Here is a 64,145-nt window from a genome sequence, read left to right as displayed (position 1 = left end):
AATTAATTTGAAATATATATACCAACTCAAATTAAGCAAAATTAATTTAAGAATACTTTTAAAATAAAAAAACTTACATTATAATTGTTATTTTCGAGATTTAATATTTTAAAATTGTTTCATAATGATTTTATTTTTAATCTCATTGAAAATATCTTTCTCAATATATACAATAAATTTTCATTTATTTATTTCTAAATCTTTTAAGGATTAGGAAAGTTCTTAACAACAATTTTATGCTGACATTTAGTACATAACATCTAAAATCATAGCTTAAAAGGATTGTTAAAAATTAATGTTGTTCTTGCTAGCTTGTTGTTTTGTACAAGTGGATTAAACATAAATATTAAATATTTTTTTTAATTTATTTATTATGTCCTTAATTTTTTTTAGTTGTACTGTATTTTATTTTTAATCATTAGTAAATTTATTATCATCATTTTTCATATGGAATTCATAATAAAATACTTATCAATTCATCAAAACTCATTTCATTTCATATCTATTAGCATATAATATTATCCATACACATATTAATTTAACAAACCCATAAATTATTATAAACTCTAACATTTTCAATAACTAATTATAAAGAAATAAAACTAAAATTATATAATGAAATAAATAGAAAAGTAACATAACTTTATATTAGTTTTGATTAACTCTTTTTTCATTATATTATATTTGATTTAGCTGTTAAATCTCTATATTTTATTTAATTCGGATGTTGATTTATCTACTATTAATTTATATAAATCATTTAAAAAAGTAACATAGCTTTATACCATGAAATAATTAAAGTGGAATTGATAGTATTCATTGATGAATTGGACTATCAAAGAGAGGACCAAGGGCATTCATCCTTGTGCTTTTACCTCGCCATCAAATGCTTCGCTTGCTGTGGAGGATTGCTAATTAGGAGGGGGAGGGGGCAATTGCCCCCTCTTGCCCCTATGTGGCTCCGGCACTGTACATATGGGTATACATGTATAGTATGATTAACAAATCTTATGGGATAGGTATTATAGTCAATGAAAGCTTATTTATTTTTCAATCTCCTGAGTTTGAACCTTACGAACACTACTTTGAAAAATAATTCCCCAAGATGTATTGGAATAATGCAGGTTTGCAACTTTAAAATTGTTCATAAATGATTTTTAGTTCCAATTGACATGTAAGTTAATATGAAAATACTGCTAGTTTAATATTCCCTATAGTTGATTGGTTGATTACACGTGATTTTATTATATTAATGTAAATATATATTTATTATTATTAAAAATTTAATTTATCTTTAATATTCATATAATATTAGATTAATGAATCTAGAGTAAATATAAAGTTCATGGGATAAAAAATACCTTGCAAAGAAAATTATAAAGTTGTTATAATTATGAAATTTCTATTGCATCAAAGTATTGTTCATAAAATATTCCTAGTCAATGCTCTCTTAAATACTATATATTTATTATAGTCGTAAAAACTAATATATATTATGTTATGTATTTTATGGAAGAAAACATTTTTCTCGTAAGATAAGGTATAATGGATACCTAAAATTAATATATAGGTGCTTGTCATAATACATGTGCACTAAACTGACTTGCATGCGAATTTCATATGGAGAAATCACCTATGTCTATGGAAAGACTCACGTGACAATTGTGTGAGTGATCCTTAAACTTGAGATCATGGTTGTCAAAATTGCAAGTTGACTTGTAAAATCATACGATTTTACGAGTCAACATGTATATAACATATAAAATCGGGTTAAAAACTCAAAATCGGTCAAATTTGCTCAAAATCGATCAAACTTGATAAAATCAGTAAAACCAGACCGATTTCATGAGTTTGACAAAAGTTAAAAAATTTACTGACTCTAAGTCCATGAGTCTTTGTCCCTGAGTCCCCCGACACTCCACTCCTAGTCTCCCTTTGCTAAAATCTCAAATTCTCAACCCTACCAGACTAATACCAGTCACCGTTAAAAACTAAGAGATCATGAGAAAGAGATGGAGTCAAAGAGGAGAGCAATAACTCCCATCGTTTGAGATTTAGACACATTGTCTTGGCCTTCTCACTTCAGATCAACTGAAAAGGAATGTCATGTGATTTTCTCTTCTATTTTCGACTACCAGTGTCTGCAACCGCAGTAGAGATCGTTGATCTATATGTTCATGTTTAATCATAACAAATAATTGCATCGAAGCTAGCCTTTTCTAAGATTAGGTTTTAATTCTCTAAGAGTGACGCTACTTTTCCTTGCTTTGTATCAAAAGAAAAGGGTCAATCAGAAATTAGGAGATCATGAAGTTATGCATCATGGTTTTAATAAGAAGGTTTAAGAGTTAGGACTTCATATATGTAATGGATATATTAAACTTAATTAGGATTAATAGATTAATATCTCTCATTTCATGATTAACATTCAGTTTTGTGCCTTTCATTGCATATAAATCATCTTCCTTTTCTTCACCACTAGCTACTACTAGTATTGAGGCAGGGTTGCTATTTGCAACCCCGACTTCCTTTTCTGATTGATCTTGAGTGGAATCAACTTGCCTCATTTGATGATCGACTACTACTATGGATCCATTTGGTTTCTCATCTTTTGCTGCTGACCTAGAGCTAGGCATCTTTCTATCAATATTTTCTAGTGTTGGAGGAGATCTCTTTCCTGTAGTAGATCTAGAAACAACCTTGCCACTGCCACCACTATTTCTTGATGGCGACCCATTACCAGCACCCAATCACTTTTCTAGATTCCTGGTCATGGCCGCCACAAAAGAAAAAAGAAAAAGAAAGAAAGAGATGCAAACTTGCTGATGAGATACAAATAAACAAACAAAAGTGGGTTTTTTTTCCAGACTAGAAGTGAATATAGATCAACGGTAGAAAAAGGGAGAGCATAAAATTTAATACCCACCTAAAATAAGAAAAAGAAAAGAAAAGAAAAGCATATAACCAATACCAAGTTAAGATTAAAGTTGTGCCACCAAAAATAATATACATAACTGTGTTCTAAGAACGAAAAAAGAAGAGAAGATTATAAAACACATTTCACAAATATCACCAATACCAAGTTAGGATTAAAGTTGTGCCATGAACGACTTCTTCTTCTTAAATTGCAATTCTATCTATGAGCTGTGGTATTTTGTCCAACTCTCTACACTCTACATTATACATCTTTGTTGATGCATATATTGATTCTTGAACTGCATGATACATGGCATCTAAAAAAACTACCAGTGGCAATAGACTTGACGTGTAGGGCAATATGGTATATAGAATTGACTTGAGATGACACTATGGTATAGATGTTTATAAGAATTCAAGAAGAGTTTAGTGCAAGTATTGTCAAAAAATTTTTAGTGGAGGCTGTGTTTAGTTTACATAACACACCAACAAATTATTTGTTTTAGGTTTGTTAATTTTTAGTTAATGAAATTCTATGGAGACAATTGTATTATATTGTATTTTGAAGTTATTTAAACCATGTATGAATTTTTATTTGAATTATAAATTTTAAGATATTTGGACATTTGTAATTTTGTATTGTTTATTTCACTTCTATTTTAATTGTGTTATATTATTGTTTATTACTTGGCTGGAATTCTCAATATATAATTAGTTAAAATATTTTATTTAAGATTTTACGATTCGAATTTATGATCCGAGTTTATATTGTATATTCCGTGTCGTGTCAAAAAAATCATTTTTGACAACTTTGTTTGAGATCATTAAATTATCTTATATAAAAAATGTTATGCTTTGATCTTGTTACATGTTATCATAATCGAGGTAATGAAAAGACAAACATTGGATATAACATGAACTATATGAAGGTATTTGAATGATCAAGAGAAGATTCATCACCCTAGATGAATTAAGAAAAATATTTGAGGTATTCTCAAGTAGTATTGACTAAGAAATCCTTGGTTAATGTGGAATGAGATTTGAAAAGAGTTTCAAATCTTATTCAAACGATCAATGACTATTATGTAAATAACAAACATGATTTAACATGGAAAACATACTCTACGCTTTAATGTTAAATTGTAATATTATTGATGAAAGGATATTAATTACACTGAGAAACCGGTCACTAAATTGTTAGTCAAACTACCAGTGACTTTTCCAATATTTAGAAGATCATGACATGTTGCTAGACGATACACCTAATCTTCAAATATAAATTAATAAATTATTTAATTGATAATACATTAAATTATTAAATTTATTTATTTACTTTTAATTATAATTAGAATTTATATTTGACCAACATATTAGAAACTTAATGGGTCACATATATTAAGAACTATTAGTTAGAAATTAAACTAGAATGATTTAATTAACTATGACTTGATTAAAATATATTTTTGAAATTAAGGACTGGAATACAATTAATACAAGGATTATATTTCTAAACCTTGAAAAATCAAATAAAGACTTGATTGAATTAATTTCTAAAATTGTCCTGAATTAATATATGAATATTATTTAAGAGCAAATTGATATTTTACCAATATTAACTTTATGGTTTTTTAGATTTTCTTATAAATAGTAAGTTATACCTCTTATTTAAGGGGTTGTTGTCTGTTAGATAGAAAAACTACGTAAACACATAATTAGAGCTAGCAACACTCTAGGCATAACAACCTCTTTCTCATAAGTAGGGATTTAAGAGATTTCTCATGGGTGGTTCGTGTGGATTATCGTTGGAGGCCGGATAATTGGACTGCTTATGATTTGCGACAACCCAACCTTTAAGGAACTATTAAAAGCTGAAGAAGATCAGATTTTCAAGTAACAAATCCCTAAATAACCTTAGATCTATCTAACAAGATTCTAGAAACTTTCGAATAATTTTGTTTCATAGTTTCCGCTGTGTGTATGATATTCGAAAAACTTAACAGTAGTATCAGAGCCTTCCTTAGAACAATTAGGGTTGTTTGATTGCATTTTTTAATTGTTATTGGTGTTAATTTGGAATTAATTTTATGTGCAAAATAAATATTTTTTCCAAAAGGTTAATTTTTCTCTCATGATTTTTTAAATCAGATTTTAAAAAATAATTTAATCACCTAATTACTGTTATGGTCATATCTGGATGGGGCCAAGGCTTGATCTGGTCAGATCTGGTCAGATTCGGGCCAAGGCTTGGCATGAAAAATATACAGTAGCATTGCCGTGGGTGGCAACGCCAGGTGTGTTGGATGCTGTTGCTGTTGGCAGCACCCTAGCGCATCGCTATTGCTAGTTGCGTTGGGCGCTGTCGCTGCTGGCCTTGCGTGGCTGCAGGCAGCGTTAGCCTTGGCCGCTACTGTTGGGTACAACAGCAGCCTTAGCTGTCGGTGGTAAGGTCAAGGTGCCCTGTCAGCGACATAGTAGAAAAAGGGGAGAAAGGGATGGTTTTAGGGTTTCAAGGTATTTTACCCCTTTACCCCTCCCCTTTTTATGTTATGACCATATAGTTTATTTTAAGGTATTTATGACTTTTTAGCCCCACAAATAAAATTTTTATTTTATTTTAATCGAAACCAAATTAAATTAATTATAGAATTAATTTTCCTAATATAATTAGGATTTAATTAAAAATTGTTTGTAATTAAATAAAATTTGGATTATATACCTTAAATTATTTTAATTAAATAATTTATTTTCCTAATAGGATTAGGAATGAATTAAATTGTTTAATTCAAGTTTTTAAGTTTTATGATATCATAATGGGATTAGGATTTATTTATTTAATTATTTAATTAAATAATATTTACAAAAATGGTTTTTCTAAAATAGTGAGAATTTTTTTTAATCCTGAAAATTTTATTTAATTAATCCTAAAATAGTTTAGGATATTAATAAGAATTTTAATGTGATTAAGTTTCTTATTAAATTTTGAAAAATGTTTTTTATGGAATTTATGTTAAATAAAATTTTTTTATTTGAAAAATTATCAAATTAGATTTGATTGAATATTTCTAAGTGTTAGAAATATTATTTTATAGTAGCATATAAAGCTAATAATTAGAATTGAAGCATGCAATGTATTTATCATGATATTAAAATGTTTTTGTGCAAGATGGATGATTATGGACATTAAAAACCAATTTGATTGTGCTTTTATTTTATGGTTGAATGATTGTAATTTTATTAAATAAAACCTGCGGGTCATGCATTATATATATATATATATATATATATATATATATATATATATATATATTCTGGGTTGTAATTCTTTTCTCATCTATTTCCTATCGATTATAACTCAAGGCTTCTTAATTAATTATGTAAATATTATGTAATTTAGAAATGTAGGAATCTAGATAAGAAATTATTATGTAATTCAAGACAGAAAGAAATAGCGATGAAGGTTACAAACAAAGTGCTTGTAATGGACTTATGAAGACTTGCTACAACTACCTAGGATTTGACTATTTAATTCCCTTTAATGGCTCGAGGGAATTAGCTTATATATGTCCATAATCATCTAATTAGAATGACATACTAGGGGTGTATGTTTATATATAAATTGTCATGTAAGAAATGTATATATGTTATATATGAGAACTAATTAATTGATAATAAATCCCCCATTAATATATTAATTACATGTTGAGAATATGAATAGTTGCCTTCTAATTTTATATGCATAAAACTAGAGTTCTATTCATGGATAATTTGTTGAGTCACTTAAGGTTATAATTAATCAAATATTTTTAATGCTATAAAATTGGGTTCTACTTAACTAACCTATATAATTTGGATGAGTCACTTATGATCATATGAGGTTAGATACATGAGTTAGGCGAAACACATATGATATGTTTAGATAAAGAGTTGTCACCTAACTGATCTAGGAGTCATTTAGTGATGTGATTGATAAACTATATTATCTATCTAATTTAATTTATTTTGATTTGTTAAGTCACTCAAGGTTCAATAAATTAAATAGGATCCTAGTCCACTAGAAAAATCTAAGCGAGATTTCCTGAATTAATAGGGAGGGCTATTAATTTGTAAGAAAATAGTGGAAGACTAAATTAGGATTAATGAACTTATTTAAATTTTGAATTTAAATATATTTGTATGAAACTAATACTCTCTATCTTTATATAAATAGGTTTGTAAATTAAAATGAGTAGTGACACATCTCTACAAAGCATACTTGATGCTAACAAATTGTCTAGATTAAATTTCTTGAATTGACATCAAAATATGAGAATTGTTCTCAAGCTAGAAAAGAGGTTGTATGTTCTTGAAAATCCAATTCCAAATGCGCTTTTTGAGGATGTTGAATAAGAAGTTAGGAATGAATATTAACATCATGTTGATGATGAGGAACAAGTTACATCTATGATGTTAGCCAGTATATCACCTGAACTTTAAAGATATATGGGAGACCTTTGGTGTTGAAGTCTATGCCTGAATATTTTGATTTTGCTCCCGATTAGATGACTAGAGTACCTGTTTGGATAAAATTTCCAAACCTGCCTCTCAAATACTGGTCCTTAAAATGTTTATCAAAGATTGCTAGTGTTCTTGGAAAACCTCTTCAATGTGATAAGTTAACTTCTACGATGTCAAGGCTCTCCTATGTTAGAGTTTTGGTTGAGCTAGACCTGCTTAGTAACCTGATTTATTCCATTAATATCATCCTGCTTAATAGTACTACTCTTGTGCAATTAGTTGTTTATGAAACCCTGTCCAAATTATGCAAGCATATTATTATTATTATTATTATTTTATTATTATCGCTATTACTATCATAATAAACTATTATTATTCCCATTATTTTTTTTTATCAGAATGTAAGTATATATTAAGATCAAAAGTACCAATGCTAGATAACTAGCAAGTTCATATATATCTACAAGATATACAAGAACAAAAAAGGGAACAAACTCCCAGCATAAAAGAGGGAACATGCTCCTATAAAAGACTAGTCATGCAAGGCCCAAAACAAGTGAGTAGCAACGGTTAAGGAAGAAACCAAATAAGGATTGCAGGTGTCAAAATTAACCCAACCAACTTCACAAGACAAAGAGAAGCATTTCCTACAACATCGAACAACTAACCAAAAAATCATGACCATTTAACAACCTGACATGAACAATAGAGCCAGTAGCAAACGCACCCAAGCAGCCATAAGCTTAGCATAACAACATCGATGGGAGCACGCAAAGCTCCTTCAAACCCAGCAACATGCCAACAAAGTAGCCAGGTAGACTAAAAGTTATAAAAGTAGACTTAGAAGGGCATTCAGAAGCAGCATGCCTCTCAAACAGGAGAGGAGGCACTGAAACCAAGCAAAAAGAGCAGCAATGGCAATGACAACCCATGACATCCAGAAACAAGCAGTTGGGAAGCATAGCAAGGGCCAAAACTACCCCTGCGACAACTTGCATGAAGATGGAACCAACCAATTCAAATGAGGCAGCCAAACATATCAGACTGGCTTACACACCCTGAACATGGAGAGCATCTAGCAAGGCGTGGCCTAGATGTACCAGCCAGGACTTCCCAACACATGGATAACACTAGTAAGCACAAACAAGCTAGAGTACAAATAGCCAATACTGCAAGTAGCATTGACCATTCAATAATAACAGAGTAAAGAGTAAGTCTATCAAACAACCCCAGCAGTCAGCAGTAGTAGCATCCTGTAAAGGTGATGAAGTGTGAACCAGGCTAAGGAAAACCTAGGAGGACCTTTAGCAGCACCCAAATAGTCCACAACATACCAAAGACAAAAAGTCTAGCAAACCAAGTTGTATAGAGCAACATCCAAACGTCCTCCAACCATCAATGCAACCGGAGAGAACTTCAGGTTGCAAAATAGCAGCAACACTAGCCATTCTAGCAGTAGAGAGAGGGACAACAACTGCAAATAGGCAGCAAACAAACCTGTATATAGCAGTAACAAACAAACTAACAATCCAGCTACAAAGAGCATGGCATAACCAAGCTGCGCAAAGCAGCTACACAAAGCCAGAAAGTGGAGCCAATAGACTACATCCATTCTAGCAAATCAGATCTACACTACAGTAGCAGCCAAGGTGGCACCGAAACATACTTCATCAAGCTCCTCTATTGCAAGCAGCCATGAGAAAAAGCTTGATCTGCAAAGCAACAACCAACAACAAACCAACATGCCTAATCGACTGTACTTTCCTCCAATAACGAATTAGCAACGCAGTAGAAGCAGACCAACATAGCAACACCAGCAGACAAACTAGGCTGCAAAAAACAGTACCAAAGTACCCCGAGAGGTAGGCCAACACCAGCAAACAGTTAGGGCTGAACCCCGGAGGCCCTCCCATACAGCAGGATGAAGAGACCAGGTCGAACACCATCCCAATAATAAGCAAGATAAACAATATAAAACAGTAATACAAAACCAGAGTAGGAGACCATCTGCAATATCTACCCTGCACAAGCTCCCTCAGGTGATACAGGAGCAAGAACAACACTACAGAAGCAGGCCATAACAGATCTAGGTCGCAATAATGGTAGACACAACCACAAACAAGCCATAACAACCAGGAACCCAACAAACAGTCTAAAAACCTAACAGCACAACCAGCGAGAAGGCTGGATACATAATGCTTCATGAGGGAAAACACCCCATGATGTTGCAGAGGGCGGTTAAACCCTCTGAAAGTCCAGCTAAATATACATTATGGAGTGAGAGAGATAAGAGTTGGCATACCACTTCCAAATCTAAGGAAAATGTGGTGCTAAACAGTACCTAAACAAGAAAGACACCCATAAAAATGGCCATCTCCGAAACAATCCCCAGCAGAACAGATCAACACCAGCAAACGCTTCATAGAAACACTCACACCAATGCATCCCCCAGACCCTAAGGTTAGGGCTGAGACAGAATGATTTGGGTTTGCTCCATCAAAGGGAGGAGCCTGCACAGATTTGTCAGCAAAATCCCCATCTTAGAAATCTTCAATCCAAACACCCGTTAACGTTTTGGGGGAAACACATCGCATTCTTTCTAGTTGGCTTTCAACTGGAAAGAAATAAAGATGTTGATTTTGGACTGACCATGAGTGGTGCAAAGAAAGGAACTCATGGAGCTTAGCAGCAGAAGGATGATCACGAGGAGAAACTTCGGGTGAAGGAGAGCATCTCTCTCTATCTGGTGCTCTCTTGTTAACATTATTATCACTGTTAGTAGTATTATTAGAAATATTGTTGTTGTTGTTATTATTATTATTACAACTACTATAATTACCATTATTAGTGTTATTACAATTACTATTACTATTATTGTTGTTGTTGTAATAAAAATCATAAACTTGATTTGAAGGATAAAATAAAAAACCACAAAAACTTTGACAAAAGAGCAAATAAAACAAATAAAAAATAAAAATAAAAATGACCAAACTGAAATTAATATTATTATTATTGAAAAAAAATCATAAAATTGATTTGAAGGATAAAATTAAAAACTATAAAAACTTTAAAAAAAGAGCCAAGGAAAAAAAAAAGAAATCAAAAGTAGAAAGACCAAATCAAAAAACATTATATATACAAATTAGAATTAAAGGATTAAATTGAAAATAAATAAAACTTTAACAATAGAGAAAAATACCAAAATCAAAACTAAAAGGATGGATTCTGAAAAACCAATAACAATGAGGGTTGGATTTAGTTTTTTTGGGGTAGAAAAGAGCAATGAAGGAAAAAAAAAGACCATCGATAATAAGCCGACTACTTTTAGATGACACACGTCACCTAATAAGGAAAAGAACATGACGAAGAACAAAATGAGACAACGAAAGCATATTTTCAACTACTAGGAGGCACTGCACGCGCCGCCCAAAATATGCAGCGCCTCCCACATGCTATAGCCTTTTCAATTTTAAAAATAATAATTAAATAGTAAATTACATTATCAACCTTGACCAAACTAGCAATTAGAAAAAAACTGATATGAAAAGACGCCAATACCCCTATGTTAATGGCTTATTTTTTTTAACTCCAAGGTCAAATATGTAATTTTACTTTATATAAAAAAGTGAAATGCCCAAAAAGACCTTTGAATAGAGTTAAACATTTTTTTTGTTTTAAGGGTAGCAAAGTCATTTTGCTATGCAAAAGCATGATGAAAAGATAAAGACATGCCTGAAAAATTCTTAAATGAGAAATGAACCAAAGGAAATTATCATTTTGTCCCTAAAAGGCAGCAATATAAGAGTTTTTTCAAGGTGCAAAATCATCATTTTACTATTACAATCCACATTAAACAAAGGCATACATACAGTGATTATCCCATATGTTTTAGCCTTTTTCTTTAATATCTCTTTAGAAAACTTAAAATAATATCCAAATTTGGTTTGGAATTCATAACATTGTTAATATATATTAGCTATTTGACTCGTGCTTTGCCACAAGTTAGATAATTGTTTTTCAAAAAAGACTATAAGCAGGTTTCTCCAAAGCGGTTTTTTTAAAGAAACCCTAAGAATAAATAAATAAAAACTATGGATACATTAAATTAAATAAATTGAGAACCATTTATGCTAATAATGCAAACATGTATTAACGAGTCTATTCAACTCAAGTTAGATACTTTTTTTTTTCTAACACAAAAGAATAAATGTGTAGGTGATGCTAACACCTTTTTTGACACTGAGAGAAAAAAATTACGAATAAAAAGTTGATGCTTACATATAATAAAATACAACGAGCATCATATGCTTGCACTTCGTTACAACCTAAGTCATGAGATTATAATAATATTGTAAAATGAAAATCAGAACAAATTAATCATACAAAAACAAACACGAAACAGATCACAAAGACCAATTCAAAATACCAAATGCTTTTAAAAAATTAAACATGACACCTTTTTTTTTTAAAAAAAAATGGAAACAACAATATAATAGATTGACATGAGCTTTGTGGCTTAATCTACCAAACCTACAATCCAAGTCATAGACTCCACTGAGTTTAATAAGATTGATATTTTTATTTATTTATTTTTGCTAAATATATAATAAAAAATTGAAAAATAAAATAAAAAATTTAAGGGAGAAAGAGACCAAGCCCAAGTGTGCGGGCCTGACTTGAGAGACCTAGGTATTTGGGCCTTTATAAAAGTTTATAAAAGCAGATCCAGACGAGTCCACCCCTTTTCTTTGAAAAAGAAATGAAGGCAAACACTATGTTGTTTGCCAACCGAGAACCTGACCACCACTATGGTGGTTGGAAAATCAAGCTATAAAGTTTTCCCTATAAAAACCCAATTTAACTTAAAAACACTTACTAAACACCTCTACAACATATAAAAAAACCTTATATATCAACCAAAAAAACACTGAAAACAACGCGAAACACCAAATCAAATCAGGATATAATTTTTGTTTTTGATCTAGATCTATTTTTTCAAGCAATATTAAAACTCAAAACAACCACAATCAAACTTCTATTGTTGAGTGGAACTTGTCGACACCAAATTTGTTATTTTTCATCAATGGAATCAGTGCCAATAATAATTTTTCTCTCTTCAGCCCTCTTCAATTGGAATCCAATGACTTCTTCTCTAATCTCTTTAATACAAGGATACAATGTTTAGTCCATAGTGTTTTATACGAGGATCTACAATGCAATTTTGCAAAGTGAAATTCCCCATGTCTTTTAGAATAATGTTAATTGTTAAAAAATGTTTTTAAGAGAGCAACTGTCTGTAGTTTTTACCTTGCTTAAATTTCATTTATCAGCACAAAATTTGAAAAATAATAATAATTTAATAAACTATAGTTTTGAAACCCGACCTGGCCTGACTCGGCCGACCCGAGACTCGGCCGACCTGGGGTTGGAACTGGGCTGGGTTGAAAAAAAATAGAGGAAGAAAAAACCCGGCGTGACCCGGCAAGACCCAGTCAAAAATCCAGTTGCAACCCGTTGACTTTTGTTTTTTTTACTAAAACGACGTCGTTTCGATTTTTTTTTAAAAAAAATTGACCTGGGCGACCCGGTCAAAACCCGGTGATCAGGTCAAAACCCGGAACCCGAGCCTTGGACCGGACCGGGTCTGAAAACTATGCAATAAACTATAAAACAAACAAAAATACGTTCCAGTAATTATATATCACATTGTTAATGTAACTTTTCACAATGTTACACCGTTAAAAGAATGCATGTAGGTCATAGAGCTTGAAAGAAAATTAGGAAAATAAAGCAATCCTACAAAAAGAAAAAAAAACAGTATTCACTTGGTTTAAGAAATTAAAAATTACCAGTATGTTCAAATTTTAATGACAAGAAGAATTAAGTTATATCAACTTTTTAATTTTCAATAAGTTCAAATTTTTAGATTTTTAATAAATAAAGTTTTATTACTTTTTATTATACATACATCTAAATGGTATGGGGGAATCACTGTTCCCTCATACCCGAAATCACTGTGGATTACAACAGTAATCCACAGTGCATTCTTTTTTTTTTTTTTCATTTTTTTTCCAACTTTCCTTTGTTTTTTTTTGCATTTATTTTTTCTTTCAAAATTATTTTTATTTATTTTACTTTTTAAATATTGAGCTGGTTAAAAATTTTGCTTTGTAATTTTTTTCCTTTAAAATACTGTGCATTACTGCGGTGTTTTCCCACATAATTTTTCTATTTTATTTTTTTATTTTTCAAAATTATATTTGTCGATTTTTTTAATATTAAACTAGTTAAAAATTTTTCTTTGTAATTTTTTTCTTTTAAAATACTGTGGATTGCTGCGGTGTTTTTCCACATAGTTTCTCTATTTTATTTTTTTATTTTTCAAAATTATATTTGTCGATTTTTTTTAATATTGAGCTGATTAAGAATTTAGTTTTGTAATTTTTTCTTTAAAACATTGTTGATTGCTACAGTGTTTCTCTGCATGGTTTTTTTTTAATGATTTTCTCTGAAATTATCTTATTTTATTTTATTTTTTAATATTGAGTTGGTTAAAAATTACAGTTACAATATTTGAGGAAAACACTGTAATTTTCTTTGCAAATTACTGTGGATTGCTATAATGTTTTTTTCCACATAGTTTTTTTTTTGTTTTGTTATGTTTTTCCCTAAAATTGTCTTTGTCAATTTTATTTTTTAAATATTAAACTGGTTAAAAATTGCAATTACAAGTAAATACAAGTTTTTCCTCACAAAACACTATGGATTGATACAGTTTTTCCTCACATGTTTTTTTTCCAATTTCTTTTGTATTTTTTTGTAATATTTTTTTCCAAAATTATCTTCGTCAATTTTTTTTCTTCACATTGAGTTGGTTAGAATTTAACTTTGTAATAAAACTTAATCATGTGGGGAAAGCATTGTAGTTTTCCTCACAAAACATTGTGGATAACTACAGTGTCTTTCCATATGGTTTTTTTTTCTTATAATTTTTTTCAAATTATTTTCGTCAATTTTATTTTTTTAATATTGAGTTATTTGAGAATTACAATTATAAGTCATTACAAATAAGGCTAAATCATGTGGGGAAACACTGTGAATTGCTATAGTGTTTCCAACATGATTTTTTTTGGTGTTTTTTTGTTACTTTTTTTCTAAAATTATCTCTGTTGAATTTTTTTTTTAATATTGAGCTAATTAAGAATTTAGCTTTGTATTTTGTTTTTTTAAAACACTGTGAATTGTTGCAGTGTTTTTCCATATGATTGTTTTATGATTTTTTCCAAAATTATCTTTGTTGATTTTTTTTAAAAATATTGAGTTGGTTAAGAATTATAATTATAATAAAGTTAAATCATATGAGGAAAACGTTGTAGTTTTTCTCACAAAACACTGTGGATTGCTATAATATTTCTCTAAATGGTTTTTTATTTTATTTTATTAGGAAAAACACTGTAGTTTTCCTCATAAAATATTGTCAATTGCTACAACGTTTTTTCTTATGGGTTTTTTTCCTTCCAAAATTATTTTTGTTAGTTTTTTTTAATATTAAGTTGGTAGAGAATTTAGCTTTATATTTTTTTTGCTTTTTATTAACAGAAAAGCTAAATCATGTGGCGAAAATACTGTATCTTTCCTCACAAAATACTGTAGATTGCTACAAATTATTTTATTCAGTCTTTAAGTTTTTGATCATCAACACAATTTTTTTTCCATTATGAAATATTTGTTTTATTATACCTTTAGTTTTTATTATTTATTTAGCGTTGATTTATAATTATAATATTATTAAATATATTTGTTTTATAAGCTCGCGACAGCGAGCAACTTGCTTTCTAAAATACCCTTTAAAATAAGAAAAAAAAATCCCAATTCTCTTTATCCTTTTATAAAAACCAGGGCCATCAGGTGGACAACAAAGGTCACTTAACATGGTGGTGTTGGGTTCAATTCATGCTCCCTCCGCTCTCTCTCCACTCCAAAAGATGATCGTTTCTTCTTCAGATAATAAGAGCCTAGTTCTTGGAAGACGAAGAACCATAGCCTTTGGTTCCAGCGCTGTAGTACTGGCTTCCCTACTCAACTTGCACAATCCCAATTCAAACCCTCCTTTGCTTCACTCTGCCTTTGCCCAACAACAAGATGAACTTCAGCAACAAGAGGATAGAGTCGCTCACCTCTTCCAGGTTCCTCTCCCGCCCCACCCATTTAGCTTTGGACTAGAATCATTGAGTAGGAGATTATTTTTGTTTTAGATGTGCTAATTAGTGACCTTCTTAAGTTCTTGGCTGACTGACTATCAACAATGTGGTCACGGAGTTGTATGAGAAATATTTGCATCGCATGACTTGAATTTTTCCTTCATTGTTGGAGTCATTATTTGTTTATGTTCATGCTAGTGACATTTTGTAAAATTTATTTTGTAGGAATCCTCACCATCAGTTGTTTTTATCAAGGACATCGAGTTAGCTAAAGTTCCTAACAGGCCTGAAGATCGGTTTATGCTTACGGAGGATGAAAATGCCAAAGTCGAAGGAACAGGTTCGGGCTTCATCTGGGATAAGTTTGGTCACATTGTATGTATGCAGTTATTCTCTTTTTATGTTACTAACTCTAAAACTTGTCTCTGGCAAAATGTGATCTCTTCTTGGTTTACATGTAAATGAAATGATTAAAAGAAACTGCTTTGCCGATCAATACAAATTAGAAACTTAATTATCAGTATGTTTTACGGTGTCTATCCATCTTTTTTCATCGTCTGAAATATTTAATCTTACACATGCTTGGATTGTGCTGAAAATCACACTTTGATTCAAACCTTATCCAATCCTTTGAACATTCTTCTTGGCTTGATGAAGTTATTTCTTTTAGATCACAGGTATTAATCAGATATGCTTGAAAATGTTGTTCTCATCTGTTACAGGTAACAAATTACCATGTTGTAGCTAAATTGGCAACAGATAAAAGCGGATTACAGTGTTGTAAGGTCTTCTTCGTTTTTAGTAATATGCATTTCTGTAATTGTAGCTTACCTTTTCTTTCCCTTGATTTTTTTAATAATTCAGCTGAAATACTTTTCCTGAGAGGTCAAGTGCAGTGTCCACCATCTGAATTAAATGGCTCCTGGTCTCTTATCCTACAGGTATTTCTAGTTGATGCTGGAGGCAATAGCTTGTACAGGGAAGGCAAGATTATTGGTTTTGATCCATCTTATGATCTGGCTGTCCTTAAGGTATCGGATCGAACTTATGTGCAGTATATTTTAAACCTGTTCTTGATATATGCAGAGTACATTTTGTTACCATGATGAAATCATTAGAAAAGTTGCAATCGAGCAAGCAATGTCAGGGAAAGTTGCATAAGCTACCTTATGATCTAGGGCCCACTTGATGTCACTATGAATATATAACATATTTCGTGTCATTCAGAAAATTCTGAATACCACATGCAATTGCCCTATCATGCTCTGATTCTGTTTTTTGAGAATGCTCTTTGCATAACCCTTCTTTTTGGTCTTCATAAAAAAAAAGAGTATATTTTGTTTTTTTATTTATTATTATTTCTAAGTAAATCTTCTTATTCTACTGTCACCTGCAGGTCGATGTTGAAGGATACGAACTGAAGCCAGCTACTCTTGGTACTTCTAGGGAATTACATGTGGGTCAAAGTTGTTTTGCCATTGGGAATCCTTACGGATATGAAAACACACTAACAACAGGGGTAACTCCATTAACATGTCTGTTATATAGATATTTTTAGGACAATGGTCAGTACCTACTTGTAAGTTCCATGACTGTAAGCAAACATCAAATAGAAACATCCAGGCCCTTTTCATTGCAGATCAACTTTTCTATTTAGGGCATTCAAGAAGAGCAATGGTTCACTTTTCCTTTTGTGCTTACTTATCTATAGCCTGATGCCTTCTCTGGAATTATTATTTAGATTACTAAGTGTAGCATGTCATTTGGAACACATATGACAAGATATTTGTCACTGGAAATTAACCAAATAAATAATCAAAAGCATGATAATATGATATTGAGTTTCAATGATGCAGGTGGTCAGCGGCTTGGGTAGAGAAATCCCTTCACCAAATGGAAAGGCCATTCGTGGAGCTATTCAAACAGATGCAGATATTAATGCAGGTATCTTAAATTTCTTTAAATTAAACATTTTGAAATTATCCTGGTTTTAAGTTTCTAGCTCATTTATTTAAATATTTTTTTCATTACTAATTAGTAAAATGAGAGCAGGCAACTAATTTAAGGGGGCAATTTGGCTTCTCTTGAGTAGCCACTGTGAGACTTAGCTTTCATTCACTTCTACTTAAACTTGCTGGATCTTAACTTCATTAAATAGTGTTGTGGTATTGACTTCACACTGGAAATATGTGAGGTTTTTTCAATCTATTTTTCTGTTTACGTACTTTTATTGAAACTATTGGCCAAATCTTCCACTTCTAATCTATTCAACATATACAGGGAATTCAGGTGGACCATTGATTGATTCATATGGACATGTCATTGGAGTCAACACAGCAACCTTCACCCGGAAAGGTAAAATATGCTTTTCAGTTCTTTTGTTTCTCTTCATTCAACCTTTTGAGCAACACTTTAATAATAAATATTACTTTTCATATATCTTAAATATGTAAATGGATCAGCGTGGACTTGGACAAACTGATTTAAAAAGGTTGTCAAGGTTGTCTTTTGTGACATCCAAAGTTGTAGGGTTCTTTAGTAGTTTCAGCAAAATCTTATATCTCAACCCAAGTAAAATAAAGAAAGAAAACCATGCTAACATTTTGTATGTAGTAAGGCATTTGTAGACTCAATGATAGTTGTTTTGAGCTTGTTTGTTTCTCAAATCTGCTAATGCTATTTCTCAAGTGAGAAGTTCTTGGAAGATTAAGAAAACAGGGGGAAGAACTCCCTTTTAAGAGTGTCCTTAATTCCTGTAAGAATTACTTGTTATAAACTGGGGAGCGGGCTCTTTATCTCCAAATGATGATGTGCGTAGTTGTATTATTATTGTTATTATTGCTGAAAGTAATTTTTTTTCTAGCCATTGAGGTAGTCTGTTAGGATGATGCTTTTCTCGATTGCATGTTGAAACAATAACAGCTGAGTGGAACATCTAAACTGCATGTTGAAACAATAAGAACATTGTCCTCAACTGTATAGCAAACTGATATGGCAGTAAAAAGAAAGAAAGAATGGCAGTACCATCATGGATTGTATAATAGGAGAACTGAATTCTTTCAGTTCAAAGTGCATAATTATAATCCAGGTTTCACATTTATTGCAGGGACAGGGGCATCCTCTGGGGTGAATTTTGCAATACCAATCGACACGGTTGTGCAATATGTACCAATTCTTATTGTTTATGGAACTCCTTATAAAGATAGGTTTTGATCTTGTTTATCTTTTGTACTTGAGAAAGACTTGGGAGTGTAAATACTGCGACTTAAGCAAGGTCATCGCTATGCAGGCAATTCCAAGCATGTGGTCATGTGTATTTTTTGGGTTTTTTTTCATATGGTATATAAAACTATCTTTTTCCTCGTTGTATTGTTGATGGATTTTCTGCACTTGGCATCCACCATTTCAGTCTTGCCTTGTGAAGTGGGGAACTAGATTGTGGAATTACAGATTTTATAACTCGACATGAGACATCCTGGCTGCTGGACGACAGCAGATTCATTTAGTGTTAGAATTACTCATGGTTTTGGTATAAAAAACCTGTATGCTCATAAAATCAAGCAATCTTCAATTTGCTATGAGTGCATTTTCCGTCTCAAATCAGTAGGAACCCCTTGTTGTAAGAAGAGCAGGTGCTTGTACAGGGAACAATTGTTGGATTGCAGATTTATAAATTGTTCAATAGCTATAAAACTTCGAAATCTGACTTCCATTTCCTTCTTTTCCTTGGGACAAGACAAACAAGCATAAGGCAGCTCACATCCATAATTTTGGTTCCAAGAATATAATCCACTCTTTCCCTTTCCCATATTTCTCCTCCACCATTCAAGTTCGATTAGGTAAATCAAATGCAGTTCATCGGTGTTAATTATAATGGGGATGAAAAGGGGTGGGTTTCACAGCTCTATCCTCTTCTTCTTCTATGATGGACAAGAATTACTTCAAGCAGATGCTGGATTCATGACCCTCCCGGGCTTTTGATTCATGTTTAATTACCTGCTCTCAAGGCCTCAGCCAACAAATTCAATTCAATCTATTTTGAACATCATAAATAGAGTCCACATAAAACAATCGAGAACAATCACAAACAAACAAAGAACCCAGCAAAATTCAAATTCACAAGCTGTTCTTTTGCATTGTTAAAATAACAAGAAGGTAGAAAGATTTATTGAAACTTCAGGAGGGAGAGTTGGTTTACAATACAGAAATTGATTAATATATATAACCGCCAATAAGTTATGTTATAAATGACATTGTTTTTGTTCATGTAAACATATTTATTTTTTATAAAAACTTTATTTATTTTTAGTATTTATCAAATATCTTATTAATAAATCTAATATTTGATTAATGAATCAATACTAAAGATAAAGTTCTTGAAACAAAAATGCTTTACAAATTTTTTTTATAAAGTTGTTATAATTATGAAATTCATATTGCATCAAATCATTGTTCTTAAATGTTCCTGGTCAATGTTCTATTAAGACTTGATATTAATTAAAGTTGTTGAGATTAATACATGTTAATCTCACAAGCTGAAGTATGAAAGATACCTATAACTAATATATAGGTACTCGTCGGATAACATGTACTGTAAAGCCTCATATTTAGGATACAAATTAACATATTCAAAATAATAGATAACATGAAACTAGGGAGTTTTTTTTTGTGTATATATCTGAACTAAAATTTCAGTAGAATTTCCCTTAAATTTTAATGTTTTCAAATATCAACATTATTATTCACCTATACAAATTCTAATTGTACAACAAGATCCAACATGCATCTAGGATCATTTCAATATCCAATAAGATCAAAATAGACAACGTCTATTCTTTTAGCTTTTCCTTATTACATTCCATATCATGATTTCTATACAATCATTTTACATTTCTATTTAAAACATAAAAAAGCAAGATTATGCAAAATACTACAACAATCCAAAGAATTTAAGTTAATACATACATATTTAATAATATATTTAATTATATCTCAAAAGACAATAATGGAATTACATTACATAATAAATGTATTCTATTTCTAAATTTAACCATTATGAGCAATAATAAAAGAAGTTTACTGTTCAGCTCGAACTTTTGAGGATTGTGTAGTCAAAATAATTACAATATAAAAAATACTAATTAACAATTTATATGCCTATTTGGAAGAATAATTATCAAAATACAAATATTATTAACAAACATTTAAGAAATTTTACATCATCAATTATCCAATGGTATCTTTACCATTAATTCTTTTATATTATTCAAATCAATTATCCCAATTATATCATTTGGATCATCTATCACTTTGATGGCTCTAATTCCCTTAAGGTAAATTTATCATTTAAATCCATGGTCATCAGATAAATTGACTTTTTTAGTACCATTAAGATACTAGTCAATATTTAAATTCTTGGTCATCAGATAAACTGACGCCTTTAGTACCACTAAGATACTAGTCAATATTTAATTTTTCTTTTCAATTGTTCGATAATCACATCGCACTTAATATATATATGCATAAACAAGCAATTAAATAATTTCAACTATTTAACAACTAGATCCCTGAACAACTTAAATGGAGAAATGCAAAACACTTACTTAGTATCTGATCTCTAGATACAGTCCTCTGCTATTGTCCCAAACCTGTAGCCTCTCTTATTTCCATAAGAATCCAAACATCTATACAACATGGACACCATTGGAAACTCATACCAAAATTTTTCCTTTTGAAATTGTAGTAGTTCATTGTCAGTTAGAACAGTCAATTAGTTCACATTAGTTCAACCAATCGGTTGACTAGATGCTATTTAATTTCATTGGTTCCCTAACGGTCAAACAAACAATCAACCAATTTGATCAATCGAAATAGATGATAGCTAATTTCATTGTTTTTCCTATCAATCAGTTGATAAGATTATTTAGTAATTCTAAATAGTCGATTGGTTTGTGCAGCATATTAGATGTCAGTTCAGTTTTAGTTTTTTTTTATAAATAATTCTTAATCCAATAATTTATTTCATCATATAACATAATTGAACACCAATTTCATGTCAACTTGGACAAAAATTTTAGAATTATTCACACTAATTTGGCTGAAATACCTATTTAAAGGGAACATAATAGTTTTCTTTAATTTGTTTCTTAATTCACTCATTACCCATTTCTAATTCTTGTCCAAAAACATGATTCTTAAAAAAAAAAAACACAACTTTAAACATTTCAACCTATAAAATTCAACTTTGCATAATATACACATTTCTTCCTAAGCTTTAAAACATATAAAAAATTAAAATTAATCATGGTGAAAGTGATCCTTACCTCTTAACCATAAGAAATCACAAAGAAATTGATGAGAAATCAAGCTTTCCTCACTTCTTTTTCTCTTTCTTTTTTTAACTTCCAGCACCTCTATTTCTAAGCTTATAACCCTTCCCAAAACTTGAAATCCTTTGGTTTGATCATTTAAAAAACTTCTCCAAACACTTTAATCTTCCTCTCTTATGTGTTTTAGTGTAAGAAAATCAAAGAAATCATGAAATTTTTCTCTCCATTCTTCCTTTAATAACCATAGCTCTTGGCTTTCAAGAAAAGCCAAGAAAGCTATTTATATGCACCAATTAATTGTTATTTATAACATTTCCATTATGTTATAACTCAAGAAGTTTTTGTTACTCGGGTATCTTGTCTCAACGTAATTTTTACTTATTTTCCTCAAAGTTTTTATCCATAAAACTTCATTTTAGATAATTTAATATATTTATTTATTTATTTATTTTATTCCATTATATTTTTGGGTTAATTTTCTAGCATTTCCCTAACACAATAATATTTCTAACTGGGGTTTTACATTCTCCCCACCTTTAAGAATTTCGTCCTTGAAATTTCATCTCTTATATGCATCAATAGCTTGAGGTACTTCCTCTTCATTTGTTATTCTCTTTTCTAGGTCTTCCTTTTGATTTGAGAGCTTCTCCACAACCTTTATCATAGGAATCTTTTTATTCCTATGCTCGTTTTCACTCTTATCCAACACCTTTACTAGTTTTACTTATAAGGTCAAATCATTTTCTATTTCTAGAAGAACTTGTGGTAGTGCTCAAAACGGTTCTACTTCAACCTTTCGTTACAACAAAACATGAAACACATTATCAATCTTGGCCAATTATGGGGGTAAGGCCAACTTGTACCTATAAGACCAACCCTCTTCATAGCTTTAAAGGTTCTAATATACATAAGTGCAAACATCATTTTTATGCCAAACCATAACATGTGTTTTCAAGGGGCAACCTTCAAAAATACTTTATCTCCAACATTGAATTTGAGAGGCATCCTTCAATTGTCTATATAACTCTTTTGTCTATTTTAACATTTTATTTTTTATGATCCTTACCTTATCCATGGTAACTTGCACTAGCTCTAGCCCAATTAATTTTCTATTCCCAAGTTTCTCCCAGCACACAGGCATTCAACACCTTCTACCATACAAAGCTTTATAAGGGGCCATTCTTATTGTAGTCTAATAGCTGTTATTATAAGTAAACTCTACAAGAGGTAGGTGGTCTTTCCAATTTCTTCCAAACTCCAATATACATGCTCTTAACAAATATTTCAAAGTCTAAATCGTTCTTTTCAGATTGTCCATCAGTTTGAGGGTGAAAAGTCACACTCAAGTTCATACTAGTTCCTAAAGCAGGTTGAATGCTTATCCATAAATAAGAAGCAAACCTAGGGTCTCTATCCAAAACAATCGACACTAGTACCCATGTAACCTTACCACTTCATTCACATACATCTTTGCCAATTTATAGACTAAGTTTATCATCTTCATAGGTAAGAAATATGCAGATTTAGTCATCTGATCAATAATGGCCCAAATAGCATTATTGCCCCTCTCTTTTTTCTCTAGGTAGACCTGATACAAAATCTATTGTGATATCTTCCCACTTCCATTCAGTTATCAAAAGTGGCTGTAAAAGCCCTGTCGATTTTTAATATTCTACCTTCACTTGTTGACATACAACACACTTGGCCATATACTCAACCACTTCTTTTTTTATATTCGATGACCAATAAAATTCTTTTAAGTCCCTATACATCTTAGTATTTCCTGGATGTACAACAAATTTATATTCATGAGCTTCTTTTAACACTTTAATTTTAAGAGCATTTTTGTTTGGTAAAATACATTCGCCTATCCATTACCACCATTCCATCTGTTAAGATCCAGAAAGGAGTCTTAATCCCTGATTCCACTTTGGTCTTGATTTTATTCACTTCAACATCTTTTTGATGGCCCTCTCACTTTATCCTGAAGTATAGACTATATTGTTAATTAGGCCTACAAGGATCCCTCATGTCCCACTTATAATTGGGCATTTATACTATTCAATTCTATCAGTTCTCTCTTATCACATTCCACTAGTTCATCTACCATTGCTTTATTTTTGCGATTAAGAGCATCAACAATGATATTCATTTTTCCCAAGTGATAGTCTATTACACAATAATAATCCTTAATTAGTTCCACCCATCTCCTCTATCGCACATTTAATTTTTTTTTTGATATCAAGTACCTCAAAATCTTATGATTTATAAAAATCTAAACCTAATACTCATACAAATAATGTCTCTAAACTCACAAGGCAAATACTATGACAGCCAACTCTAGATCATGAATTGGGTAATTAACTTTGTGTGGTTTCAATTGTCTAGATGCATAGGCAATCACCTTTTCATGTTGCGTTAAAACACCCCCAATCCTTTCCTTGATGCATCATTATAGACTACAAACCCTTCGGATCTTGAAGGGAGGGTTAAGACTGGGACAATGATAAGCCTCCTTTTTAGTTCCTAAAAGCTCTTTTCATAGTCCTTAGACCATTCCCATTTAACTTCCTTCCTAGTTAATCAAGTCTGAGGGGTCGCTATCGTGGAAAACCCTTTTATAAACCTTTTATAATATCTAGCTAAACCATGGAAACTATGATTTTTTTTGTTATATTAGTAGGTCTTTCCCACTTCAAAATAGCCTCCACTTTTTTTGGATTCATAAATATCCTTTTTCCTGATGTGACATGCCTAAAAAAGATAACTTTCTTTAACCAAATCCGCACTTACTCAGCTTAGCATATAGTAGATCATCCTTTAATGTTTGCAATACACACCTCAAATATTGTTCGTACTCTAAGTACGTGCTAGAATGAATCAGGATATCATCTATAAACACTACAACATATTTATCTAAGTAAGGCCAGAAAACCCTATTCATCAAATCCATAAACATTACTGAAGAATTTCTTAATCCAAATGGCATTATCAAGAACTCATAATATCCATAATGAGTCCTAAAAATAGTCTTCAATACATCTCACTCCTTGATTTTCAACTGGTAATACCTCGACCTTAAGTCTATCTTTAAAAATACTCTAACTCCCTTCAACTAATCAAATAAATCAAATAAGTCATCTATCCTTAGAAGTGGATATTTATTCTTTACCGTCACTCTATTCAATTGTAGATAATCAATGTGGAGTCTAAGTGTGCCATCCTAATTTCTTACAAGTAGTACGAGGGCTTCTCACAACAAATTGCTTGGGTGTACAAACCTTTTATTTAATAGTTCTTCAAGTTGGATCTTCAACCCAACTAGCTCTGCATATGCCATTCTATAGGGTGGCTGGGCTATAGGAGAGGTCCCCAATAGTATATCAATAAAAACCTTTACTTCCCTTTATAGAGGTAATCCTAGTAACCCATTTGAATATACGTTAGAGAACTCCCTTACTATAGAGAGCCGAGACAATTTAGTTTCATCCTTTTTTGTATCTATCACATGGGCAAAGTATGCCATACACCTTTTCCTCATCAACTTTTAAGCGGTCATGGACGAAATCATGCAATTCGACATGGCATTCCTTTTTCCTTTAAACACCATTTTTCTACTATTTGGTTATTGGAGAGTTACTATTTTTGCAAAATAATCCATTCGAGCGACCAATCCATTCTTAGAATCATATCAAAGTCATGTAATTCTAAAGGTATTAAATTTACTTTCATTTTATATACACCAATACTAACCCCTAACCCTCTGTAGACATGGTTAATGTCTAAAGTTTCTCCTAAAAAGGTACTAATTATAAATCCCTTTTTTGTTTTACTAGGTTTACCCCAAGTTCTCCCATAATTTTCCTAGCTATAAATGAATGCGTTGCTTTAGGATCAATCAAAGTATATACAGATGAGGAATTCAATCGTAGCATACTTGCCACCATATCAGGAGCAACTCTGACCTTCTTCTGGGTCATATGGAACACTTCTCCCCGTGTTCTTTCTCTTTTAGCTCTCAAACGTCCCCTATTATGGTTGGCCCTTAATTATGTCGGTCTGGTAGGTATGTCTACTGTGACAAACTACTGCTGATTCTATATTAATTGTCTCTATCCTTGAACATAATTGATAATCCTTCTAGGGCATTCCCTCTTTAAATGTCTTTTTTTACACAATAATGATATCTCCAACATAAGTACAAACAATCTCTCCATCCATGTCCCTTCTGCCTATAAACATAATATTGACCTAGTGATGTTGAATAGTCTTCAAGATGCCTCTTCTTGTATCGGGAACAATGAGGATAAGTGATGGTTTTTTATTATGTAGTCCCTCTGGCTGAACTGGCCCTCAAGTTCGATTGTCCCCTAGTTGATCCTCCATCTGTACTTTGGAATTTCATCCATTCTTGACCAACTGTCACCCTTTCTAGACCAGAATTTCATCCTTTCTTCTTAAACTGGTTAAATTGTCTTATCTTACCACTATTTAGAAGAGGTGGTTTACCAGAAAAGTTAACATCCTTTCTCTTACCAACTTTATATTGGCTTGTTGGCCCTCACTACTACATGCCTCTAAGGTCAAAGCTATCTTTACCAACTCATTTGCTGTCTTGAACTACAATGCAATTAGCTCCTATTTTAAATCCTACTTGAATCTATCTCGAAGCCTCTCAATCACATGTTGTTCAATGGGAATGTAATGTGAGGCAAACATTGAGAGATCATGAAATCTCCTCTTTAACTCAATCACCGTCATATTTTCTTGCTTTACAGCCAAAAACTCATGTTCTTTAGCCTACGATGATATCAAGAGTAAAATTTATTCTCAAACTCCATCTTAAAGTCATCCCAAGATATTTCTTCGATGGTTCTCATCATCTGTACAATCTCTCACCAAGTTTGTGCCTTATTTGAAAGTAGTTGAGTGGCATAATCCACTCGTAGCTCTTCTGCCACTCTTATCTAATTTAGAGTGTTTTTTAATTTCTGTATCCATCTCCATGAAATCACTGCATCATGTTCTTCTAAGAAGGGCTCATAGCCCATCTCTCTCATATTTTTCACTAAACAAACTAATCCAACCATACTATCTTTGAATGTTGGGACTCTTAGGGCCACTAAGGCTGCTGGAGTTGTTGCACTAGACATGCTGGCAACCATTGTTCTCACTGTCTAATATATGAAAGCAAAATCAACATGAGGTATGAGGGTCCACATAGGTGTTTCAGGTGGATGTCTCACTTTTTGTCTCTCTCCCTCTAATGTCACTGGCTATGAAATTCTAGCCTGTAATGAGGCTGAGACATCCCTGAGTTCCACTTACTTTTCTTGTCCTAACTACACAGATATTATCGGCATATACAATGTGGTATAAGCTAAGGGATCTTCCATCTGCCTCTCAACTACACAACATTTTTTATTCTTTCTCTGTGCTAGAGATGGGTCAGTATTGGCTCCATGTCTAGTACGTATCATCCTATTACATTTTAACACAAGTCATTCTTCATTCCAAGTCTACTAAACTAAAGCCAGGGTTTTGATACCAACTATAATGACCTCATATTTAGGACATAAATTAACATATTTCAAATCATAGATAACGTGAAACCACGGAAATTGTTTTTGTACACACACACACACACACACACACACACACTAAAATCTCAGTAGAATTTCCCTTATATTTTAATATTCCCAAATGTCAACATTATTATTCACTGGTACAAATTCTAATTTTACACAAGATCCAACATCTGAGATCATCCATTTTTTCAGTTTTCCCTCGTTACATTCAACATAATGATTTCTACATAATCATCTTTTAAACTTAACATAAGCAAATTGTACAAGATTCATGAATTAAATTCCATACATTTCTAGCTAAGACATAAAAGAGTAAGATTATGCAAAATACTATAATGATCTAGAGAATTTAAGTTAATACATCCATGTTTAATAATATATTTAATTATATCTCAAAAGACAATACTGGAATTACTGATGCAACCATATTATTCAATAGTTTCACCGACATTTAACTAGTGTTTTGCCTATGTTTTATATATAAAATGCCTTGATATTCTTTGTTTTATGTTTTGAAGGCGGATGGAAGATGTAAAAATGAGTAAATTGGAGGTAATTAACAGATTTGACCTTTAGTAGATGTTTTGTGCAAAGCATGAGTTCTAGAGGTCGAAATGAAGTGATTCCAGTGGCATTAAAAAACTAACATCCATATCTTTTTGGACATATAAGGCAAGAAAATAAAATAAGAAAGAGCATGGAAATCACAGCCTTCAAAGTCAAATCTTGCAATCTGCTAGTATTGACCTTTGGCCATTCCAACTTGAATATCTTGACCTATAGAAATCCAATTGATGCAAACTCAATGGTTTTGGATTTTAGACTCAGATACATATCAACTCTCTAAATTTCAACAAAAAACAATGTCATATGAGGGAGATATGATTTTTCAAAGATGACAACTGAATTTTACCAGCAAATAGTTTTGGTGAAGAAACGAGTCCAAATTACGTTCAGAGGCATCTAAACTGACATCGAAGTTTTTATTTCAGCAATTTAGCTACTTTAAGTCCAAGCTTGAAGATTTCATGCAGGGCTATTTCTCTTTTTTAGGAAATATTATTGAAGTATTTAAATATAAACTGTCTACTTAACGGAGGACTATTTTGTAAAATAGAGACTAGGGTTTCCTAGGATATAAAAAGAATGAGAGAAGAGAAGGGAGGGAGCCAGCTAAGAAGAGAAAAATGATCCTTTCAACTAAGAAACCCGAAATCATGCATTCCTCCTTCTTTTTAATTAGTTGTTCAACAAACATGTAAGGCTAAACTCTTTTTCTTGGTTGCATGGACACAGAAACCTTCAGATTTCAAGAACCATGAGATCTATTTTACCTTTTCTTTTCAGTTTATATGATGAATATGTTTGTTCTCCTATGTTTATTTTTCTTATGATTGTTTATTTTAATTGCTAGAGTTGACTCTAAGTTATTATTGTAGACAATCTATTGATAAGTTTGATATCAAAACCGGAGTTGTGGTATATGAACTTGTGAAGCAATTGAGTTTAATAATTATGGCAGATCTACGTTATTAATCTTAGGGAGAACATTTAATCAAATCAAACACAGACTGCAGATAATTATGTTTTCTTGATTAATAAATTTATCTAGTTTTTAAGACTTCCATTAAATTAAATTACTAGTGCGAACACTGTGGTTGTTTGATGGTTAGGGTTAGTTATACGGCGGATCCGTTAACTAACCAATGTTAATAAGATATAAATATTCAAAATATAAATTGATGTTTTGTTTCCATAACCAATTCTGATTTCTATAGGTGGATGTTTACTTGTGACCAAGGTTTATTCTCTTGATTATTTTCTGATTTTATTTAATTTTGCTTGATAGTTTTTTGTTTTTTGTTTTTTGCTTTAGCCTAGATAACTTCACAACCCCCCAATTCCATATCATATAGCATAAAAATCTGACTTGAACCTTCCTCATTGAATCAATCCCTTGCTTGCTCTATACTATCTTGTGTGTTGCGTTTTAAGTTAGGGTAATTAATTTGTACAACCGCGACATTGCAACAATTACATTACATAATAAGTGTATAATATTCTTAAATTTAACATTAATGAAAGATGTCTACTATTTAGCTTGAACTTTTATGGATCCTGTAGTCAAAATAAATACAATATGAGAAATACAATTGAACAATTCATATGTCCAGTTCGAAGAATCATTATCAAATTACAAATATCGTTATCTAACAACTATCTTAACTGATAGTATCATTAATTCTTTTATATCATTCAAATCAATTATCCTAATTACATCATATAGGTCATTTGTCACTCTGATAACTCTAATTTCTTTAAGGTAAAATTATCGTTTAAATTTCTGATAGTTAGATAAATTGACGCCTCTAGTACCACTCAAGTACTAGTCAATATTTAAATTCTCAGTCATTAGATAAACTAACATCTCTAGTACCACTCAAGTACTAGTCAATATTTGAATTCCCAGTCATTAGATAAATTAATGCTTCTTCAATCACTAAGCTACTAGTCAATATTTAAATTCTTGATCATTAGATAAATTGACGCCACTAGTACCACTCAGGTACTAGTCAATGTTTAAATTCTCGATCGTCAGATAAACTAACGCCTTTAGTACCACTCAAGTACTAGTCATTATTTAAATTCTTGATCATTATATAAACCAACACCTTTAGTACCACTTAGGTACTAGTCAATATTTAAATTCCTGATTGTTAGATAAACTAAAGTGTCTAGTACCACTCAGGTACTGCTCAATATTTATTTTTTCTTTTTAATTGTTTGATAATCACATCGGGCTTAATATTTATGCATAAATAAGCAATTAAATAATTTTGATTATTTCAAAACTAGAGCTTTGAACAACTTAAATGGAGGAATGCAAAACATCTACATGATGTCTGAGTTCTAGATACTGTTCTTTGATGCTATCCCAAACCTGTAGCCACTATTGTTACCTCAGGAATCCAAACATCAATACAACATGAACAACATTGGAAACTCATACTATATTTTTTTAATAGTAATAGTTCAGTGTTAGTTATAATAGTCAACCGGTTCATATTGGCCTAACCAAAGTTATCAAAGCCAGTGATTCCATAATCCGGGTCAAGGGTTTAATGTGTTAATTTGTGAAGCTTTAGTTGATCTAATATGTCACCATCTCAATACTCAATATTCAATAATTCAATAAAGCATATTATCTTGATTTTTTAAAGATGAACTATGCTTTTCGGGCTGCTTTTGGACCCGTTAATTTGATTGAGTCATCTCAAAGCAACTTCTAAATAGTTTGATTTTAAACCCGAGCTAGACAAGGAATCGAGTGGGGTGGTTTCAAGATTGACTCATTGCACAAGATTTAATAATAATGTTAAATAATTCCTTACAACCTAGATTCTATTTTTATATTTAAATTTGCTCTAACTTGCAGTGTAGCACAAAACTGAAACTAGTCTATACATTAAATTACATGGCTATCAAAAGGATATACAATATTTAACATTGTTAAGTATCATAAAAATTAAATTAAATATTAATAATTTTGGAAACTAAGGATTAAATTGAGAAAGGTGGCCAAATTAGAGAGTTTAATTAATTTAATTAAGGGTGAAGTTGAAAAGAAAATCCAAGATTAAAACCCTAATGGAATGAAAATTGAAAATCTAAAAATTCAGGGATCGCAATGAAAAGGCAAAAAATTCTTTGAACTTAATTAAATTTTAGGTTTTGTTTTTTAAAAAATGTTATTTTGATTATTTATATTCTTCTCCAGCAAAAAACACAGCTAATTCAATCCTAAAATTACATGCATACAATCTAAAAAATCCAACAATCAAACCTTAATTGATTCTCAGTCGTCTAAATCCCAATAAATTAAGCCCTCAAATTCAAGCAATCAAAATCAAAACCCAAAATTCTAGCTTAATCACAACCCATAACTGCAACTTTCTTCTCCATTTAAACCAAAAATTTGCAACAAAAAGGAAAAAAAACCACAGCCTCCACATTCTACAACCCACATAAGACCCTCACTGAAATCCTCTCTCTTCACCACCCTGAACCTTCTCAGTAGGAACCTTCGTCTCTATTTTCCACTACTCCCATATGCATTGTTTAAAAAAATGATGAAACTAGACATTATGCTATTGAACATGTAAGGAGAAAGAAGAGTTGTTGTGCATTTGCTCAATTATTAGGGTTTTTATTTTTCTCTTTATAGTTTTAATGCCATGACTACTAAACACGCCTCCAAGCTGCAGGGATTTGTGGCACATTCTTCGAGTGCTAATTGCCTTAAGATTGGCTGGAAATCATCCAGGGTTATTGTTACCAGAGGAAAATATCTGGTACGAATCAAGTCAGGTCTAAATTTTTTCTTAAAATTTCTGGTGACAAGTTTTGCGAGATTAGACATATCTCTTAATTCGTACATCGAAACGCCTTGAAATTTTATTATGAGATACTAGACACATGAAAACATATTTTTGGTAATTTTTCCGGTAAAATGAAGTTTGGGAACAAATTATTTTAGATAAATGAAGTTACTAGACAAATCTTGTCAAATCTGCCAAACTAGACCTTTGTATACTATTTGGGATATATCTAGAGTTATAAGTGGAATTTTTCTACGATTCAAGTTGTTCTAGAAAATAGACATCTTAAGATCTCCAACCATATATGGTAACCTAGTAATTCATCCAGATGAGAGAGAACGACATGTTTGAAGTCATAAATCAAAAAATGTAAGAACGTGTGAAAATTGGAGATTCAGGCTACATGGAGAAATTTTGGCATGGAGGTTTTGTTTTTATTATCCTATTTTATTTATTTATTTATTTATTTTTGAATAAGTAGTTTTAATTTAGGTTTGTTATGGCCTATTAAACATTATTTAGGGGTTTATTTCATTATTGAACTTATGTTAATTGATTAGTAGTTTAGGCCTATTAGCTTGCAATCTAATATAGGTCTATTAGGGTTAGATAGAGGAGACATTATTATGTTTTTTTAGCTGCAAATTTCAAAAACAAGTTGAAGAATAAAAGTGAGTTTTTCTTTTGTTTGCTTGTGGCAAAACAACTTTTATTTGCAAGGACAAAGATCATACACCAACTTATCGGAGATTAATTGGCTTCATGGCGTCATTCACATACTTAGGGTTCTTAGATACAAGGTTTTCTCTAGGTTCAAGTTTTTTGTTTCAATACTTTTAGTTTTTAGGTACATGGTTACCTCTGGGTAAAGATTTATCAAACCTAATTTTTGACTTTCCAAATTATTATCTACTTCGTTGGAGGTTGCTTGACCACATGATTAAGATGTTCACATCAAGATCATAAAGTCAATCTTTAGGCTATTGTTAAGCCCAATTCTATACTGAGTTTGTTCGAACATACAAGTGGGATTGATTCAGTAAACTTTGATTCTTAAGAAGTCCCTTGTAGTTGTGAGTGACACAATTAAGCTTTGGGGTTTAAAGGTGGAAAACATTGTTCAAACACTCATTGCCTATAGATCCAATTGCATTTTTGTTGGCTTTCACCTTTTTGGAGAGTTCTTCGTATGTGGTTCCCTGAACTCAAATCTTAAGATATAGGATATCAGAAGGAAGGGCTATATTCATGTTAATTTAATATTTCTTTTAGCCAATTGGTTACTTACACGTGACATTATTATATTCATGTAAATACATATTTATTATTAATAAAGGTTTAATTTGTCTTCAATATTTATATAATATTAGATTAATGAATCTAGAGTAAAAATAAAGTCTATGAGATAAAAATTCTTTGCAAAGGAAATTATAAAGTTCTTATAATTATGAGGTTCATATTGCATCAAAACATTGTTCTTAAAATGTTCATAGTCAATGCTCTCTTAAATACTGGATATTTATTAAAGCCGTAGAGACTGATCCATATTATGTTCTTTCCTTTAAAAAAGAAAGAAGTTGTTCTCATAAATTGAGGTATAAGAGATACCTAGAACTAATACGTATGTGTTTGTTATAAGATATGTACACTAAACTGATTTGCATGAGAATTCCATATGGAGAGATCACCTATGTCTATGAAAAGGCTCACGTGACAGTTGTGTAAGTGATCCTTAGGCTTGAGATCAGTAAGTTATCTTATATAGAAAATGTTAAGCTTTGATCCTATTACATGTTATCTTAATCGAGGTAACATAAGGGCAAACATTGGATATAACATGAACTATATGAAGGTATTCGAGTGATCAAGAGAGGATTCATCACCCAATGTGAATTAGGAAAATTATTCCATATGTTCTCAAATAGTATTGACTGAGAAATCCTTGGCCATGATAGAATGAGATTTGCAAAGTATTTCAAATCTTATTCAAATGATCAATAATTATTTTGTAGAGAATAAACATGATTTAACATGATAAACATACTTCATGCTTTAATGTTAAATCAGAACATTATTGATAAAAAGATATTAGTTATATTAAGAAACTAGTTATTGAAAGGTTAAGTCAAACCACTAATGACTTTTCTAATATTTAGGGGATTATGACACATTACTAGATGATGCATCTGATCTTCAAATATAAATTAATCAATTGTTGAATTGATAATAAATTAAATTATTTAATTTATTTAATTATAAATATCATTTATATTTGGGTCAACTTATTAGGAACCTAATGGGTCACACACATCAATAACCATTAGTTAGAAATTAAACTGAGATGATTCAATTAAGTATAACTTGATTAAAATATATTTTAAAAATTAAGGACCATAATATAATTAATATAGAGATTATATTTCTAGACCTAAAAAAATCAAGTAAGGATTTGATTGAGTTAATTTCTAAAATTGTCCTAAATTAATATATGAATATTATTTAAAAAGCAAATTAACATTTTACCAATTTATAAGATGTTTCAGATTTTCTTATAAATAGTAAGCTATGTCTCTTATTTTAGAGAGTAGTTATCTATTAGACAGAAAAACTACGTAAGTCATAGAATAAAGAGTTAACACTTTAGACATAACATTCCCTCTTTTCTAAACTGAGATTTAGAAGATTTCTCATCAGTGGTTCATGTGAATTATCATTGGAGGCTAAATAATTGGACGACTTGTGGTTTATAACAACCCAACCTTTAAAGAATTATTCAAAACTAAATAATATCAGATTTTCAGGTAATAAATCTCCATACAACTCTAGATCTGTTTAACGAGATCCGAGAAACTCCCAAATAATTTTGTTGTATTATTTTTGCTGCATGTATATCCTTCGGTAACCCAATCATTCACACTTACAAGGGCCACACTCGAGGAGTGAATGAAATCAGATTTACCCCAGATGGTCGTTGGGTTGTATCTGGTGGAGAGGACAATACAGTAAAGCTGTGGGGTTTGCTTGCTGTAAATCTATTCAAGTACCATGAGGGCCAGATTGAGTGCATAGATTTTCATCCCCTTGAGTTTCTTATTGCAGCAGGTTCTGCTGACAGGAGTGTAAAAATTTGGGACCTTGAAACCTTTGAGCTAATAGGTTCTGCGGGGCTGGAGACAACTGGAGTGTTCTTTGACCTTTAATCCTGATGGCAGGACTCTACTATGTGGATTGCATGAAAGTTTGAATTCTCATGGGAACCAATAAGATGCCATGATGCTGTGGATGTGGGATGATCCAGGTTGTCAGATCTCAATTTTCACGAAGGAAACCTTCTTGGATGCTCATACAATCAGAGCTGTGTAGGAGTGTGGGTAGTAGGTATCTCGCGTATTAAATCGTATGCAATTGGAAATGTTAACTGATTCAACAGTCATTCAGAATCTAAATCTGGTGCAATTGGGAACCAATCAGTCCTGCTTGAGAACAACGCAAAGACTAGCATGGGAAGGTTATATGTTTCACAATATTCTAACGTTTTAGTAAAGGAAACAAAATCTCTTTGAAGGTTGTCAGTTTCTCAAAATTCAGATCCTGGGAAAGAGTCCTTTAAAGAATCAAAGATTTTGCCTTCCACATGAAGGGGTGCTCCTCAAAGAGTGAACTTAAGTACTGGGTTGAAGACTACTATGACCGGTCCTATAACAGTTCCCGGCGCAGCAGCCTCAAAGAGGAGTTCTACGAAGGTCCTTTCAGCTGCTAATGTTCCAGTCTTGAACAAGGCAGATGTCATACCTGTAATTGTCCCCAGAACTAACTCCATGTCGGAGCAAGTAGCTGTCTCCAGAAAAGCCATTGGTATTGCTGCTAGGACAATGCCATTTTCTTTGCAGTCGAAGACAACTGATTTCCGGAAATTTTCAAATTGCAAAGAGGACATGGACCAGCCTACTACCTCTATCCAGTCTTGGACAACAGGTTGCAAGGCTACAGAACTGATCAGTTTATGGATAGGAATATTACTCCTGTAGTTAAAGGGAATTCACGGAATATCAACTGCTGAACGAAATATTAGGGATTGTTAAGGTTAATATGCTGTAACTTTATTGTGACACAGCTATTTAACCTAGATTTTAGTCAATTAACTTGTGTTATAAAGAAAGTAATTATAGTTAGATTAAAAGGTAATTAAGATGAACAAGTGTAAGGCTAAGATATGTTTAAAGAGTTTATATTATACTTATTTGAGATACCATTAGTGAATCCTCTAACCTTGATAATTGTTTTATCCTTGTTCGACCTTACATCAATATCACATATCAAAAGTTCTCTTCAACTCCTTTTCATTTGTTGTTTATAATTTTATATAGTTCACCTCCCTGTGGTTTGATCCCGGTTTTACCGGGTTATTTATTACTTCAACACTCCTGCACTTAGGATAAAACATCAATCTTTTGATCGTGTCAGCTACCACGGTAAGAGCTGGTTTTGGACAAATAAAGAGTTGTTGGAGAGGGAGGGAGGCTGTTGATGGTGTGCTAATTTTGGGTGAATCAGAAGAGCGGGGAAGCTTTGTCTATGGCTGGGTACGACAATCAATTTCGGTTGAAAAAGATGGTTTCGATAAAAACTTTATGTGTATGGTGGGTTATGGTTATGAGGATGGTGATGTTGTGCTACTGGTTCATGGAGTTATCAAGTGGATTGGGTCTGTCAAGTGGAAGAAGCTAGTGTGGTATGGTGTGGTGTGCGATGGAAGGAATTTATGTTTGTTATTTTAGGATGTGAAATGCAGTTCTAGATGACAGTGATGAGGGGGATCTGGTTAATGGTGAGTAAAATAATGTGTTGGTTGTTGGTATCAAAGGCTTGTTTTGGTAGAGTGTAATTGTAGGCAGGTTTGGTCTAAGGTTAAAGACGAGGTGTTAGGTTGAGGATGGCTTAAGTGTGAGTTACTGGTTTTGGCAATAACCACGGCTAAAAGGAAAAGGGAGATAAGTGTTAATGAGGGAAGGACCATCGGCGTGAATAGGGAAGGGTGAAGCTATTGGGGAGGATAGTGGCGTATGAACAGATAAGTTGGTAATGATGTTTTTGTTTTTTTTCTTGTGGCTGACGACTTCTCTTTCATTTTTGAAAATGGATTATGATTTTTTAGTATGGGTGTGGGTTCTATTTTATGGCTCCCACTCTTCTTTGTGTGTGTGTGGCAACTATTTATTGGTAAATTGCTTGGTGACCAAGCAACCCCAAAAACAATTTGTCCCTCAACTTTTTGTTTTCACATTTAGTCCCTTTGTAAATTTTGATTCTTCATATTATTTTATTTTTTTTAAAAAAAGCAACTTCAACATTGACTTAAAAAGTTTGTTAACAACTAAATATGTAGAAAAAGATGCTGCAGTGACACAAAGATGTCAAAAATATTTTTTTTGTATTTATTGTTTTTTGCTATTTTTGTTTTGTTTTTCTTAAAAATACTTCAAAAATTAGGTAAAAAATTAGGTAGCAACAGTGTATATGAAATTAATAATGTTATGAATTATTGAGAATAGATTATGTAATGCTGGATATAATAAAGATGAGATCTAGGATGATTAGATCGAGATCGAGAATGGGGTTATGAGTTTGGTATGGTTTATGGATAAGAGGTGTGATTGATTTTGATATGAATTGATATCGACTCTTGGGATATTCAAAATACAAAGGAAACTCTACCTAAATTTTGGTAGGACGATAGTTAAATTATGAGTTATATGCAATACTAAAAAGTAATAGATGATTAAAATTTGAAGTGTAAGGATCGAGTTTAACTAGTTAACTGATTGAGTTATCAAACAATCCAGTCGATCCTTTAGGAAGAAAAAATCTAGCAATTTCCTAAACTATCTTTAATGATGCCATGAATGTCATGTATCAAATTATAGGGATTTTACTAAAGAGTTCTCTGATGTGTTTGTTTGGACATACATCAACATGCTTGGGCTAGATACTAGTATTGTGGTACATTTATTACCTCTAATAGAGAGGTGCCAATCCATAAAGCATAAATTAAGAATAATGAGGCCAAACATCCTAATTAAGGTGAAAGAAGAAGTGAGGAAGTAGTGGGATGTAAGTTTTCTAAAAATGTTTAAATACCCTTAATGGGTATCAAACATAGTGGTACTGCCCAAGAAAGATAATAAATTCGGGGTATTTATGGATTTTAGGGACCTTAATAGAGCTAGCCTGAAAAATGACTTTCCACTCCCCCATATTGACTTGCTTGTAAACAATGCTGCAAAGAAACCCACTTGCTCTTTCATGGATAGGTTTTTTAGTTTTAACCAGATTAAGATGGCTGAAGGAAAAGACTACCTTTGTTACCTCATGTGGAACTTTCTGTTATATGGTAATGCCATTTGGTTTGAAAAATGCTAGAGCCACATATTAGTGAGTGATGGTAACACTCTTTCATGATATGATGCATAAAGAGATTGAAGTATACATCGATGATATGATAGCCAAAACCCAAATGGAAGAGGATCATGTGCAAACTTTGAGGAAGCTCTTTAAAAGATTAAAGAAGTATTAGTTAAAGTTGAATCCAACAAAATACATGTTCAAGGTTAAATCTAGGAAGTTATTAGGATTTATGGTAAGTAATAGAGAAATCGAGGTAGACCTAGATAGAGTCAAAGCCATCTAATAAGCACCAAAGAAGTAAGGGATGTTTTAGGGAGAATGAATTACATAGCTCCTTTTATCTCCTGGATGACAACTACATGCGAACTGATCTTTAGGTTATTGAGGAAGAATAACTGTGGAATTTAAAATGAAGATTGTCAAGAGGCTTTTGATAAGATTAAGCTATATCTTATGAACCCACCTTTGCTAGTACCACCAATTCCTAGGAAACCCTTAATACTATACTTGAAAAGTCAATGAAGTAGCCATGGGTGGTGTGCTAGGATAGCATGACGATATGGAGAGAAAAAAAAGCAAGCCATTTATTAAATCAATAAGAAGTTCATTGATTACAAAGCACATTATATGATTGAGAAGTTATGATATGGAGTGCTACGAGATTGTGCTAGTATATGTTGTACTGCACCACATGGCTCATCTTCAAAATAGATCCCTTGAAGTATATATTTAAGAAACTGAATCTGTCAAGTTAGATTGCAAAATGCAAGTTTTGTTGTCCAAGTACGACATTTGCTATGTCTAGAAAATCTATAAAATAAAGCGTCATTGTTGATCATTTGGCTGACAATGCCATTTAAGAATATGAACCTTTAAGCTTCGAGTTCCTAGATGAAGATGTCTTGACACTTGAAACGGAAAAACAAAATGATTAGTGAACGATGTGCTTTGATGGAGTTGTGAACGTATGTGGTAATGGAGAAAAAGCTATCATAATTTCTTCTAATGATAGACAAATATCATATCTCAATCATACTATAATTTGGTTACATTAATAATATAGTTGAGTATGAAGCATGCATTTATGGCCTAGAGGCAACTGCATAAATGAAAATAAAGAAGTTAAATGTATATGGAGACTCAATGCTGATAATCTGCCAAGTAAAAGAAAAATGAAAAACAAAAGATGAAAATTTGAAGCATATTAGGAATACCTTTCCAAACTAATAGAGGACTTTGATTTAATAGAATTTACACATTTAGGAAGGGACATAAACCAAATTTGTTGATGATCTAGCAACTTTGGCCTTCATAGCTTAGATTGATTATGGGGATCAAGACCAACCAATATGCATTCAAAATTCCCCTATTTATTGTTGCTCAGTAGAGGAAGAAACAAACGAGAAGCCTTGGTACTATGACATCAAGAAATTTATCTAGTATTAAGAATATTTCAATGAGGCATCCAAGTTAGACCAAAAGACATTGTGAAGAATAACCATGGATTGCTACCTAGATAAAGATGTTTTATATAAGAGTTCATTTGACGAGACTCTTCTGAGATGTATGAATGAAGAAGAAGCAAGGAAAACATTAAATGAAATACATGAAGGAATTCGTGATACAAACACAAATGAATATAAGATGATAAAACAAATCGAAAGGGATGGGTAATGCAACTATTATCGTGCTTGAAAGTATGGTTCAAGAAAAATCTTCTAACTCTATACGTGGAGAAGCTAGTGGTTGTTTGATTGTGATGAGATCTTTTGAATTTTTATTTATCTTATATTTATGCATAAAATAATAGGGATTATTGGTTTACTTTGTTGAGCTTCGTATAAAAAATATCTTGACATCTTAAATGCAACGGATCTTATCTTAACTACTAAAGCATTGCTTCGAATTTTGAGAGATGTTGCCTTTAATCTTCTCCTTGTACATGATCAATCTATTTACACAGAATATGAGAATTGACATGCCATATATGAATGCTTCGTTAAAAAAGGTTATAGATTGTCCATGTTAGCAACAAGGATGGTGATAGTTTACCAATACTATCATTATGATATATTTAACTCAGCAATAGATTTTTGGTTAGAAGAGTTAAATTCTAGATTCAATGATGGGATAATGAAACTCCTTGTATTTAGCTTTACTTAAGAATCTAAGAACAACTTTAAATCATTTAAAGTTGATGTTATTTGCAAGCTTGCTAAGAAATTTTATTCTGAAGATCTCAATGAACAAGAGATGCACTATCTTAGATCTCAACTAAAGCATTATCAGATTAATGTGATTTATTATAAGAGCTTTGAAAATATATCTACCATTTCTATATTATATCAAAGATTAGTTGAAACAAATAAATCACAACATTATTATTTGATTGACATGTTGATTTGTCTTGTTTTGACTTTATTTGTTTCCACTACCTCCACAGAGCGAGCATGTTAAACTATGAATCATGTTAAATTATGCTTCACAATAAAATAAAAGTGAGTTCTTAGCATATTTTATGATGATTTACATTGAACAAAAGCTTGCTGAAAATATCAATTTAGATTCAGTTATAGATGAATTCTATTACATAAAACATTGAAGGGTGCAACTTTAATAATGTAGTTTATTTTTACCTTTGCTTCAGTTTTATGTACTTTGAATTTTATTTTTTTTATATTTTGTGTTATATATTTGGATTAAAACTTTATTATTAACATTATAAATTTATGTATATAAGTTAATGATTGATCTTGGAAATTTTTTATGTATTTTCTTAGTTGTCGAGGGCTGAAAAAATTCCTAACTTCACCCTTGCTTTATATGCCATTATGTTTTTTTTTTCCTTATCAATCAAGCAAATCCAAAAACATATGAAAGTTTACTAATTATGAAGAGTATATAAGATGTCAAAAAACAAGTCATACATGAATGCCAGTAACACTAGAAAAACATGAAAATATGCTTGATCGTAAAAGAAAACAACAATAAAAATAAAAAATATGAAGGATACAATTAAAGGGTACCTTTTGGTATAATGATTAAGAGTTTCAAGAAAATTCGCTTTTGAGCATGAAAGTTGACCAAAAATCATGAATATATACGAACAAATTAGGAAATTAGTATAAAAATTAAAAAGAAAAGACGAATTAACACAGTTGCAAAACATTTGGCGAAATAGCACACTTTTAAATGTTGCGGTTTAGAAATGCAACATATAATTGATGTTGCATTTTTAAACAGTGACATTAATTAAATGTCATGGTTCTGAGTTGCGACATTAATTAAATTTTAGTAACCATCCCGACCATTCCATGAAAATTTTAGCAACAATTTTTCCTACATCTAAATCTAACAAAAAATGGTTCTTATGATATTTATTATTTAGTTTTTTAATCTTATATTCAATTTAGTTAATTATTTTAGAGAGTAAAAAATTTTCCAATTTTAAAAAAATTTGGGTAAAGTTTTCCCTATATAGGAACTATACCCAAAATTTTGTCATAATTCGAAGAAAATAATTCAACAACTTATCAACATTCAATGCAATGCTTAATTCATCATAATTATACTGTATTCATGCTCTATTACATGAAATCATCAAGAATAGTTGATAATATTATTAGTTGATTCCAATAATTCATACAAAATCTCTAATCAGAAACTTAACTAGAATTAAATGCAACTTATAATCAATTGAAATAATTAATTTATGATTCATTTAACTTAAAAATATTCAACCATATCAAATCTGTTAAACAATCTAAAATAAACAAAGAAAAATACAAAAATAAAAGAGGATGAGGCTAGAGTTTCATTGATATTGCATGATCACTTCATTCTGAAGAAAATTATGTTAATCTAAAATAAGGAGATTATATATAGGCTAAAATAAAAATATTATTCTATCCTTAATAAATAAAACAAAATAAACTATATTTCTTAACATCTCCTCTCAAACTCACGATGCAGCAACTACAAACATCAAGGGTTTGCCAACTAAAAAATGAAAACAGGAAATAGAATGCGACTTGGTAAAGAAATCTGCAATTTGTAAAGAAGAAGAAATAAAAAGCAAAGTAACGGTGCATGTTTGAGATGATGACGAGTAAGATGACAATCAATTTCAATGTGCTTAGTTTGTTCATGAAAAATCGAGTTGTGAGCAATTTGAATAGAACTCTGGTTGTCACAATATATAAGAGCAGGATGAGAAAGAGAGACTCCCATAACTGCATATAACCAACGTAACTAAACAATCTCTTTGGTAATATATGTCATAACACGATTCTGCTTCGATTGAAGATTGAGAAACAATAGATTGTTTCTTGTTTTTTCAATAAATAAGAGACTCACCTAAAAAGATACAGAAACTAGTAACAAACTTGTGATCTGTGGGATCATTGTCATGATTAGCATCAAAGTATGCATGTAGCTTTAAAGAAGAGGTGGATGACAGTAAAAGACTCTAAAAGACTATACCTTAAAGATATCGTAAAATATGAAGAACAACTGCCTAATGAACAGTCATTGCACCATTAAACAGTTTTACCGACAGAATAATTCCGTTGGTGTAAAACACACAATTAGTTAGTAAATTTTTTTTTTGACGGTCTTACCAATGGAATATGTTTGTCAGAATATTGATCGTCAGTAATTCCCATTTCCATCGATAAGTCTGTTGGAAAAAAAACCAACAGTCTTACAGACCGGGAAAGCGCGCAAAAAAATAATTCCGTATGTATTTCCAATAGTAAATCATCGACGACTAGTTCGTCGGTGATGGTGGCATGGGCCATAAATATTTCAAAACTCTTTGTAAATGTCAATGGTAAATCACTGACGGACTGGCCGTCGGTGATTGTAGCATGGGCCGTAAATTTTTTTCAACTCTCTGTCTAATACCAACGGACCGATTCTGTCTGGAAGACCGTCGGTATTTATTAAAAATATTTTTTAAAAAATAATTTATTCTAAATAATTTTTTTTCAAATATTATATGAATTAATAGTAAAAAAAAATTTAATTAACCAAATAAAATTGTATTAAACATTAAAAATAAAAAAAATAACGTTAAATAATATTCATCAAAATATTCATTACAAATTTAATTTGTTTCAAAAACAAAATTAATCTAGAATAACAACGGAGCTAGAGGAGGAGAAGGAGGTTGGTTGTTCCCAAGACTGTACAGCCAAAAAGGAGCTTGACACGACCAAAAGATTGATGTCTTCTCCCAAGTGTATGAGTGTTGAAGTAATAAATAACCCGGCAAGACTGGGGTCGAATCACATGGAGGTTAACTATATAATAATAATAATAATAATAATAACAACAACAACAACAACAACAACAAGTTAAAGAGGACTTTGAGATGTAAGATTAATGTGAGGATTAAATAATGATAAAAACAAATGTCAAGGTCAGAGGATCCACTAATGGTATTTCAAACAAGTATAGTATAAACTCTTTTTATTACTCAACTTGAAACCACACACAAAGGAGGTTCTAATCAGATGATTTGTCATTAATAGCTCATTATAAATTGTTAACATGATCATATTAATTATCTTATTTAAGTAACACCAAACTTTTAAATATTATCAGAAATTCATGATGCTAACTTATGTTAACAACAAATCAAGTTCTTTTTATAGCACATGTGTAGGTTATACCATATGGTTGGCCTATGAAAGTGCCAAACATTTATTGTACCAAGTGTTATACAGCATAAATCTAGATTAACCATTTAACAAGCAAAGTATGAAGAATTAATAAGATAAAAATGATAAGTCATGTTAATAGCAAGTTGTTTAGGATATAAGCATTGAAGTCCATATTGAGTTTATATTATACTTGTTTTTACACCATTAGTGTAACATTTTTACCTTGACATAATAAACTTAGCTAAACATAAATAAACAAGATAAGAACATAAATAAGATACAAATTAACTAATTAAAGGAAAGGAAATGAAAAGCATAAATAAGATATTAATGAAAGCAAAACTTAAGCATTACAAAAATATAAAGAGAGAGAGCAAGAGTAAGATCTTGAACTGAACAACCAAGATGCCTAAATACATAGCAAATGCCTCCTTTTATAAGCCAAAATTTGGAACTATTGATTTGATGACTAATTGTTGAGTGGATGACCACATCTTGAATTGGTGACAATCCTTATCTTCTTGTCTGAACAAAACGTCATTACTAACATTAGAATTTGAACAGATTGTCCCCATGCAAGTTCTAGGAAATTGTCTCAGCTTTCCAACAAAAAAAAAAGAATCAGTGCATTTGGACTTCTATAACGTGAGATATGGGCTGAACACTGAACAGTGTCTGGGCTGCAGGACAGATTCTGACTTCTCTGTTGTTGCTAAGATTTGGATTTTTAAACAGCAGAATTGAGTCTTTCACTCATGAATGTTTTAGGCCTATGTCTTAGCTTTCTAGCCATATAAACCAAATTGAAATTCAAGATCTACAGCTTCAAATATGACATAATGACTTAACAGTGTTCTAGTTTGGACTGAACCAACATCTCTTTTCTAAGCTTAACCCTCTCTTTGTCTTCTCAATTTCAGTAGTTAAACTTATCAATCAATCCTTTGATTTATGTGATAGGCCTACATTTTATGATGAACATTTACCATAAATTAAAGGTATCTTATAGTATCAGACTTGTTATTATAAAACATGCTTTAGTTAAGGAGTTATTGATGCTTTAAGTGCAAAATGATGATATAAAATCTTGATAAAAATACACTTTTAAGTACTAATCAGAGCTGCACATGTATTATCACCCATCCTTGATCTAATGTCCATGACCATTTGATGGAGCTGATCATAATCCATCAAGAGTCATTCATATTGTTGTTTCAAGACTATGAACTCCTCAAACTAGTACTTGATACCGATGGAGAGCTCCTAATGGTTGAGACACTACGGGTCAACCGCAAGTTTTCAACCATAGTGTTGAAGAGCCCGTAGACATGATTTTTATCGGGTCCACCAGACGATCCAACCTCCATCCACAAATCCGGATGGGTCAAAGGATCGTCCCCATATCTTTCCCTCAACCGGTTATTATAGGTCTCCTAATTTTTTTTTTTAAATCATCATATTAGAGTCAAGAAAATAATAACTTACAAAATAAAATGATTGAACGAACATACCACGAAGTGTTGAGCATGGTTGTCCACGAATTGATGCACCCCCTTTTGGCGGTCTTGATTCCACACGTGTGTCTCTATAAACAGCTCCATTGGGCTCGGCTCACGTTCAAGAGACGTAACCTATAAGGAAAAAAAAGTTGCAAGTTAAATATATTTATAAGCAACAACAAATTAATTAATGATATATTTCATTTAAATAAATCTTACCATCCACTTCGCATGTGCACTGAATGGAATGGAGTTGTCAGTATGTGTGATCACTGAACCATGAATTTGTCGGTTCTGGTTGTTGGCACCAGACTGTAGCGTCGTGCAAACATACCATCGGGAAAACACAGACTCTTAAGCCATTTGTAGATTAGTAGTTGTGCGTTTTTCTCTAACATGAAGCTTTCTCTTGATTTTGCAATCCGTGACCCATCACAAACCAACTCTATATTTTTATGGTTACAGAACAACGCTAAATCCAATCTAGCCCTGATGTTGTCCTTTGTCTTCCCCTTCACATCCATGACGGTGTTGAAAATGTTCTCAAACATGTTTTTTTTAATGTGCATGATGTCAAGGTTATGGCGGAGAAGATTGGTCTTCCAATAAGGAAGCTCTCAAAAGATACTTCGCTTTACCCATTTATAGGTCAAACCAAAATCAGAAAACTTCTGCTTACCTGATTGGAGACCAAACACAATGTCACCGTACTCTAATACAACATCATGCAATTCTTCACTAGAAAGACGCGAGGGTGCAACATCATTTTCAACTTTGCTAACAAAGAAATTCTTTTTGTTCTTTCTGTACCTGTGATTGGTGGCAAGAAATGATGGTAACAGTAAAAAAAAAAGAGTTTTACCCCTATTTGTTTGGGTGAATGCCTTATTGTTTTCCATATAGTATGGACATGCTAATTTTCCATGTGTGCTCCAACCAGAAACCATTCCATAAGCTGGGAAATCATTGACAGTCCACATCAAAGCTGCTCTCATAAAAAAAATTCTATTTCCTCGAGATATCATAAGTCAAAGCTCCAGAGGACCACAACTGCATCAACTCATCAATCAATGGTCGAAGATAAATATCTATATTCCGTCCCGGACTGCTCGAACCTGATATGACCATAGATAAAAACATGAACTCCGACCTCATACACATCCCCGATGGCAAGTTATAAACCGTCAATATGACCGGTCAAAAAGAATAAGGAGCAGCAAATGACCCAAATAGGTTGAATCTGTTTGTACACAACCTAAGATGCATGTTTCTTGATTCATCTGAAAAGTGAGGATGCACACTGTTGAAGTGTTTCTATGCTTTGTCGTTAGAAGGATGCACCATTACTCCATCAACTGCATGTTGTGATTGGTGCCATGTCTTGTGCTCAACAGTTCTTGGTGACATGAATAATATCTGCAATCTAGGTGTGATTGGGAAGTATCTAAGTTTTTTATATGCCACGAGAGTCTTTTCCCTGCTAGTTCTGGGTTTGTAACGGGAATGCCCACATGTTATGCACTCGGTCGGCTCAACATTTTCAAGGTAGTATAACATGCAGAAGTTAGGGAACATGTCAATTTTCTGGTATCCTAAACCGAGTGGTTTCATCATAGACTTTGCAATATAGAACTTCTCTTTCAGCATGTTCCCTTCAAGTAAAATGTTTCTCACCCATTTGATAATTTTGTCATAACCGACCTCACTCAACCCGTGATCTGACTTGATGGTGAACACCTGTGCTACGAGCGATAATTTATTGTGGTTCGTGCAGCCATCCCATAATGGTTTGTCAAAATCTTTCAACATATTAAAAAACCTTGTTGCATCTGTATTAGGTTCTTCTTCTACGATTGGACATTGACTGACATTACCTTCATTCATTCTCATTGCATCCATAACCATATTCCTGTAAGAATTACTATTGTCATTTACAACTTCATGCACATTGCTAGCACTAGAAGTTGACCCAACCACCTTTTCTACCATGCTCTCATTAGGAATAAATAGTTCTTCGTATGAATACCAACACAGGTAATCCTCCATGAACTTTTTGGTTAGAAGATGCATCATAACAACATCTTGATGCATACATTTTTTATTTTTAAACTTCCTACATGGACACCAAATACCGCCATCAGTAAAATTCTTCAAAATAGATGTTGCAAAATTAATAAAACCCTGAACCCCGTTACAATAATCCATCCTCCGCAATTATTGGGGTGAGTCCTGATACATCCATGAACGATCATCCATGACTTCTATCGAACCTCTATAAAATTAAAATTATGATGACAACATGTATTAATTAACTATGTTACATAAATAAATTTGCAAAAATATTGGTTTGCCCCGTCATTATCCAACAAACTAAAAAACACTTATGTTAAATATTCATTATCAATTATCAATTATCAACGTCCATACAAATTTATACATATATAAATTTACAGAAATCACAACTCCGTAATAGAATTGATAAAAATTAAAACGGACCCGTTAAATAATATATTATTTATTTCATCACAACACATCTAATTTGGTGTAATTCAAACAAAGCTTCAATAATTTATAGACAAATACAATTTGACAAAATCTAAGACAAACTATAACAACTATAAAATTATACATTCATACTACAAGTTTCTTTAACAAATAATAATCAAACAAGTACATAAGTTAAGAAAATACATATACTAAAAAAAACAATAAAAAAACAAATTGACATTTAAATGTTAAAACTAAAAAGGATAGATTTACTTACAAAAAATGATAAAATCCTCAATAAATTGCTCAGAGAATGAATATTATGACCACGCACAAAAGTATAAGAAACTTGAGTGCTTGTGTTGAGAAGAGGGTGAGAGTTGGGATGGGTGGTTAGTTGCTGTTTGGGAAGGGAGAGTTGAGATGGGGAAGAAGAAGGAGAAATAGAGGGAGATAGAGTCGGCAAAGTGGGTATATTTGGCTTTTACCGATAGAATCACCGACGGACATGTCCCGTCGGTTAGTCCTCCTGTGAATGTGTCACGTCACTGTACAAAGATCCCGGTTTGAATTCCTTAGTTATTTTGTTGGTAAAATCATCTGAAAAAAATCCACATCATCACACTATTGCAACTTTTCAAAAATCTATATATTCTATCAGCAATACGATCGGTATATACCGATGGAATTATTCTATCGATATATACCGACCGTATTGCTGACAGATTCTATTCTGTCAGTAATTATTACCGACAACTAAGGTCTATCTGTACATACCGATAAAATTAGAGACATAATTATGTTCATCAGTAAATATTACCGATAAAAAAATTCCGTCGATAATTCCGTTGGTGTTCGCTGATTTTCTGGTAGTTCGTAGTAGGAGAAGCAACAAACTAACTAACAACATGAACAACATATACAATATCTAGACGAGTAATAGTGAGATATACCAAGCTCCTAATAATAGTACAATATAAAATAGGATGTGACAAAAGTAAATTATCAAAAGAAGAATACATTGCGTTAACCTTAATGGGAGTATCTACAGTCTTATTATCAATAAGTCTAGCCCGCTCAAGATTATCTACAATATTTTTTGTCTGAGAAAGAAGGTAATCTCTGGGTGAGTAGGCTATCTCAATACTTAGAAAATATCATAGATAACCCAAATCCTTCATTTCAAACTATCTAGCTAACTTTGTCTTTAAAATTGAAATACCATCAATGTCATTACCAGTAATAATCATGTCATCAACATATAAAGACAAAATGATGCGACTTGCATCAGTACACTTAATAAAAAGAGTAGAATAGTTACTTCTAGAAACAAATCCAAGAGAAGTGATCACGATAGAAATCAAACTAAGCACGAGGTGCTTGTTGGAGACCATATAACATTTTCTTAAGCTTACAAACATACCCAAAGTCATATGTAACACTAGGAGAGGGCACCAAATAAACTTCTTTTTGAAGATCTCCATTCAAGAAGGCATTTTTAACATCAAATTAAGAGATATGTCACTGACGAACTGAAGTAACTAGAATAAAAGTATAAATAATAGTTATTTTTGCAATAAGGGCAAATGTCTCCTCATAATTCATATCATAATGTTAAGAGTATCCTTTTGCAACCAACCTAGCTTTGTATCACTCAATAGACCCATCAAAATTAGTCTTGATCTTATACACCTAATGACAACTAATAACACTCTTACCAAGAGTTAGAGGAACCAGATCCCAAGTATTTGTCTTTTGTAAAGTAGAAAGTTCCTCATTTATAGCTTGTTGCCAAAGAGGATCAAGAGTTATTTTTTTTTATAGGAAGAGGGCTCAAAGAGACAATGAATAGAAGCTAAAAATGAAGTAAATGATAAATAATAATAAGAATAAGCAAAATTCGGTAACTTTATGGACTTATAGATGCATATGGATTGACGTAGAGGTGGATCCACAATCTTAGATGGAGCTTGAGGGACCTTAGAGGAGAATGAAGCTTCAAGTGTGCCGAAGAGTAAAGTATTAATACCTGTATAATGATAAGTACAAATTGGTTAAACATGAGGAGGGGTATTTGAGGTATTAGAAACCTGAGATGATAAACTATCATAATCCTTATAAAAATAATCTATATGAATAAGATTAGATCTAGTCAAATGATGAGTAGTGGATGGAATAGAAAAGAAAGAAATATGCTCAAGAATGACAACATGATGAGACACATTAAGTTTATGAGTTACTAGATCAAAACAACAATACCCCTTTTTACCTTCACCATAACCAAGAAAAACATAAATAGCAAATCAAGAGGACAACTTACTGCATTCTACACGAGGACAATGAACGAAACAAGTATAACCAAAAATACTAAAAGAGGAATAATCAAGGGCATACCTATACAACTTTTTAAAAAGAGAAAAACTTGAAATAAGAACATCTTCTTCCCAAAACTCACTAGGAATAGAAGCATACAACAAGAGAGAATGAACAGTTTCAACAATATGCCTATGTTTTCTTTCAATAACTCTATTTTGCGTAGGAGTATCTGTACATGAAATATGGTGAATGGTTCCATCTAAGGTTAGTAACTCATAAAATTTATTAAAGGTGTATTCCCCATCCAAATCGCACTTAAAAACATTTGATATAAGTATAATGTTGAGTTTTGACAAGAGCGCGAAAGGCTTTATAGATATTAAAGAATTCAAATGATGTTTTATTAAATAAACCCAATAGTAACAAGTATGATTATCAATAAAAAAATAATATCAAGACCCTCCTTTTATGACAATAGAAGAAGATCCCTATACATTAGAGTGAATCAAATTAAATGGGAAAGAAGAAATAAAAATACTTTGATTAAAAGGTAAAGTGAAAAATTTCACCAGTTTACATCCAATGTAATCAGAAATATCACAAGTTTTTAAATTCGAAAAGCTCTTATAGATGCTAAAAATCTCAAACGAGAAGACGAAACATGACCTAAACGAGAATGCTATAAATAAAACCTTGAAGAGGAAAGACTCAAATGAAAAGGAGACAAATCAACACTAGTAGTAACAATAGCAGTAGCAATCATAGCAGCTGCAACAATTGAAACTTTTAACTCATTCAAAATATAGAGTCCCTTCTCCATATAGTTTGTCCTAATCAACTTCTGAGATTGCATATCTTGTACACAATAAAAGAAAGAAGAAGAAAATGATTAAATAATTACCAGAATCATATAACTAACCAACAAAAGCAAGATTCAATTTGAGTCTTGGAATAAGATAAACATTAGGGAGAGACAAGGGAGGTGTGACAATAGAACCAACACCTGCTAAGGGCATGAGAGTGTTATCGGCAGTCATAACATAAATAAAGGGTATAGGGGACACAAAAGTAAAAGATAAAGAACCTAAAGACATATGATGTGAAGCACCAAAATCTAAGACCCATTCAGAATGTGACATCCTGAGGAACTATAAGGCAACATACCTACGAAATAAGAAGTGGACATCACTTGTGGTTGTAAGGAGAGAAACTTCAAAAATTCCTCAGCCAAAGTATTGGGATCAATGATAGAACCTAATGAAACTACTACTGTAGTATTGTGATGTGGTGGTTTATAACCCTAAGGTGGTCTATGAGCATTAGATTCTAACTAGTTGTTAGGCTTCCAAGCTTGATTCTATTATCTCAACTTGGGACACTAAGCCTTCTAATGACCTTTCTGCTTACAGAAATTGCACTCGTCAAAGGCAACCCTTGTATAAGGCTTATTCTGATGATTAGAGAATGACTTAGATGGTACTACTAGGACAAAGGATTAGAAGCATAAAACATTTCATTTTTAAAATAAGATTGAAGATGTATTTGTTCAGCCAATAACTCACTGACAATAGAGTCAACAGAGGGCAGTGGAGAATGATGAAAAATTGAACCTCTAAGTACTTCAAAATCATTGCAAAGTTTTGTTAAAAACTATACCAATCATTGCTGCTCTCCACGAGCAAAATAGGCACCACATGCCTTTAATTCTACCGATTTTGCAAAAACCAATTGATCCCAAAGATCTATCATAGTAGAATAAAACTCATGAATACTCATATTTTTCTAGTGAAGAGCTCGTATGTCATTCTCTAATTGATACTGTTTTGTAAAATTTGATTGTATGAATAACCTTTACAGATAATCCCAAACTTCCTTTGATATCTCATACTTCGCCAACTACATACCTATGGAATGCTTAACATAATTATTAATTCAAGTAATAATCTTTGCATTGTTTGCTTCTCAGACATCTATCAAAACAGCATAACCCTCATTAGTATTCCTAGGTATCACATAAGTTCTACTAACATTAACATATCCCCACATCTTTTTACCATTAAGGAAATTTCTCATTACATAACTCTTATACGAATAATTATTTCTATCCAACCTCACAATCACATACTAAATCAAGTGAACTCTTTCAGTAGCTATAATCAACAAACAAAGAAAACTAGAATGCAAGAGAAAAGAAAAAACAAAATACCAAATTGCAGAAACCAAATAAATATCTTCTCAAAGTTATATGATCACTCCAAAAAAATTACAGAAATAGAATACAAATATCAGATTGCAGAAACTGAACAAATATCACTTCAATACCAGTTGAATCCACAAAAACTGTGTTTGAGATTAAACCTCGTTCCATGAAACCATGCTCTGATACCATGTTATACAATTTAAAATAAACAAAGAGAAATACAAAAATAAGAGAGGAGAAGGCTAGGGTTTCATTGATATTGCATGATCACTTTATTATGAAGAAAATTATGTTAATCTAAATACAAAGAGATTATATAGGCTAAAATAAAAATATTATTCTACTCTTAATAAATAAAACAAAATAAATTACATTTCTTAACAAAATCAATCATAATTGATGATATTCATAACTAAATTATCATTAATTCAACAAACTCTAAATTCAACTTAAACAATTATTTCATTTCAACTAAACCAAACACAAATTTATAGCAATGTAGTATATTTACCTTACTTATAGAATAAAAAAAAGGTTCCGACAGTGATAGTAACAATGAATTTTAAAGAGAAAATGTGTTATGATGCTTGCAGACTATAATAAGTTTAAATTTTTTGATGTTTTAAGGGCATAAAAACAAGTGTTTTGGTGGGTTTTAAGAGAGATAGGGGTTGGGAATGTTGGTTTGGAGAGAGAGGGTTGTTGTATCCGTATGTGTTCTTCGATTCAATAAGAGATTTAAATATCACGATATGTCATATTTTAGAAGTGTAATATGTTAATTGTCACTGTTTTGAAGCGCAATAATTATCTCGTCATCCTTGAGAATAAAAATAATTAAATATGTCGTGTTTTTAAAGTGTAGTAATAAAGTAAAAATGCATTGAAGAACTAATTTTAAAAAATCAATATATACAGAATAAAGAAAAAAGAAGCAATGAGAACGGGAGGAATACGAGAAAATGGGAATTAGCAGCTTGTTGTACCATGGTTTGTTTGTATCCAAATCAGAGTAATGTCTCCCCAGGACACCCAATGACCAAAAACAATCTGTCAATGCTTGCTAGATCAAGGAAAGAGAAGCAAACTAAAGGCAAGGGCGTGTTCTCGCAATTCCATGCTCGATCACTTGCCGGTTAAAAAGAAGCCAACATTAAATATAATCCCTCCACAGCTAAGGCTTAAAATAATACTAATAATAGAAGTAATTAAAATAAACATAACCCACTTTGCAGTGCGGGTTTACACCCCCCTAAATTAGTGTTTATTAAGATGGAAAAAACTATATAATATGGCATGACCCGCTAATACCACTATAATATGAGAGGAAAAAGGTTTCAAGGGAGAAGTGGGAAGATGGGAAAAGGAAAAGTGGCCTTTTGTTGAGTATTTCTATGCAGAGAGAGGGAGGGAGAGAGAGTGACAGGGTCTGTGACACGCTCGAGAGAATAGGAAGCAGGGGCACGTGTCATGGTCCAAGCTAGAAAGAGAAGAGTGTTGTGTAATGCATCAATGCAGATGGCTGATTTCTCGGTGACCAGACCACAGCACGTGTCATGGTCTTTGTGAAGGAGGGAGTTAGTACCTAGATCGGCAAAAACCCATCATTTCTCCCTTCTCGTGCCTTGCATGCTATGTTACTAGCATTCTACTCTTTCTTTCTACTCTTGCTAGGGTCCCTTTTTTAATTTAATTTTATGATTATTAAAATAACAATTAGAAAAGAAATTAGTGATTTAGATTTTATAGTAAAAAATATATTTATTCAGTCAAGATTATATCTTCTTATTTGTACATTTCTTCAGTTATTTAACATAGCCACGATTTTTTTTTAATCAATGGTATGAGTTTTTCAATCCAAACAATTAAAACAAAAATTCAAATAAACTTAAATTATTTAAATTTAAAAAGTAACACATTATTTCAACCTAGAAAAAAAAATTATCTTGTTAATTTAATATGATTGTATGAAAATAAAAAACAAAATTAATAATTTGATTTCATATAAAATTATTAAAAAACAATTGTTAATATTTCTAAGAAAACATTTGATTTTAATCTAAAAACTATGCTTGGAATATTTTTTAATAATCTTATTTGAAAGAGTTATAAAAACAAATTAAGAACAAAAAAAAAATGTGAAAAGTGCTAAGTACACGTTGATATAAAAGGATAGGTAAACATAAAGAAAAAAGTCTAGCGTGTGCGAGTGAAGAAAACTAGGTTTGCAACCTTGATTTTTATTAAAAGGATGGTTGATATAGTGAAATGCTCTCTATAGTTTGATGAACATGTTATCTTTCTAGGCAAACAAACAATATGTATATATATAAATCCAGACTCATGGATATTTTAATTTAAAAAAGCCTAATATTTTATCTATTTTCATTTAGAAACACATAAAATACTCTATGAACCATAATAACTCTATTTATAAGGCCAAAGCGCACAAAAATAGGTCTAAAAACTTGTTATGATCTACTTTTCTAAAAAAATTAAATTTTCAAACCAACTCCATGTAACTCTTCTCTTTCTAAGAAACTCATTGCCATCAAGATTAATTTTTTGGTGGCCCATCAAAATTTATATGTAATCTTCTTTTTTCTAATAACTTTCTCTCTTATCTCTTAGGATTCATGGACTAAAACATGATGAAATAAAGTTTAGGATTGAATTATAAAAATATAAAAATATAGGAACTAAATTAGTAAAAATAAAAACTTTAAGCACCAAATTTGTTAAAATTATTATTACATTGTAGTGATGTCAACAATGTGTTTAGCATATGAGAACAATGAGTTCATCATACAAACTAGCAAAATATTTTAGTATTTCTTATAATTATAATGATATATAATTGTAAAAAATAGTTTAACTTGATAAATTTAAAATTTAAAGATTGATCCAGGCCAAATTGTTAGTTGAATTGACCATGATTGACCAAGTAAAACCCATTGGATCTAACAAGATTTTTAATACTCTAGTTGATTCGTTTAAACTCGATTCGAACTTGAATGGGTTAATTGTAAAAAAGTGTTTCTCTCCTTTAGATACCTAGGAACTTAAAAAAGTTCATTCAACTAAATTATACTATCTAAAAGTGAAGGAACTTGTATTTTTTAATTATAGATTATGATAATAAATTTAAACTTCTAAGTCTTTAAATTATTTTATTTTTTTGTAAGATCAATTAAAAATTATGTTGTAATTGAGGTTAAAAGTTGTGTTGAAACTGATATGCTAAATTACACATGTCATTGAGCTATCATATTGATTTGGTGATACACAAGTTGACCCGGTAATCTAGATTTTTTTTTAATATAAATCTCAGGAAAAGTATGAAAAATATGGTATAGTGATTGTTTACTTTTCTACTTAAAGGCATTTGTTTTGGATAAAATATATTTATCATTAATTTTTAAAATTTAATTAATTTGTGCAAAAAAAATTAACTTGTCAAATTTTGTAAAGTGTTCTATAAAGAGTAGTATACTGTAATATTATCCAGCAATTTTTGTTCCACTATCACTGCTATCACTTTTGTTTCACAACTATAACTATTGCTTGTTTACCCACCACCACCACCACCACAACCACCGCCACCAGCTTTGATATCACCACTACACAACCTGCACAACCATTACCAACACAATATTATTACCATAATTACTTTTGCCGTTCTATTATCACCATAGCACATCATTATTATTCTATTATCATTGTAGAATTAGAATTTTCTCAATATGTATCTTATGACATTGAAAATATTTTATATCTATAAAATATTTAACACAAAATAAACACCCTTTTTGTATTTCTTTTTCAATTTCAAATAATTTCTTTGTAAGAAAAAACATTTTTTTTATTTTATACCTTGGATCACACATCTCTTTTTCATGGTTTCTTTTTATTTTCTCATTTGTATGAATATTAATCTTTGTTTCATTTTCTTTGAATGAGTTTCCTTGTATCATTTTTAACTCAAAACAGAATTATAAATCTTCTTTTTATTTTACTTTATTAATCAATATTTGATATGCACGTGAGTGATAACATCCTACTTATAAAAGTATAGTAGTTTAGTGTACTTGTAAATAAACTCTCATACACATAAAAGAAACATGTATACAATATTTATGTGCCTTTTCAAATACAAACATCTCTATAACCAACTCAAAACCAATATAACCATTTTATACTCTAAGCAAAAGTAAAAAAAAAAACTTCTAGAAATTTTATTAAATATTAATATTATAACAAGAGATCAATGTTTTATTGTGGACTATGAGTGTTTTCACTGTAAATTTAAGCAGTATTTATCTAGAAGAAGTTGGTTGGTTCTTGTAATAAGTTGTTAGCGGTTTACGTTTTGCTATTTTTTTATGGTGTGTGTGGCATGTTGTGAGTTGTTAGGTTGTTTGTTGTCATGTCATTCGCCTGATTTGTTGAGCGGGGAGAGGCTGGTAGTTAGATACGGGCTTTCTGCGATGTACCCGGTTGCATGGTACCTCTTGATTTTGGTTGATTTTGCACAGGTGGCATGGTTTCATTGTTGTTTCTCTTCGTTCTGGGAAGGTATAACTGCCCTGTCATTGTGTTGGGTTAGTATAAATGGCGATGAGTTGTTTATTTTAATTTCTCTTTTGGATTTTGCTGGATTTAAGGGATAGAGAAAGGATAAAGCTTAAAATTATTATTATTATTATTATTATTATTATTATCATTAATAAATTTGAAAAACAAGTATTACTATTGAAGAAAAACCATAAATTTGATTTGAAGAGATTAAAAGCTATAAGAACTTGGGTCAAACAAGTTTTTTTATTATTAATAATATTATCATAATTAATAAATTTGAAAACAATATTATTTCTATCAAAGAAAAACCATAAATTTTATTTGAAGAGATTAAAAACTATAAAAACTTGGGTCAGACAAATTTAATATTATTATTTTCATTAATAGTATTAAATTTGAAAAAAATATTATTACTATAAAAAAAGAGTATAGATTCAATTTGAAAGGTAAAATTGATTATTATTATTGTTATTATTATTTTCGTTATTAATTTAGGTTTGACATTCCTTTCCAAACTCAAGTAACTGGGGGTTAGAAAGGGGCGCCCGACTCAAGTTGATTAGGCCTTACAGGTGCGCCAGACCCAAGCTTTTATGCCTGACATTGCAGCCAAACCCAAGGCACTTGGATCTAGCATGTAAGAGGGGCTCAAAACTCTTGGGTTTTGCGTTGCAAAGTCAAACCCACTTAAACTTGGTTAAGACAAGTTTAATATCATCATTAATATTAAAAATATTATTATTTTTATTATAATTAATATTATTAATATGATGATTAATAAATTTGAAAAAATATTATTAATATTAAAAAACAACCATAAATTTGATTTAAAGGGTAAAATTAATTATTATTATTATGAATAAATTTGAAATAAAATATTATTAATATTGAAGAAAAACCATAAATTTATTTGAAGGGATTAAAAATTATAAGAACTTGAGTCAGACAAGTTTAATAATATTATTATTATTGTTATTGTTATTGTTATCATTAAAAAATTTGAAAAACAAATATTATTACTATCGAAGAAAAACCATAAATTTATTTGAAAAGAATAAAAACTATAAAAACTTGGACCAGACAAGTTTATTATTATTATTTTTGTTGTTGTTGTTATTGTTAATAAATTTGAAAAAAAATATTATTACTATAAAAAAACATAAATTTTATTTTAAGAGATTAAAAACTTGAGCCAAACAAGTACCTATACATTTGTAAAAATAAATAAACACATAAATAAAGCTTACTCATCAGAAAGGTAGAATTAAAAAAATATTATTATTATTATTATTATTATCATTAATAAATTAAAAAAAAGATATTATTACTATTAAAAAAAATCATAAATTTGATTTGAAGATATTAAAAATAATAAGAACTTGGATCAAGTGAGTTTATTATTATTATTATTATTATTATTATTATTATTATTATTATTATAAATAAAATTAAAAATAAATATTATTACTATCAAAGAAAAACCATAAATTTTATTTGAAGAGATTAAAAACTTGGGTCAAGAAAATACGTATACATTTGTAAAAATAAATAAACACATAAATAAAGCTGACTCATCAGAAGGATAGAATTAAAAAAAAAATTATTATTATTATTATCATTAATAATTTTTTTTAAAAAGATATTATTACTATTAAAGAAAAAACAGAAATTTTATTTGAAGATATTAAAAACAATAAGAATTTGGGTAAAGTGAGTTTATTATTATTATTATTATTATTATTATTATCATAAATAAATTTGAAAACAAATATTATTACTATCAAAGAAAAACAAAAAATTTTATTTGAAGAGATTAAAACTATAAAAACTTGGGTTAAACAAGTTTATTATTATTATTATTATTATTATTATAAATATTATTATATTCATTAATAATATTAATTTTTTAAAAAAATATTATTACAATTGAAGAAAAACATAGATTTGATTTGATTGTAAAATCAATTATTGTTATTGTTGTTATTATTGTTGTTATTATTACTATTATTATCTTCGCTATTAACTTGGGTCTGGCATTCCCTTCCAGATTCAAATAACTTGGGGCTAGAAAGGGGCTTCAGACCCAAGTCACTTGGGTCTTGCAACCCTGCTAGACCCCAGACAAGGCTCTAGGTCTGGTGGTGCAGCAAGCCCAAAGCTCTTGGGTTTGGTGTTACAGTCAGATCCAAATTCAAGCCTTTTCAGTCTGACGCTTTGGTGCCAGACCCAACGCTATTGGTCTAGCGTTGCAGCCACACCCAACACTCTTAGATCTAGCTTTGGAGATAGACCTAGACCCAACGCTCTTGGGTTTGATTTTTTTAATATTTTTTATGCCAAAAAAAGTTAGTCTGCGGCGTACTGCGAGCCACCTAACTAGTTATAAACTAAAACAAAATGGGTTTTTTTAAGAGTAGTTGTTCATACAAAGACATTGTCTTATTCACTTCACTATTCATGACCATTGTTTTCATTTGAGATACTTGATTGTTTTTTTAAAACTTTAATAATTTAATTAAATTTTTTTTCTCAAATTCATCCTCAGAAATTAGGTAGGCATCACTTTATGTATCGATATTTTTTATGCTTTATATGCACTCATGTATATATGTGATGTGTTATATGTTATTTCATTATTGCATTAAATATTGCTATTACCAAATAGAATTTTGAATTATGGTTAAAATAACTAATTAAAATAATAACGATCAAAACTAATACAAAAAATAGATACCTTTTTCATTTCAATTTTTCAATGATGTGAAAAACTTTGATTTAGTTCCTCAACTTTTTAATTTTGCATATTTAGTCAATATTCTTTTAAGTTATTACATTTTGATACTAAACTTTATTTTTTATAAGACGATACCATCTTCTTTTGTATTAGAAATTAACTTTAAATTTTACTCAAATAGTAACAAGATGGTATGACTATATCTGTATCTATCGAAAGTAACTAGTGGTTTTTGGTAAGTAAAGATGCATATGCAATATTCACATAACTGAAATTAAAATTCTTAAAAACAATCCTATTGAAATTATTTTTTAAAATTAACTTTTATGGACATTAATCACAAAAAACACAATCAAGTTTCTTAAAAATATAGAGAAAGTAGAAACTAGTACATAAAACTATATGTTATTTGAAAAATGAATAAACATAATATTTTGTGTACTAATTGATAAACTAATTAATTAATAATTCAGTTTACATTTATCTACTATATATATATATATATATATATATATATATATATAACAATTTTAGAAATTAACTCAATCAAGTCCTTACTTGATTTTTTTAGGTCTAGAAATATAATCTTTGTATTAATTATATTCTAGTCCTTAATTTCTAAAATATATTTTAATCAAGTCATGCTTAATTAAATTATCACATTTTAATTTTTGACTAATAGTTCCTAATGTGTGTGACCCATTAGGTTCATAATATGTTAACCCAAATATAAATTCTAATTCTAATTAAATATAATTAAAAAATTTATTTTATTATCAATTAAAAAATTAATTAATTTATATTTGAATATTAGATGCATTGTCTAGCAACATGTCTTCATCCCCTAAATATTAGAAAAGTTATTAGTGGTTTGACTAACATTTTAGAGACCGGTTGCTTAGTGTTATTAATATCTTTTCATCAATAATGTTATAATTTAATATTAAAGCATGAAGTATATTTGTCGTGTTAAATTATGTTTACTTTCTACATAATAGTCATTAATCGTTTAAATAAGATTTGAAACTCTTTTCATATCTTATTCCACCTTGGCCAATGATTTCATAGTCAATACTATTTGAGAATATATGAAACATTTTTCCTAATTCATCTAGGGTGATGAATCCTTTCTTGATCACTTAAGTACCTTTCATATAGTTCATGTTATACCCAATGTATGCCTTTTTGTTACCTTGATTAAGATAACATGTAAGGATCAAAGTATAACATTATCTATATAAGATGACTCAATGATCTCAAGTTTAAGGATCACTTACATAACTATTACGTGAGCCTTTCCATAGACATATATGATCTTTTCATATGAAATTTCATGCGAGTTAGTTCAGTGTACATGTCTTATGAAAAGCATCTACGTATTAGTTCTAGATATCCCTTATATCTCAGCTTATGAGAATATGTGCTCCCTTTCATAAAACAAAAGGAAAATAATATGTGTCACTCTTTACGACTCCAATAAATGTCCAATATTTAAGAGAGCATCGACAAGAAACATTTTAGGAACAATACTTTAATTCAATAAGAATCTTATAATTATAACAACTTTATAATTTTTTTTGCCAAACATTTTTGTCCCATATACTTTATCTTTACTTTAAATCATTAATATAATATTATATGAATATTAAATATAAATTAAGCCTTTATTAATAATAAATATATATTTACATGAATATAATAATTTCACATATAACCAACTGATTGGCTATAAGGCATATTAAACTAACAATCTCCCACTTACACTAAATTCAATCGCTTATGTATCTAATATTGTATTGCTCTATATAACATTAATGTTTCTGCATGGTTAGTTACTTGGTAAGAGGATCTTCTAGATTCTTTTCGGTGGGTACTCGCTCTATCTTTACATCTTTCATTTCATTGATTTATCAAATCAAATGGAATTTCTAAAGTACTTGTTTGGATCATTGATGAGACCTTGGTTCCTTTGTTTATGCATTGGATCCATTGTTATCACAGTATAAGGAAACCGGATCAACAATGCTAGGAACCAATCTAATTCATTGATAAACTTCTTGATCCAAACAACCTTTTTGTTTCCTCAAACATGAAGATGTACTCTTATTCAGTTGTAGAATTAGTTATGCTGTATTGTTTAGAACTCTTCCAACTCAAAGCATTATCATTTAGAATTATACCCTACATTGGAGGTAAGTAATATTTCAATGATCAATAATTGATGAAAAGCCTTGAGAAAACCAAAAGATAAAAAAAGCCTAATAAACTCAAATGCTAAGAGGCATTCTCAAATCAATAGTAAAAATGATAGTTAAAACAAAATAATAATGCCCTACCAAAATAATAAAAGGGGTAAATCAAAGAAAAAAAACTAAATAAAAAATATTAAAAGACATAACGAGTCAAGAACATGATAGTTATCCCAAGTCTTTTGAACCTTGAAATACTTTTTAAGTTTAATGAATCATTTTCTTTTATATCCAAAAGCTATAGCTTATATTACATACCTTTAAAAGCTCTTTCTAATCATGCAAGAAAGTAACCTAGACTAATAAACAATGCTCTCAAAATGCAAAAGATTTTTTTTAATTGTCGTGACATCGTGAATAAGCTATTCATTATTATTCTTGTTGATAAATGAGTGCTTAAAAAGAGATAAATTTTTCTCAAACAAAACCTTGATCTTTTATTTGAGCCTTTTGCTTTGAAACCCATAAAAGCAGAAGGTCACCTCATTTTGTGTCTTCACTAATTTCAATTTTGCCGACACAAGAACAAATCATCCTTTTTTTCCAAAAATTCCAAGGGAGTTGCAATATTTCAAAAGCAAATTGTGGAAAATTTTCATTTCATAATGCAAGATGTTAAGGATTTCACGATTCATTATGGAAAATTTCTTCATTAAAACCAAGCCAACAAAAGAGAGAAGGGTTACTCAAAGCCATTATTTGTCCGAGTCATTAACAAATCACACTTTGGGGAAATGGTCAAGACAAGGGGGTAATGTTGTATTTAAAAGATGATTTGATACCTTTAAGGTAGCAAAGAAGAGAACATTTATGGCAGTAAGACAATGAGACATCATTGTTTACAAGAGGTAGTTTGAATATTTTAAGACAACAAGTGACACTAGATGTTTTTAGTAGTGAGATAAGGAAGTAATAAATGATCATCTCAAATTAATCAATGAGACAGAGCATTTCCAACAAGTAAATGAATCGTGATGGACATCATAAAGGCTGAGTTGTGAAAAATTAAAAATACTCTGGAAAAAGATTTACATAGACCAACTCGAGTCGGTTAAAAGCCAAACAACCAAGACAACTCAAATAAGAAATAACAGACCTCACCAATCAAACAACAAAGAGATTGAGAAGAAATGAGGGCCTATATTTCTAATTAAGTAATGATGCATGCATGACATCTAACTTCAAAGCATCAAAAAAATTATTTTGCAAAAACTCACAAGAAAATTCCCCAATAGGTTTCATCAAAACATAGGCCGCCTCGAAATGGCTAAATTTGAAAATACTTTTGAAAAACTTTTACTTTTGAGAAATCTTTGTATTTTTCAAATGGATGAATCGCCCATGAGAATTAGATCAACCTCATAAATCTTTGTATTTTTCATCAATGGTTTGGTCGCTCATGAAAATGAGACTAATGTTGAAATCATTTTAATTTATTTTAGAATTGGGTAGGTCACCTAGAAAATAAGACCAATGTTGAAATCACTTTCATGTATTTCACAAACAGATAAGTCACTTGAAAAATAAGATCATTGTTGAAATCACTTTCATATATTTCACAAATGGGTAGGTCATCAAAAAAATGAGACCAAGGTTGAAATTACTTTCATGTATTTCACAAACAAGTAGGTCCCCTGGAAAATAAGACCATTGTTGAAATCACTTTTATGTAATTCATAATTGGATAGATCGTCCATTACAATAAGACCAATGCTGAAAAACTTTCATGCTTTTTTATAAAAGGGTAGGTCATCTGGAAAATAAAACCAATATTGAAATCACTTTCATGTATTTCACAAACATGTAGGTCACTGGAAAATAAAACCAATGTTGAAATCACTTTCATGTATTTCAAAAAACAGGTAGGTCACCTGGAAAATTGGACTAGTGTTGAAATTACTTTTATGTATTTCACAAATAGATAGGTCACATGAAAAATAAGACCAATGTTGAAAGCACTTTCATGTTTTCATTTGAGGAGGTCATTTGGAAAATGAGACCAAGGTTTAAATCACATTCATGAATTTTAAAAATAGATAGGTCACTTGGAAAATGAGACCAGTGTTGAAATCACTTTCATATATTTCATAAATAGACATGTCAC

The 64,145-nt window shown here is 30.9% G+C and overlaps 1 protein-coding gene and 1 pseudogene across 1 annotated transcript; both read left to right on the top strand.

Moving 5' to 3' along the window:
* The first annotated feature begins 15,302 nt into the window (after nt 1-15,302).
* On the top strand, nt 15,303-18,973 carry LOC133703133 (protease Do-like 5, chloroplastic). The gene is made up of 8 exons (XM_062127569.1): nt 15,303-15,596; nt 15,837-15,986; nt 16,334-16,396; nt 16,553-16,642; nt 17,008-17,130; nt 17,468-17,555; nt 17,892-17,966; nt 18,718-18,973. Exons 1-8 carry the CDS (start codon nt 15,342-15,344, stop codon nt 18,822-18,824), a joined length of 951 nt encoding a protein of 316 aa, XP_061983553.1. The 5' UTR covers nt 15,303-15,341; the 3' UTR covers nt 18,825-18,973.
* A 12,790-nt stretch (nt 18,974-31,763) lies between these two features.
* Nucleotides 31,764-35,989, top strand: LOC133702730 (katanin p80 WD40 repeat-containing subunit B1 homolog KTN80.3-like; annotated as a pseudogene).
* Nucleotides 35,990-64,145: the final 28,156 nt, after the last annotated feature.

The sequence above is a fragment of the Populus nigra genome, chromosome 9 (assembly GCF_951802175.1).
Source record: "Populus nigra chromosome 9, ddPopNigr1.1, whole genome shotgun sequence".
Lineage (NCBI taxonomy): Eukaryota > Viridiplantae > Streptophyta > Magnoliopsida > Malpighiales > Salicaceae > Populus > Populus nigra.
Note: the sequence above shows the minus strand (reverse complement) of the source record. Positions and strands in the feature narration are given on the sequence as shown.

Coding starts and splice junctions, on each gene's coding strand:
- LOC133703133 (XM_062127569.1), top strand. CDS start 15,342: ATGGTGGTGTTGGGTTCAATTCATGCTCCCTCCGCTCTCTCTCCACTC. Junction 16,397..16,552: donor GCGGATTACAGTGTTGTAAG/GTCTTCTTCGTT, acceptor CTTATCCTACAG/GTATTTCTAGTTGATGCTGG. Junction 17,556..17,891: donor AGATGCAGATATTAATGCAG/GTATCTTAAATT, acceptor CAACATATACAG/GGAATTCAGGTGGACCATTG.